This window comes from Mercurialis annua, linkage group LG7 (assembly GCF_937616625.2).
Source record: "Mercurialis annua linkage group LG7, ddMerAnnu1.2, whole genome shotgun sequence".
Classification (NCBI taxonomy): domain Eukaryota; kingdom Viridiplantae; phylum Streptophyta; class Magnoliopsida; order Malpighiales; family Euphorbiaceae; genus Mercurialis; species Mercurialis annua.
Window position 1 is genome coordinate 37930992 of NC_065576.1, and position 72089 is coordinate 38003080.

General features: G+C 33.1%; 4 protein-coding genes across 4 annotated transcripts; all 4 read left to right on the forward strand.

Annotated features, from left to right (window-relative positions):
- Nucleotides 1–1936: 1936 nt before the first annotated feature.
- Nucleotides 1937–2701, forward strand: LOC126657675 (glycine-rich protein 5-like). Its single transcript, XM_050352405.2, has one exon. It carries the CDS (start codon nucleotides 2015–2017, stop codon nucleotides 2468–2470), a length of 456 nt encoding a protein of 151 aa, XP_050208362.1. The 5' UTR covers nucleotides 1937–2014; the 3' UTR covers nucleotides 2471–2701.
- Nucleotides 2702–18662: 15961 nt separating this feature from the next.
- On the forward strand, nucleotides 18663–19501 carry LOC126654469 (glycine-rich protein 23-like). The gene has a single exon (XM_050348334.2). It carries the CDS (start codon nucleotides 18837–18839, stop codon nucleotides 19281–19283), a length of 447 nt encoding a protein of 148 aa, XP_050204291.1. The 5' UTR covers nucleotides 18663–18836; the 3' UTR covers nucleotides 19284–19501.
- Nucleotides 19502–24815: 5314 nt separating this feature from the next.
- Nucleotides 24816–25703, forward strand: LOC126657147 (uncharacterized). Its single transcript, XM_050351789.1, has one exon. The coding sequence runs from the start codon at nucleotides 24816–24818 to the stop codon at nucleotides 25701–25703; it is 888 nt and encodes a 295-aa protein (XP_050207746.1).
- Nucleotides 25704–64511: 38808 nt separating this feature from the next.
- LOC126657519 (S-protein homolog 74-like) lies at nucleotides 64512–65195 on the forward strand. The gene has a single exon (XM_050352224.2). The coding sequence runs from the start codon at nucleotides 64541–64543 to the stop codon at nucleotides 64982–64984; it is 444 nt and encodes a 147-aa protein (XP_050208181.1). The 5' UTR covers nucleotides 64512–64540; the 3' UTR covers nucleotides 64985–65195.
- Nucleotides 65196–72089: the final 6894 nt, after the last annotated feature.

Here is a 72089-nt window from a genome sequence, read left to right on the forward strand (position 1 = left end):
TGTCATGTCAGTTCTAAACGAGTTGTGAGATTATTTGAATAATGGACTAAATTTTTAAAATTTCAAAATCATGACAAATTGAACGAACAAATTATGGTTATAAATACATAAATACGTTTGCCTAAATTTTGTAACTGATATTTTTCTTATTTATTAAACTCGGAGTTTGAGTTCAAATATTTATATGCCATATGAGCACAAAACTCAAACTTGGTATACTACATATTAACCTTGATTCATTTATACCTCTAAAATAAATTTTATTTTTATTAATTTTATTTCAAAAATTAATGTTATTATTTGTAACTTAATTAAAGATATTTAATTAAAATTAATTATACTCCATTAAGTTAGTTATATTAAAAAAATTCCATGTGGAACGCATTGTATAATTATTATCTTTTATTTATATATTTCATTCGATTGTATTAATGTAGCTACAATTTACAATCACTTAGTAACTTGGGCATGTACAGGACCCAAATTTATTTTTAGAAAAAGTATTATATATCAAAATGTGAGTTTTTTTTTTGATAATTAGAGAGGAGGGAGCGCTTGTGGGGGACAAAATTACATAAAATGTGAGTTTTATTACTGGAGAAAATCAAAATGTGGATTTTTAAACATAGGATTTAGAGTTTAGATAAACAAAATCTATGTTTTATTTTCTTAGAAAGAACACATAAATATGTTTTTAGTTATACTTTCCATGTAGACCCTTACTATTTTTAAATAGTTTAAAATGTTTTTAAAATTTTCCAAAAGGAGCATATAACTTTTAATCTTTTTTCTGTTTAATTTCTCAACATTTTTAATATTTATATGGTTTTTTTAAGTGTGGAAGTTTATTTTGCACTGTTTGAAAATATTGAGGGATCTAATGAAAAAAAAAAACTTAAGTTCTCTTTCCAAATAACTTGTAAGTTTTTTTTACCTTCTGCTTATTTTAAATAAACAATTTTGATAGCATGATCAACAATTTTATAATTTATGTTACTTATATATTTATAGCCAATAATAAAAATAAAATGATAAAATGATAAAAATAAGTTTTCAATTATTTCAATATGACGGTTTTTAACTACAAATGTTATAGTTTCAGTTTTCCTTTCTCTAGTTTGGATTTCTATAGCAAATCCGAGTATATTTTCTTTTTAAGATTTGTAGTTTCTTTTCTTGAAGCTCTAGTGTGCAATTTTGTTTTTGCCATTTTTTATGCGTAAGCTCTTAAATTTAGGGTTAGAACTTTCCCTCTCATAAAGGACTTACCTAGTTCCAATGAGGATTAAGTTAATTGTGGAATATTTAAATGTGCCGTTTTATAAATGAATTATGAGACTAGTACAAGACATTTCATGTATCTTGTAAAAAAATCATAAAAGAAATGGAGGAAAAGAAGACAAAATATTACTGCATTAAATAAGGCTAATGTGATACTACATTTTATAAATTAAATAATTTTATTTAAAATAATTAACAAAATTAGTTGTTGTGCCTATTAATTAAAGATGAAAAGAGTAATCAACTATCTTGTGAATTTTATGTAAATATTAAAATGAAAAACAGGATAAAAGTTGATGTTTAAGTTAAAATAGGTATTAAAAATAAAAAATAGTGTAAAATTATAAAAGCAACAAATTAGTTGATTAATTTGTGTAATTATGTTGCATAAAATATCAAGATGCAAGTATACAATGGATGTCTAAAAAACTAAAAAGATAAAGATAAATTACCTTATCGCACAGTCATCCATTTCTTATGGTTCCCATTAAATTCTTTGTTGTTCTTCATCATGACTTTGGATCTGTATTAAATTCTATAGACAATATAAATCTACCTCCATACATTACCATATGAATCCATTCAATGCAATTTAATATTACCACCTGTCTCTTACACCTAAATTCTGACTATAAAATGTGACTCATATCATATCATAAGGTATTGCAGAGAGAAGAATTAAACCATCAGAAAATTGTACGATCCATTGAGAAAAATTATATAATATCAAGTCATGATGTCAAGGATCAGTTGCATTCTTCTGGTTCTTGTTGTTATTTCTGTTGGGCATGCTTCAGCTGCAAGAAATGTTCCCAAAGAAAGCACTAAAACTGCAGTAGGGCTCGATGACCAAAAGAATTTCGTGGCGTACGGCGGAGTAGGTGGCTTTGCTGGTGTTGGTGCCGGTGGTGGTGCTGGCGGTGGTGTTGGAGCTGGTGGCGGAGTACTGCCTGTTGGTGGCATTGGTGGGCTTGGTGGAGACAGTGGTCTTGGTGGACTTGGTGGAGGTATTGGTGGACTTGGTGGTGGTGGTGGTAGTGGTCTTGGTGGCGGAATTGGTGGACTTGGTGGTCTTGGTGGCGGTGGTGGCAGTGGTCTTGGTGGCGGAATTGGCGGACTTGGTGGAGGTATTGGAGGACTTGGTGGTGGTTCGGGAGACTGCGGTGATGGTTCTCTCCTCCATCCTTGAAAATATGCAATGCATGAAAATGGGGTTTATTTGATGTTAGTTACTACTAATATTACTGCTTTTTATTATGTATTATTAATTATATGTTATTGCAATTACATAGTATATGTTGGTTGTTTCAGGTTTTGTTTCTCACTTTTGTGAGTCATTAATTGTTTTATTATTTTGTGTTGGATTTTTGTTGGGAATTTGTAATGGTCTTCATTTCAATCTCATCAAATATTTATTTTACTTTTGCCATTTTATCTTATTTCAAATCGAAATTATTAAAAGTAATTAACATATATGTACGCTACAACAAATTATTAGATTATAAAGAAGAGTAGGGAAAGATAATAATCACATTCTTTGAAACAATAAAAAACATGCTTCTCCATATATACACATTGGAAGAAGAAGGAAAAATCTAATTACCAATTGTAATGAGAATTACAGGCCATGGAATAGTAAGACTTCCTATAATAAGTTTAGGGTTTTTTAAATAAGCACCCATTTAACCTCCTTGTTTCCATATTTACTCTCATAAAGGTTTCTTTTCACTTATACGCTTTTTAAGAAATCTACTTAGCACATATACATATAGTACCTAATAATTTCTCATATATATACTACCTAAGCATTTCTCCTTAGCACATATACATAAACATAATCAAAACTCCAGATATTAAACACCAAATCACTGAACTTATCTCTTATTACAGAAAGGGTAGTAAACTTTATTTTATTACAAAAAGGTCACCGAGTTATACTTTTTAATACAACGGGAGGTCACTACGGCGAATTCGGTCAAATTTTGTTGCAAAAATATCACTAAACTTATCGTGAATTACAAAAAGGTCACTGAGTTATATTCCTATTTGTAATTCCGGCCTGCCATATAAGCAAAAACGGTGCATTTTAGTGTCAAAACGATGTATTTTATATGAGTGACATCTCGTTGTAGCAAAATCTATAGTTTAGTGATTTTTTTGTAACAAAATGAAGTTTAGTACTCTTTTTGTAATAACAAATAAGTTCAGTGACTTATAATTAGAGTGTTTAATATCCTCCAAACTCCTTACTTTTTTTTATCACCCTTTTTGTTTCTTCTGCTTCAATCTTATTTCTTTATTTCACTATATCAAGTCTACTATTAAAATTTTGTTTTTCATCTCAATTTTTATGAATCAAATTTATAATGATAAGATTAGAAAAAATGTGTCGGATTTAAGAAATGCATTCGACTGACACATGGTGCTCATCAACTTACCTCTAAATGTTAGCATCACGTTAGAAGGAAAAAAAAGGAACTCCTCTATTTTATCCAATGTTTTTAAAACCGGACCGGAAAACGAACCGGCTTCATTGGGGGTTCACGGTTCGACCGGTTCAACCAGATTGGATCGGATTGAATCGAATTTTTTAATTTTAATAAATATAAATAATTTAAATTAAAAATACTTAATTTTATAAATAAAAAAATGATAAATATTTATATAAAATTATTTTCAAAATTTTATTATGCAAAATATAATTATAAATGATCAATGTTTAAAAATATATAGAATAAATACTTTTTATGAGAAAAAAGAATAAATTTTTTCATTGTTAAATAAATTAAAATTATATAATTAAAAGTTATAAATAAAAAATACAATGGTATATTTAATTAAAATTAATTATTCAATTTGTGAAGTGTAATTATTATTTATCAATATTTAAGTGTGTATAAAATAGTTAATTTTTTAAAAATAGAGTAATTATCAATTTTAATAGTCAAATTTAATAAATAAAAATTTGATAATTTATTTCAATAAAAAAATATATGTTAAATTTTATAGTGTGAAATTTATTAAAAATAATAAATATTTTAAAAAGATATAGAATAACTAATGTGTATAAGAAAAAAAAAAGTGTTGTGTATGAGAGAGAAAAAATATGTTGTGGATAAGAGAGAGAAAAAAATATTATGTAAGAGAGAGAAAAAGAAAGTGTTGTGTAAGAGAGAGAAAAATAAATGTATTGTGTTGTTAAAAAATTGACACATGTGTAGGGGACCACAAATTAAACAAAAAAGCAACTTTTCCACTCACTTTTCAGAAAATCCGGTTCATCCGGTTTTGGTCAGAAACCGGATTTTTCCGGTTTAACCCGATTTCTGACCGATTTCTTAACTGCATGGTTTTTATCCAATCGGACCGGACACCCGACCGGTTCCCGGTTAACCCGGTCCGACCGGCCGGTCCGGTCCGGTTTTAACAACATTGATTTTATCAACAACCAAAGTAACCTAAAGGGATGTTTAAGTATATACCTTAAAAAGTGAAAATAATTATTTTTTTATCTCAAAGTAAAAAAGTTTTAAAAAATACTCCATAATTTTTTCAGATTTATATTTTTACTCTCAGTTTTAAAATAATTATGATTTTACTCTGTTATCATCTAGTTATCATTTTGGTTATCAAGAATCTCTCTGTAATTATTTTTTTACTTACATTATTATCCAATTATCATAACCTTATCAGAGTTCATTATCATCTAGTTATCATACTGCAGTATTATGATAATAACATGATAATATAATGATAATGACATGATAATCACACACTAATTTATCATACATTATCATCAGTGACGAAGCCAACCTTAAAATTAAGGTAGGGCACAAATTTAATTTAAAAAAAATCAAACATCATATCATGATAATACAACAAAAAGTATGATTATTAATTTTTCAAATGTAAAATGAATGGAAAATAAAAAACGCATTATATAAAATTTATATTTAAAAGTTTAATTACCTTCAAACTATGGTCCGATTAATCGATACCAATTTTTTCAGATGGGCATACGAGAATTTAGAAAAAATATAATAAAAAATTTAGTTAAATTGTTGAGTTGCTAATGAACATTACATGTATTTATAGATATTAAATTTATTTTAATTAAAAAAATTCAAATTACTGAGTTGTTAATGCATATTATGTACATTTATAAAAATTAAATTCGCCGTATTTAAAAAGAATTAGAAGAATTAAGAGCATGTTTTTGTATTAAAAAAATGCTGAAATTTTAAAATTAAGTTTTAAACTTGGATGACTGCAACGTAAGAAAAAATTTTAAGATAATTTATACGATAATAAGAATTTGCTATTATTACACATTTTCTAACGTTATTAGAATTTTAAGCTAATTCAAATTCCAACACAAGCTTTGCTAGTACTATAAAATAGTGTTTACGAAGTTCAATGAATTGTTTTAGTAACAGATTAACCCAAATAATGAATTACATTGCATATTGTTGATTACTTCTATATTTTACAAAGTTAATTAGAAATCATAGAAAGGTAATGAACTTAGGTAATATATTTATTTAAGTGAGGTAGGGCTCAGGCCCTGCCTGTCCCTACCTTACCTCTGTCTCTGATTATCATGAATATTATCATATTGTTATCATATAGGTAATATAAATATTATCATCTCGGTATCATATGATAATATTATGATAACGATATGATAATCAAATTGTATTTTCTATAGAAAAATCTTTTTTTCCTGCATTGATATGATAACGACATGATAATGTAGTGATAATAACATGATAATCAGAGGCTTTTTTTAATAAAAAAATTAATTTTCTCTGCAGTGTTATGATACTTACATGATAATGCAGTGATGATACTCATATGATAATCAGAAGCTGTTTTTTTTTTTGCAGAAAATCGATTTTTGTGTATAAAATCGTTTTAAATGCAGATTTTTTGATCTAAAACTGAAAAAATTCAAGAATAATTTATTTAGATCTAAAAATTAAAACAAATCGTATTAATCACCACGAGTTGAGGAAAAATCGTTAAAATTATATATGAAAAACGGCGGAGCGATGAAGAACTGCGACGAAGCGATGAAGGAACCGCGGCGGAGCGATAAAGGAACGGCGAAAAAGAAAAAAAAATGAAGAAGAAGAAGAAGAAGAAGAGAGGGGAGAGAAAAGGAGAGAAAAATATAAAAAATATGACAGTTGTCATATGATAAGAGTAAAAACAATATACTTAGAGTAAAAAATTAATAAATAGTAGGCATAATTATAATATAAACTTTATAGTATAAAAATAAAAACATTAAAATGATGAGGTATTTTTCTATCGTTTCCTTATTGAGGTAGAAAATCATATTTTTTTAAAAATGAAGTATTTATCCTAATTTTCTCTAACCTAAAACCCATTAAAATGACCAGGCCTTCGTGATTAATATGGAATTATGTTATAAGAAGAGATATTGTGAAAGAAAATTAGAAGTTTAAAGAAATAGTATTGGGGCTTCAAGCATTATAAAATTGAATGATTTCATCATTTAAAAAAGCTAATGCCTTAAAAGAATTCTGACCTTTTAGACCCTTTTCAATCCTACCCTGACGTTGAAAACTGGTCAGATTTATCCTATTCCGCATTTTATCGTTTCAATTGTATCCTGAAATATTAAATTAACGTCTCATTTGAAAAAAAAATTCAAAAATATTTTCCATACATAGCATATATTAATTGTATGTATTTAAAATTTATTTAGATTTAGTTAAATTAACTTAGAATTTAAATTAGTTTTAATTTGATTATAGTTTTTAATTGGTTTTTAATTAGTTTTTAAAAATAAAAAACTTATTTGTACTATTTTAAATGGAAATGAATTTAATTTTATCTTTAAACTTAGTTAATTGAATGATTTCATCATTTAAATAAAATAATTGACAAAAATTGAAAACAGGGCAGCGACGGAGCTAGGATTTCAACATAGGAAGGGCCAAATTGTAATATGTTAATTTTAAAATATTAAAAAAATTGATGTTAATTTTAACAATCTTGAAAATTTGGAGGGGGTTGTGACACTTCTATGCCTCCCCCTCCCTCCGTCATTGGTTGGGGTACAATTTAAACGATAAAATACAAAATATGATAAAATTGACTAGTTTTTAACGTCAGTGTATAATTGAAAGTTCTTATGAGGTGCCTACTAGTGAGGGTATGAGTAGTGTAGCAGTAGCTGTTGGGTTGTATAGGTGTTTAAATTTCCCTATTCACGATGAGAAGTTAGGTTTTGCTGTTGTGACAGTAATGAGGAACGACGGACAGGAAGTAGGAATCCTGTTGGTTCAACTAGCTGATAGGCGTCCTTTTCCGAATGTTTGGAAATCAAAAGCACCCCCCCCTTTCCCCGAGTTAAGTTTTTTATTTGACTAGGATAATATAAAAGAGTTTCCTCGTTAGACTTTCTGACAAGGCGATTGATTATTTCTACTGAAAATTCTTTATGTATGCTATGTGATGTGGTGGAAACGTAAGACCATATTTTTCTGTGATTTTGCTAAGGAATTTTGGTGTAATATTTTGTAGAAATTAGACGCTACTTGTATTTTTTCCTGCTCTTTTGTGGAGTTCATGACTTAATAGCATAATAAAATTACTAGAGGTCCCTAGACGCAATTATGGGACATTCTTTGTTATCTTGTGGTATGTGGAATTTAAAAGTGCAGGAACAGTTAAGTCTTTCAAAATAACGCTCGGAATAAGAATATAGTTATTCTTAATTGTTTTTCAAAGACAATTTCTCTATTTTAAATTTGTAATATGAGGTTTCTTTACTCTGATTTGGATTTTATAGGAATCCATTTTGTATTTTAATCTCTAGATCATGATTGTTTTCTTTTTGTGCCGTAACTTTTAGTGCGCCATCTAGTGTTTGCCATTTTCTCTACAAAAGCTCGGAATTTTGTTTTTTTGCCACAACTTGTTTATATACATATTATTCAGGCCTAATTACTTAAAAAAATCACAACTTGTAATATTTTTTCGTTTATACCTCACCTAGAAAAAAGTTCATTTGTACCCTTTTTTTGATTTTTCGTTTTTATCTTTACCCTAAAATTTAAATTTTTGAAAATTAAATTAACTAAAGGATGAAAACATTATAAATAATTAATAATATTAATGTTTAATTAGAATGTAAGCTAAATATAAAGGATCATTTTGTATATTTTTTCAAATAAAAAGAGGTCAAATTAGCTTCAAATAAAATACCATCAAATTTTTTAAAATCGCACTTTTCTGGTATTGATCATAAAGGGGTGAGATCCATCATGCTTTTGGTGGACATTTTAGTATAAAAAACAAAAATGTAATATTAGTCAAACATGGCCAACCACGTAATGAGTTAGCAATAAATAAAAGGTCATGGCTTGCCTTGTACATCAGTAAGCAAGTAATAAATAAGAAATCGTACAGTCAGTATATTCGCCAACCACTTCTTTTTATTTCAATGGCTGCCAAACATTTCTATGGTGCTGGAAATACCAGCTCAAGTGTAACATTAAAAATTTAAAAGGGCTTCGCTTAGATTTTGATCACTGATTTTAATCGTGTTAATTTGATTAATGTAATTGCTTTGATATGTCAATCGATTTTTAAAAACTGAATCCGAATGGCTAATTGGATTTGTTTAGTTGAAAATTAGTGCATTATAATTCAATTTAAAATAAATAAAAACAAAGATTACAATTTGATATATTTTTTGTTGATTTGATAAGAATTTAAACAGGATAAACTACTAAAATTGCATTTTAATTAATATTTTTTTATTAATTATTTACATCGAACGAGAGATTTTTAGGTAGACTCAGTCTACCACATCATCCGTGGACTAACCTATCACATTATGACACGTCATTAAAATAATGGCATTATCGTAATTATGTTTATTACTTATTTACACTTTTGAATAGAAATATTACGATATTGCCATTATTTTAATGACGTGTCATAATATGATAGGTTTAGTCCACGGATGACGTGGTATACTGAGTCTACTTAAAAGTTTCTCCGAACAATTAAACCGGTTGAATGCTTAACATGGATGATTCAACCTCTAATTCAGTTTAATAATGACAAAATATATCTTAAAGTCCTTGCACTTTATATTTTTCCATTACTTAGTTTTTTTTTATTTGATTCTTATATTTTCAAAATCGGTTGTATGTAGTCCTTCAGATAACAAAGTGTGGAAGTGTCAAAATGAAGTAAAAGTGTTTTTAAAAGTAAAAGGACTAAACAAAGAAATTAAAGATTTTATAAAATTATTTTTGAAATTATAGAGACTAAGTAAAGAAAGAAAACATCTATAGACGAAGTAAATAAAAAATAAAAAGTACATGAATTTTAAAATAGGTTAAGCCTTTAATAATTTCCAATTTCCACATGTCTTTCAATTATAGTACCAACTGTAAAATTTCATTAGTTCTAGATGATGCGAAGCCAATTCTAATTTTGAATCCAATCCCATCTCTTTAGCTATACCTATAACTTCTAAAAATTTAAGATTAATTGAGACTCAGGTTAAACTCCATTTTGAGAATCGTGTAGGGTTAGGAGTAAATCATTCTAAGGTTGGTGCATCTCGCGGATGGTAGAGGCCCTTATCTTCTCAGATCTAAAGGAGCTCTTGCCGGAAGGACGTTATTTTCCTCTACACGTAACGATGCTCTACCAAAAATTCCATCCGCCCCTACCGCACTACAACTTTGCAGTTTCAACTACATGTCAAGGGTTGATCTAGTTCTTCTCTTTATGAAGGGGCACCAAGAATCTCTCAATCAAACAAGCAAATGACTGAAGAAGGCAAGGCTAATTCGAGGTGGGGCGGGCCACCCTCCTTTGAATGGTATTTGTTTAATGGATTGTGAACATATTTTTTCTTTGGCATATGTGCATGTCGGAATCAAATGAGATCACCGGGGTGGAGCCCAGCCGCCAGACTTAATTTGACATTACCCGAAGTAGTCTTTTAGTATAGAACAGAGGAACAGAAGGCTGTATGATTAGTCTAGCTATTGAATTCCCTTGATACAAATTTCTTGCCTAACTTAATGTACTGGGGTCAAGATTGTGGTTTGGTAAAAAATAAATGTATCTCGATCAGGAAAAAATCAATAGAAAAAGAAAGAATCATAATGGATTGCTATATTTCTCAAAATAAAAGAAAATGAAGCGAATCATGATATTTAGGTAAAGAGCCTTTTCTAGAAAAAAAACTCTAAGTATTATGTCTAGAAAGTGCATCTCTTTGTCGGCCATTCCTACTTTATATATACATCCTTTGTTTATAAGGTGAACATGTTAGCTTTGAGTTTTGAGTGAATTAATTCACAATCGGTCATAAGGTCACAAGGTTTGATCATCAAACAAGGAATGCTAGAAAGGCTTTGCAAATCTCACCCTAGCCCTAGTGTTTTTAAATCATTTTTTTAGGATTTCGTATGACCAATTCACAGTTTCCAACTTAAAGGAATGGCCTAGATCGTACTACCTGGAAACCCGTCTAGATAAGTCTTCGGGAGGGTTAGTTCGTTTAAACAATAAAACTTCCTTTCGCTTCGCTTAAGTGATTTTCTTCTTTTGAAAAACCTCTGTTATACTACTAGTATGAGGGACAAGAATATATATATATAAAAGATTTCATCCGGGAACAACATTTTCTTTCATATACTAAAAAGACTCAAGCTTTAGGTTCTGATGATCTAAGTCATTCCATAAAGTTACTTGCCGATAGGAAGAAGGAATTTATTACTTTCCTTATAATATATATCTTAGATAAAGATTGATAAAACTACTCAACAAAAGGAAAAAGGGAATCCCACAAGTCCTTGTCGTCCGTGCTCATGAACATTTTGATCAAAGATTTTGTATGTCCAATTTGAATTGATTCTAAAGGATTCCTCCTTACTGCCCCAAGAAAAAATAATAAGTAAGTATGGCAAAATTTGACTTGTAACATTTTACAAGGTCACTACCAAGATGAAAAACATCCCTTTCAATTGGGCTACTATAAAGAATCCTTACTAGATAGGAAGTGCAAGAGATTGGAGAGCGAGTGGTTAGTGACCAATAGTGTCCCAATAATGAAGAGCCCTAATAGAAATAGGGTGAAGCGTTGAAAAGAAAGTGATAGCCCGAATTTCCGCCACGTCTATTTTTCAATCACCGTGAAGGAAATAATCCACTGAAGTTCCCCTTTTGTTTAGAAGTGGTAGAAAGATTACTTACAACATAGAAAGGTCTTCCTCCACCCAGTGGCGGAAACATAAATGTTTTTCAGCACGGAGTAAACGACAAATAATTGATTTGATTGCTTCAAATTTGCCCGAATTATCTTATTAGAGTTGGCATTTTTTAGTAATTTAAGAATGAATTTGTTCACAATCTAATTTTATTCATAATCTATAATTTAAATTTAAAAAATTAATAGTAATAAGCGGAAAATTCATTGAGGTTTGATCCAAAATTAGTAATTAGATCTGAAAATTTTTGGCCGGATATTTAGGTATTGGGTTTTGAGAATTTAAATTTAAAGAAAAGACTGCTAAATTTTTAGAAATATAAGATAGCTTATTTATATAAAGTATTAAATTGAAAATTATTTTTACATATACATTCAAGTATATTTTAATTTAAAAATTCAATTAGTATAAATAATAGTAGTCTTATTTGACGATTTTCCATCAATTTTGTGTTCCTTTTAATGATTAGTGGATTCCTTGATTATTCGCTCGTGGATGTAAGCGTAATTTCCGAATCAAGTAAATTTCTTGTGTGCTTTATTCATTTTTTTATATTATTGTTTATTTATCAAATTCATATTCAGATAGCTACGGAATAGTTTGATTCTGTTGCGCATACCAATATGGTCACAACAATAGGTACTAGAGCCAATTTAGTTTTTCATATTTAATCTTAGATTATCATTACTACATCATAAATGGGTTTTTGGAGAATTTTTGGTTTTGACCGGTTCAACGAACTTATTCTCTCGGTATACTGAGTATGCTGATATGGATGGGTGAAAAAAGACAGTCGTCTGAGAGTAAAGCATACCTATGATCGGTTCTATGAGCATGTCCGGTCCGAGGCCTGACTATGTCTAAAAGTTAAAAAGGATGAAGTAGACCTATGACCGGTTTGATGGTTAGGTCTGGCTGCCAGGTCCGGACAAATACAGGAAATATGAAGTTTTGAGACAGTCAAGTGGAATTGGTTTGGTTAGTGAAAATAGACTTACTCAATACAAGAAACGACTCAAAACGTTTGTTTGGAGATAGAATAATGATAGATTCGGATGTCGGATGTGATTAATGACTTAGGGATTTGGGCGTTGGTACTGGATATCGACCTGATGATGAACGATTTATCGTATGGGATGTTTGCTCATTCGGATTGCGTGTCCTTGAGCCAGTGGGTTTGTGGCCCTTTGTATAGTGTGTATAGCGTGCTTTCCTTGCTTCTTCTTTCCTAGTCGATGTGGGATTTGTCTCTATTCTGTTTTTACTTAGTTTATTTGTTTATTCCATCATTAATCTAACCTGCTGGTCATCGTAATGACTGAGTATTTATGCAGAGCCTTAATCATTGCGATCTAAGACTTTTGCGTTTTGTCCTATTTTTTCGGGCATGGTGTAGTCCTGTTCGCTTATTTCCATATGTGCCAACATCTGCTTCTTGCCCGGATGTCCGAGACGACCGGTATGGCTTTCGATTTTTTGTCTTTTCTGTTCTTAGGTTCTGTCTATGTTTTGTGGCATGTTTTGGTTGTTAGTTTTATTTTAACCTGACCAAAACATGCTATAAAAGAGCTCAGGGAGAACCATACTTTGTACAGGTTAGAACCACCTTTTGTTGTTTCTTTTTTTCGCTTTTATGGGTTCTTACTGTGCTTTTCATAGCTTACTTTGGTTGCCTGATTTTTTGTCACGACCCGATTCTCGGCGTCGAGACCAGCGCTAGGGAATGGGACCGTTTGCTCCGAAATCCGTAGCAAGCGTTAAAAATACATTAAAAACCACTTAAATTTTTTTTCCCAGAATTCAAATCATTTTTGAACATTTTAAAATCTCTGTTTAAAACGTTCTGATAAAAATTACCATTTAAAGCACGCACATAATTTTCTCTTTAATTATTGCATTTTAGTTTCAAAACCATTTCTCTATAGTTTATCATGCATCTCATTATGCATACCAACATAATATGGTAATAACTGCATTTCACTATGTAGGCCATTTCATTATGGACTTAACTGCATTTCATTATACAGACCATTTCATTATGGATTTAACTGCATTTCATTATGCAGATGCGTTCATCGCATTTTATACTCGTGCAGTCGCTCGGACTTTCGCACAACATTCACACATTACATAATATCAGAGTTTAAGCATTATAATAAAATATAAAGCATAAATAAGTCCAACGACTACTAAGGTATCATCGTTCATTATTCTATCTACTACAACTCTAGACACATAAAGGAAAGGTCATTCTCAATTTATTCAAGCCAGGGATTTCCGGAACAAGAAATTGGAAATTCACACCTCAAACTATTCGCCTGTAAAAATTATAAATTCAACAGGGTCAGTTATAAAAACTGAGTGAATGCGTACAACATGTACTAATAAACATTAATATGAAAGCAACGCATTACAGATTACCGATTCATATGAAACCCTAAACCATGTTTCATGTTCCTATATGCTTTCAAAACAGGAAACATAAATATTCCACAACATTTCACCACATTCGGATTAACCTTTTATTTTCATGGCCGTATTTATTCATTTCTTTTGTACTTTAACCCGTCAAATCCGATCAATCATCTTTTACGTATTTCATTATACAACGGATTTCGGCAATACATATATACCGTCGCCATTTCACTTTTTTAATAAAAGGTGCAATCTCTCAGATCTCGACAGTTTCTCTTTACTGCCTTTGATCGTCTATATTTCGTTGCCTTTGAAGATCTGTTCACACAGAGTCTAGGTCGTCGCCTGACTTCCAGGCCGTCGCTAGGATTCACACAACACATTCACATGCAACCTATTCTAATATGCAATACCGGTGATCACACAGCACTATTTCCGCCCAATAGTAAGCATGTTTCAATGAATATAAATCGGTTTCAAAACTATGTATAATAGTTCATGCGATTTAAATTTAAAATAAAATAAAGCATTTGCAAATCATGTAAAGCAGTTCGTAATATTTTTAATACTAATATTTAGCAGTATAAGTTGTAAACACACTCACAGTACTCGCTTATTCCAAACTTAAAAATATCACCCGTCAAATATCAAAACCTTCGCTCGTCAGTTTCCGCGACAAAATTCGTTGGATCTAATTTAGAGATTAAACATTAATTAATGTATTAAGTCTAAATTCTAGGATAAACTCTAGACCGACTCAATCAAATAAACCACATAATCACATAACCAAATTTGGTTCCGACTATCTCTTTCCGCGTCATCGTATTTCTATACGATACACTTTATCCACATAGTTTATTTAATTCAATAAATAAACATAGACTAATAACTCAATATAATTCTAACACATATTCAATTCACACCATTTTCTAAAACACACTTTTAGAAAATCTCAATAAATATACCACATTTCAAAAATAACCAAAAATATTTTTCCGTAAAATATTTTTGTACCCGCGGCTCGGTCCCCCTATTTTCTGCCAAAATCATTTCGGCACTAACTGCTGCCAACTGAGTTTAGTACTGAGCCACCATGCTCTATCCCCTCTGCTCATTTTCCGGTCACCGTATTCCGGTGGTTTTGGCCGGAAAACTCAAAAACGCTAAAAACGCTTAAAAATCCATTTTAAGTCATTTTAACACCGAAATTCACCAAAATCAATTTCAAATACATTTTTAGTTTTCATCTTGTAAAAACAGCGGCCCATAATTTTTAAAATAATATTTTCCATCATTTTAACAATTAAAACCGAAATAACCATTAATAATCAAAACCGATTATTAATCTGTCAAAACACCTCAATTAAATCAATTAAATTCTATAAATAATCAACATATATATTTCATGAATAATTTCTGCCCAGAAATTAAAATGACAAAAATATCATTTTTAACAATTTTCTACCGAATATAATTATAAAAATTTAAACCCGGTTAATGGGTTTTTGACGGATTTATTCCTACGTAATTTAAGAAATTTTAATTTTGTGTCTGTTTGAAAAAAAAATACCAATTTTATGCCTGAACCCACAAATTTTTAACCTAATCAGCATTCATATAATGCGGATTGAAGGCAAAGCAACAATCCGCATTCATAGAATGCGGATGGTATACTTAATGTTTTGGCTAAAGGACATATTTAGTTTCTAACTTAAACCAACTAATATATTAATTCATTCTTAATTTTATCTTTATATTAATATGAAATATGGTTAATAGTTTTCTTAATCCTTCATTTTTTTAACTTATATGATCTTTCTTTTAATGTTTTTTTACCTTAACGATCAAATATTCGATTAAACTCAATTACTTACGTATTATTTAAGTGTAAAATAAATTTATAGGTGTTCTAGGAAGTAGGTCGTAATTATAAAAAATTAAAATTAAAATTTGAAAATTTAAATTTTAATAATCGGTTTTGAACGGAACAAATAAATTTTAGAAGGTAAATGTATTAGAAATTAATATATTAATATACATCTCTAAATGTAGAGTTAAAAGTTTCGGATAAAACCTTGAAATTAAAATGTCAAAATTTGGAAGTTTCGACCTAATATAAAAGTATTTAAGTTAAAATATATATATATATATATAATATTTATAAATATATAATAAATAAATAAAAAGGAAAAAAAGGGTTCATTTAATCCCTAAATTTTCTTCCACCATTAACCCAACATCTAACTCAAACATAAACCAATTTATTTCCAGAAATATAAAATCCATTTATTTACCCTTTTTAAGCGATTTTTAAGTTTTAAAACCATTAAAAATCGAAACTCCAACCATTAAATTAATACCCGAATTATTTAATATTTTTGATCCACAAAAATCACAATTTAAAGCATATTTTAGTCTCATCATTTAGATCAGCCCAGAAAATTAAAATGAATAATTAAATTTCACGGAAAAATTATTTTAAAACCGAAACCCATCAAACTAGCAACTAAAACCAACTAATCAACCATCAAACACCATTTTTAAACCATCCTAAACATGTTTCTAAGATTCATCAACATCAGCAAATAAAAGTAAAGATTTAACCTTTGAAATTCACCTTGATTCAACATGCAAATATAGATTAACGATCTACGCAAGTTTCCCGACAATTTTCGTTAAGAAATTTTTGTAAGAAAATGGAAGAATAAAGTTTGGTGTTTTGAACAATGGAGTATTCGGCACCCACACTAAAAATGGAGAAGACAATGAATTATTTGGGCATCAAAAAGTCTAGAGAAAATATCTAGATATTAGTTTGATGTTTAATTTATTTACAAGTTTGCCATTATGGCATTCTTGTAATTTAATCAAACTCTAGGGGCAAAATAAATTCAACTTTCTCAAATATTCAAAAACATTAAATCATAACATATGGGCTGAATTAAAATATTTTTGGGCCTTTAAAAATATTTAAAATAATTATTTTGACGGTTTTTAGTGAAAAATTGCAAAATTCACTTTTAACACGTAAAATTGCCAAAAGTCAAACTTAAGGCAAAACACACTCCAACCCACATTTTCACCCTTATAAATTCATCTCGTGAATTTATCAACTATTTTTGAGGTCCTAATCAATTAAAATTGGACACACACGAAAATAAACACCAATAATTCTACGGGGTATTACATTTTTCTTACCCCAACCCAAGCAATCTACAAAAAGGCTCAGAAATACTCCATTCCTTGTTTCTTCTTCTTTTTTATCTATTTCGCGTGTGATATCATTCTTTCTTTCCCTTGTATTTATAGTCCCGTGTTGTAGTGTATTGATGGCTGTCTCGTCGTTCTGAATTTCCCTCTTTTTTCGCGCATCGTGCTTCTCTCTCCAGCCCACTATTAAAGGTTGAATTGCTCGTGCCTCTTTGGTTCCAGTGCCGTAGTGGTCACATTTGCTTTATTTCCATTTATTGCTTCTATGTTTTTTCTCTTTTGTCCTCTTTTTTTCTTTGCCTTCAAAGAAAGCTTATAAATAGTTTCATTCTTTGATATTTTTTTCTTTTACTTATTTTGGATTTTTCTTTTCATCTTTCTTTGCTTTGTTTTACTTCTTTCATCAGAATGGCCAAAAATATCCCCGATGCTATGGATGATGGTATGCTAAGTGACGATGTCGCAGTTATATCCAACCTTTCTATGGAAGATCGACCGGCAACGCCCTTTATTTTTCTTTTGTCGGACAACGAGGATGGGCCGTCTTTTTCTACCGGCGATCTTCCTTCCTCCACAACTGTGTGTCACGTGACTTATGAGTTAATAGTAGAGAGCTAAACACTATTTGGTTTTCATCTAATGACATATTTACTAGAAATGTTCTTTATTTGGTGATTCTTCACCTATTTTGTACTGTTTTGATGATTGGTGAATTGTTCGACTCTTTCGTTCGTGAATGTATATGTAATTGCCGAACTATGTACATTTCTTATTTTGATTTTATTTATTTTGCTATATTAATTGTTTGTTGATCGAAGCCATGATTTTATACCGAATAGTTTCGATTTCGCTGCGCATTCTGCTACATTCACAACCGGTCACAACATTTAATTGAATTAAATCTAATTTAATTTGAAGTATTTCAGAAATTTAAATATTGCTTATCAAATAGATATATATTAGGTAGCAATTTAAAGGAGAGATTTTTAGGTAGACTCAGTCCACCACATCATCCGTGGACTAAACCTATTACATAATGACACGTCATTAAAATGATGGCAATCTTGTAAATTCGTTTATTACTTATTTACACATTTCAATAGTAATATTACAAGATTGTCATCATTTTAATGACGTGTCATTATGTGATAGGCTTAGTCCACGAATGACGTGGTGGACAGAGTCTACCTAAAAATTTCTCAATTTAAACAGATGGAGCAGCACATATTAAATTAATGAAGCATTCCATTGGAAGATGATAAAGAAAAAAAAGTAAGAGTAGGTTGCCATTTACTCATCTGCTTGTCAGCCTATACATGACACAGTACTTCTGCCTCTGCTGATAAAGATTGACTCCTCCTCTAAATTTCGTTAAGCCAATAGATGCATTCAACTTCCATACCCCTCCTATTTCAATCCACTATAAGAATTTTGCATGAAAACATTAGAATAGAGAAAAAAACAAAAACAAATTAAAAACTCAGCCTCGAAAATTAAAGAAACAGCTAAAAGTCTGAGCTTGTAATAAACTCCATTTACTTCTTACAACTGTTCCCCACCTGTCCATTTGTCTTTAAAAACCCCATCTCCATAGCAAACCCTAAAATATACCAGAAAGCAACAGAAGAGTGTTTATCAGACAAGAAAAAGAGAAGAGAAATGGCGAGGTGGTTTGCTTGTGTTTTGCTAGTATTAGCAGTAGTAGTGCACACTAGTGCTAGGAATGTGCCTAGCGTAAACAATATGCCTACTAATACTGAGGGTAAGCCGAGTGATGCTGGTGTTACTGACCAGAAGAACTTTCTGACCTACGGTGGTGTCGGTGGCTTTGCTGGTCTTGGCGCTAATGGACTTCCGGTAGGTGGTTTTGGTGGACTTGGTGGTGTCACCGGCCTAGGCGGTGCTGGTGGTGTTGGTGGTGTTGGTGGAACTGGTGGTGTTGGCGACTTGGGTGGTGGTGCTGGTGGTTTGGGAGGTCTTGGCGGTGGTGGCGCTGGTGGGGGTGTTGGTGGCGGTGTTGGTGGTGGCGTTGGTGGTGGAGCTGCCGGTGGAGTTGGGGGTACTGTTGGTGGTGGAAGTGGAACTGGCGTTCTTCCTTTCCCATGAAACATTGATTAATCGTTTGTCAGTTTATGATCTATTGGTAGTTTATGCATGCATGCATGGCAGTTAAGTTAGTTTGTTTAAGAGATTTGTCCACTTTGTTATTTTTATTATGTTCTGTTGTATCAGGTGTTATCAGCTGTTAATTTCTGTCTTTAATTTAAATATTTTGGCTTTAAAATTTGTTATGTTTAAATATTAATAGACACTTGTTCTTTTCATCTTCATTATGATTTATGATTTTATATATGAGATTAAAAAAACATGCATAACCTTAATTTGTTTAGGACTAATTGAATTGAGCCGTTGCCTTTTCCTTATCTTTTTCGCTTCTTTCATATGATAAATATTTTAGTTTAACAATCTGTTACTTATAAGAGTTAAATCAGTGAATAAAGTATCGAGTTAAGACATGCCATTGTTTTATAATATTTCTTTTAAAGCCATAGTTTCTAGTAAGCCATTTTTTGTGCGTAAGCTTTGAGTTTGATGGTTTTTGACACTTTTTTTCTCGTGACCTTATTTTAAGCAATTCTCTAAATTGTAGTTTCTAGTAGTCATTATTAGTAATGCTATTTTTTGTATGAAAGTTTAAAATTGTTGGTTTTTGCCATTTTCTTGTGGCCTTAACATACATATTATTTATTAAAAAAATAAAATCTAAATTAGGAATAGTTGATACTTGATCCTTCTGATTAAGTCTCATAAATTGAATTCGGTAATTTAATCAACAGGGTTAAACTTATATGGGGAAGTAATGATGTCGGGTGGTGAGAAAGCGCCATTAAGTTGTCTCATCTTTTTGATATTTGAATAGTAAAATTGATTGTATTTTCAAGCTAAGTAATTACGAAAAGTTAATTTGATTACAAAAGTTTAATAAGCGGTAGGGGTTGAGGTTATTCAGGAGTTATTTTACTATTCCTATTTATTACTCCCTCCATTCCACTTTAATTGTCGTCTTAGAATTTTCACAAAAATTAAAAAATGCAATTAATAGATGTGTAAAATACTATAGTGTCCTTATAGATACTCCCTCAATCATTAATTGGCTTTAGTTCATTGTAAAAGTAGTGCGTAATAAATAGGGGCATTTAGAGAAAAATGAGACTTAAATGTATTGATAAGTGCAAAACGTCAAACAATTTAGAATAAATTTTTTCACTTAAAACGTCAATTAAAGTCGAATGGGGGGAGTACTTTCTTTAAATTTTACATTTTAAAATTTTCATTCATTTTTGATTTTACATAAAAATTAAAAAAGATTATTATTTTTTTCTTGTATCATGTTATTAACAGTAAAAAGTTTTTTATATATATTTTTTAAGATGATTTAAAAACAATGAAAAAAAAAAGTTTAACATAATTTTTTTAATGTGTCGCTTTATGTGTGTTACTTTTTGGGCGAAAACTATAAATTTCAGTTTTTGTCACTTGTTTTAATAAAATAATTATAAAAGAAATTAAATTTTTTAAAATTTTAAAATAAATTGCGAGACCTTTAAAATGAGACGGATGGAATACATTGTATTTCATATTTAGTATCTGCTCACCACTCCCAAGAGAAACTTTATTTGAAAGAAATTACAATATAATCGGTATAAATGATTTAATATATTATATATTAGATCTTTTAATTTTAATGAATTTCGTTTCATTTTACATATTATAATAATTTTTTTTTAGTTTTTTTAATTTTAATTTCTGGCTACAGGCAGAGCGCCACTATTTATGTAATCAAAAGTTAAACAGTGGCGTGTGTGACCATGGATGAAATCAAGAGCTGGAGTAAACAATCAGCTCTTGATCATCCATTAATTATATGTGCTCCAATAGTTATTTTGGCAAAATAAACTTGTTTACCTATAATTTTAACATTTTTATAAAAATATATACGATTTTTAAATTTTACCAGTTTAATTTATCATCATTTAATTTTTCATCAAATATATCCATGCCCCATTTAGAGCTGATGTGGTGTAAAATTATATATGCTACATAGGATAAATATTTTATATTTAAACAAATAATATTGTGCCATATCAGATCAAAACAAATTATAAATATATTTAGCGAAGAATGAAAAAATGATGGACCAATACATTTTGAAAAAAATAAAAAAATAATGAATTAAATTGATAAATTCAAAAATCATGACATATTTGGCAAATACATAAAAATTATGTATAGATAAGTTTAGTCTTATTTTTATAATTTTTTTAGAATTATTATTTTTTAATTGTTTCTTCTCTTTCTTTTAGTCATCATCTGTTTTGATTATCTCTGCCTTATTTTATTTTTTATTTTCACTATTTTTTATAAAAAAATTGTACTCCATTTTATGTTTTCTCTGGGTCTTTGTGGGTTCAGTTCTTCAACTGGACAAATCCTACACTCTGCAGTTCATTAATTGAGAGAAACAAACAGTATTAATGTTGGTAGCTGAAATATCAGGTCTTGCTTCTTGTTATTATTGAAACTCAATTCTTGTGCTGAAGTTCGTCTACTTGATAAACCCAACTAAATCTCATGATTAGTTGTAAGCTTCTCTTGATATTATAATAATCAAAACACAACCTTACTTATCAATATATGAAAAAAAAAAAAAACCTCCCTTATCAATACTTGCCGTATTGTACTCTTTCCGTCCTAATATTTTTTTTGATGAATCAATATGTATATTAAACCATAAAGTGTGGCAAAAAATTACGCCACTCAAAGATTTTGTATAAAAAGTGACATACACAAGCTGTCACACTAGATTTTAGAAAACATTTTTCTAAATATATTTTTGAAGAGTGTTATCCGTAATCCCTTTATACTTCGATTTATGTTTTTGGTTCTTTAATTTCTCTCTCAAACTCATCTTAATGCTCTTATATTTTTAAAATTTTATTTATTTTAATTTTAAAAATTATATTTTTATGTAGTTTTTATGTTAAATTTATTTAAATTTTTAGGTTTTTTTTATGGAGCGTACATTACATTCACAGCGAGATTCAAGATAAATGTTCCCTAATTCGACACGTTGATTTAAATGTGTTACATTATCAAATTTGGAGAGGGATCAAAAGAAAAAAAAATATAGGGGTCTATTGTTTTTGATAGGTTGAGCTACTGAAATTAAAAAATATTTGACATTGGTGAGTTATCAATGAATGAATGAGTTGGGTCAGTGGAGTATTAGGAGTAAAGACACATGACCTACCAATTGCTACTGTTTATGCATTGTTGCAGAGCACCTAGTTTTATCATTTAATAAGTTTTTTGCTAAATTTGTGACAATATTTGTATAGTCAAAGATCATGTAGGTCCTCCAAAATATATATTTTTTGCAAAGGCAAGCAATGTGTCTGTCATATGGTGCTCACTATCATCTTTTAATTTTTTTTTCTTCTCTCTATATACTATTAATGGCTGATTTTATTATTATTAACGTTTTTTTTTCTTTTTAAGTGGTCCTCGTAAATCTTTGTCGCCCAATTAAAGGTAATAGCTAGTAGAGCCAAAGACAATAAATAATTAAGCATTTCTATGATTAATTTATTGATATATGTATAGTAATAGGATTGATGTGTCCTTCACAAAAACAAGCAGGATTGATGTTAAACACAATCTAATATTATCATTAGTTAAGCACCTTCTATAAAATAATATTAATGCATGCATGAATGAGTAATGGTTACAAATAAAAAATTTAGAATATAGTTCAATTAAGAAAAAGCAGTTTTTGAAAATACGATGTTTCCCTCTCCCTCAAACCCAAACCCTAACCCTAGCCAAAATCTTTCGTCATCTCTACCAAGCCATGTTAGTAAGCCTCTAAACCTATCCCGTTATGCTCAAATTTCAGAATCTTCGCCCCCGCTGTCCTTTACTTCGAGAATTTCCCCCAATATTGGAAATATTCAGACCTCCAGAATGCTTTTTCGAAATATGGAATATTTAGAAAGGTAACAATTGCTAGGAGACTCAGTAAAGCAAATCGTCGATTCAGATTCATTAAGTTGGATGATCATGTTAATGTCAAGAACTACTTGATGAAACTGAATATGGTTTGGATAGGAACTTATTTGATTAGGGCTTTTAGGGCTCGTTATCCTCTTATCAATAATTATGCTTAGCAGAAGAAGATCCCACAAGCTGCTGTTCCAGCTCACAAACGCCTACCAGCTGCAAACCCTATTTCCCCGCGATCTCTACGAGACTCAAGATCTTTTGTTCAAGTGGCTTCTCATAACCCCGTCGTGTTTAATTCATCTTCCCAGGAACAGAATATTTTCAGGTTTTCTGTTATTGCAACAGTGATTAAGTTGCTTTCAATTCTTCATGCTGGCAGTTACGTGAAAAAAAGAGGAATGAACTTTTGTTCTTCTTCTTTTTTAGGAGGGAAACATTTATTGTTCAATTTCGAGAATGAAGTGGATAGAGCATAATTTCTGCAATTGAATTGGACAGATTTCTTTGCTTCTGTGATGACATGGAATCCGAATTTTTATGCCAAAGAAAGATATACATGGATTAGAATAATGGGTACTCCAATGGTAGCTTGGAATAGAACTTTTTTTCAGAAAAGTGGCAGATAGAGTTGGTAATTTTATAACTACTCATCCAGTGGTGGATACTATGGACAGAATGGATGCCGCTTACGTTCTTATTTATGCAGGGTTCGACCGTATCGACTGCGCTATTCCAGTTTTAATTGATAACACATCTTATTCCATTCATGTTATGGAAACGGACTCACCAGTTCTGATGGATGATTATCAAGATTCTTCAACAACCATGAATTCTTCGGAGGATTCAGAATCTCAATCTGCTTCTGTTGAGCAGGTCATGATATATTCAGAAGAAACACCTTATGTTCTTGCTATTCCGGTTATGAATAATTTTGATGGATACTGATACAATTCTTTCGCCTAAACATTCTGACAAGATGGATTTTGCTTAGACAATGAGAACCTCAAGCATAGAGAAAAGCAAGATGAAGTTTGCTTATCTGAAAATTCGAATGGGGATACAGGAAATTATGTGGGGACTCCTAATCCTACTGTCAATTTGGATGAGTCGTTTCCGACCCCAGATATGACGAACATCACAGTCAGACGTAAACAGAAACTAATTGGAAACAAGGGAAGCTTGAATTCAGTTTCACAAAAGGCGGGGTACAGCAGTTATTCAGAGGGTAATATTATCTGCAATTGTAACAAGATGATTTCAGTGGAAAGGAATAGGAATTCAAGTGCAGGAAATCATTCACCTCCAGAGAAGAATGAAACTCATAAAACTTGGGATATCAGAGTTAAGCTGGGTCTGTTTGATAAGAAGCATGAGGATGAAATTATTGAACCTCTTTCACAAAGGATTGCCAAGGAGCAATTAAATCACTCTTAAGGTGATTTCTTCTCGAGGTTAATCGTTTTTTGTATGTCATATGCACTAAACTTTGTATCGTGGAATTGTCGTGGAGGCCTTTCTCAATTTAGAAAACATCGATCTATTCGCTCTTTTGTTTCTTTGCATAATCTATCAATCATGGGTTTGGTGGAAACTAAGAAGGAGATTATTGACGATTTTACGATTCGTAGGCTTTGGCCAAACTTGGACTTTGATTACTGTTATTCTAGTTCTAATGGTGCTTCGGGAGGTTTAGTTTGCGTTTGGAAGTCTAGTTTGATTTCTGTTACAAACATCAGAAAGAGTGATAGATGGATTACATTGGATTTTATTTGGTTCTTTAAACCAATTCGGTTCATTTTGATTTATGCTCCAAACTGTTCTATCGCTAGGGCGTCTTTATGGACAGATCTTTTACATGAGATAGTTTGTGATGGTCTTTGCTTCTTGTCAGGCGACTTTAACAAAATCATAAGTCCTATAGAGAGATCAAATTGCAGTAGTTATTCTTCTTCAATGATTGCTTTTGCTGATTTTATTAATGTGACCGGTTTGCTAGAGGTTCCTTTACAAAGGAGATTTTTCACTTGGCAAAATAGTATCTCCAAATCCAAGATCGACAGATGTTTTGTTTCCCCTTTGATTTATAGTACTTGGCAAGATCTTCACTTAAAGGCTTTGTCGAAATCATTCTCGGTTATTTTCTCTTCGATGGGGAAAGTAGATTGGGGTCCTCGTCCATTTAAGTCGATAAACGCTTGGTGGGATCATCCGGACTTCATGGATTTTGTTACTTCTTCTTGGCAATCTTCTAATTCGGATTGTTGTTTATTGGTCAAACTCAGAGAGCTCAGGAAGAAAATAAAAGATTGGAATACCCATGTATTTGGAGACCTGAACTCAAAGGCTGTTTCTATTCAGCTTAATATTGATAATCTCGAATCTACTTCAGATAACAAACATCATACTGCGGAGGAGTCTCAATCTTTGACTGTTCTTAAGTCAGAGTTATTCACTGTCACATAACAGCAGGAATTGCTATGGCTTCAAAAGGCGAGACTGAACTGGAATCTCCTAGGCGATTAGAACACTTCATTCTTCCATTTAGCTGCCAATCTTCACGCAAAAAATAATATGATTTCTGAAATATGGGTGGCTGAGGTTCGTTATTTCAGACCTGCAGATATGAGACTTAAGATCAGCAATTATTTCAGTTCATTTTATAAGAAAGATTTGCAGATTCCTTTCAGCCTGGATAGTCTTCGTTTTAAAACTCTTTCTCGGGATTTCAGTTCTCTGTTAACAGCAGATTTCGAAGAGGAGGAAGTGTTCAATGTTCTCAAGAGTTGTGATCCTAACAAAGCACCGGGCCCGGACGGTTTCAACATGTTTTTCTACATCAACTCTTGGCATATTGTGAAACATGATATTATGAAGATATTTCAAGAATTCGGCTGTACAGGTAGATTCCCGAAAGGATTAAACACTGCTTTCTTGGTGTTGATTCCAAAGATTAAGAGAGCGAGTAACATTAAAGACTTTCGTCCAATCAGTCTTACTAATGGTATCTTCAAGCTTCTATCAAAGATTTTAACTAATAGACTAGCTCCGCTTCTACCCTCTGTTATATCGGACAACCAGTTCAGGTTTATCAAGGGGCGTAGTATTCATGAATGTCATTCGATTTCTTCAGAGGTTATTCATTTATCTTCAAGTTGCAAAGAGCAGATTCTTCTTATAAAGCTAGACTTCCAAAAGGCATTTGATAGTGTATATTGGTCGTTTATTTTAAGAGTTCTTCAGCAAATTAATTTCGGAAACATTTGGGTTGATTGGATATCTTCTATGCTGATTTCTTCTCAGCTCTCGGTTCTCATTAATGGGAGTCCTTCTGATAACTTTTTCATGGAGCGGGGTGTTAGACAAGGTGACCCGCTTTCACCTTTATTATTCGTTATTGCAGCAGAGGCTTTCAAGATTGTGATTGACAAAGCAAAGGACTTGGGCATTATTGAAGGTATCTCAATCCGAGACTATCATAAAACTTTGTCTATTTTACAGTTCGCAGACGATACACTTCTTTTTCTCCCAAATAACATGGAAATGGTCAGAAATTTGTTACGTATCATTCGATGCTTTGAACTCGTGTCTGGTCTTCGCATTAATTTCCAAAAAAGCTCAGTAATGGGGCTAAATGTCTCTGAGTTGGACTTAAATGAAGCTGCACATATCCTGACCTGCAAATCAGTTAAGTTGCCGTTTGATTACTTGGGTATGCCGTTATCCGATAAAGCCTTGAAGATTGCTCACTTTGCTCCTCTCAGACAAAACTTTTCACATCATTTAGCGTATTGGAAAGGTAATCTTCTTTCCCCAACGGGTCGTTTGGTTTTGATTAAATCTGTTCTCGCAAGCTTACCTGTATATTCTATATGCAATTTTGCGATTTCTTTGGGTGTAATTGCCTCTCTGGAAAGATATATGCGTATGTTTCTTTGGTCTGGCAGTGCTTCGGGTAGAGGGTTGTGCAAAGTTGATTGGGAAACGGTTTGTCTACCTATTTCTCATGGGGGGGGTTAAGTATTCCATCTCTTCACCTTAAAAATCAAAGTTTAATGCTGAAATGGGTTTGGAGACTGATTTCTTGTGATAAGCATTCGCTGTGGTATCTAGTCGTTCGCGAGAGCTCTAACCTTAGCTCATGGCATGATTTGTCTACCATGAATTACGGTAAATTATAGGCAATGTGGCGTGGAATTAGAAAGATATGCGTTAATAATCCAGTCATTTGGAATTTGTTTTGCAATAACGTCAGTTTTAAAGTGGGGAACGGAGAGGACGTGAAATTTTGGAAGGATATTTGGTTTGATCGACAACATCTCCCTTTGCAGATCACTCATTCTGAGTTTTTCAATCTTTCTTTAACTAAGGATTCTTGTTTGCGGGATTTAGTTGATGAGGAGGGTATCATTTCAGATTTTAATTGGAAAAGAAGACTAAGAATAAGAGAGCAGGATAGATAGGAAATAATTTGCAGATCATTCACACATATTCGGATCAATCATTCCAGGGTTGATAATGTTAGATGGAACACAAGCTATTTTTCCTAATATTCTGCGATTTTCTGCAGATTATCTCACAACAATCCAAGACAAAACAACAGCTTCTTGTCCGGTGTTTCGAAGCAGAAAATTCCTCTGAGACTGCAGTTCTTCGTCTGGCTTTTACATAAGGAGCGAATTGCTTCAAATTACTTTCTGTTTCAGCTGGAATTACGGAATATAGAACAACAGATTTGTGTTAATTGCAGCGAGAAGGAGACGGGGGTTCACATTGTCTTTCACTGTCAAAAATCATGGATATTTTGGTGCAATCTCATTGATTGTATTCAAATTAGAGGTTGGTCAGCTCCTTCAAATATTGAAAGCTTCTAGTCGGAATGGATTTCTCTTGCAAAAGCCAAATACAGAAAATTATGGGGTATGATTTGGTTTTTTGGTGTTTGGGAGCTTTGGAAAGCGAGGAATCATAAAGTTTTCAAGGAAAAGGATACAAACTACAGAGATTTAGTTTTTTTATGCGTTTCAAAGGGTTTGATTAACTACAAGTATCACAACCCGTCTTTTCCGTATAGTGGTAATGATGTATTTAGGATCTCAATTTCATTTTCCAGTCTTGATCTAGCTGAGTTTTGTAGCTCCTTTTTGCCAGTTGCGCCTTGCAACTGAGCTAATTTAATTATCATTTACCAAAAAAAAATTAGAAATGGAAAAAGGTGCAAATAATGCCTCTATAATATAGATCGTGACGCAATTAAATTTTTTATTATAACCCATCACGGGTTGTCTCAATTGGTCACAAGTGTGAACAGTAAACTTGAGACTTAAAAAATTTAGGTTCGAATCCCATATCCCAAAAAATGGGACTTATTGGAAACATTTGTGAATGAGTTGTTAAAAAACTTCTATTAAGTGGGAGGTCTGGACAGTGTGATGCCGAGACTGACCTCTCCGAAGGTTTACTCAGGTGGTCGGACTCCGCCCTAAAGAGTGGTCGGGCTCCGCTGGGGGTTCCTGCGTTACAAAAAAAAGATCTTTTATTATGAACTTTTTCATCTCATTTAATCCATTGATTTTTTCAAAATGAATCTAAATAGGTCTTCCAATTATATTGCTGTTAGAAAATTGAATATTTCCGTTATTTATTGTGTGAGTTAACAATAGACTAATGGTGATATATGGAAAATCTTTTGTTTGGTCCCTTACAAAATTTATTTCCTTATTTATTCTCAATTTTTGAATAATTTTAAATTTGTGCCTGGTTGAGGACTGTTCGTAGAAATGTTCAACGAACAGCCTATTTTTCCATGGTGTTCACATAAGTGTTATGCGAACAACATGGGTCTTCCATGATGGCATGCCTGCGTAGAAGATCCTGAATGGAAGATCCTAATGCTGTTCGCAGAAGTGTTATGTGAACATCATGAAAAAATAGACTATTCGCAGAAGCGTTTTGTTCTTACAGCTGAAGGACTTAAAGCTCTTTTCCGGAAAGCAGCAGAATTGGGTCTTTTGGATGTCATTCATGTGGAAGGCTATAAGGAGTCTATTTCTATCCTAGAGATGATACGGAATGTACTGAGAAGTCTTAGGTGCTTTGAGTTGATTTCTGGTCTGGAAGTTAATTATCAGAAATCTTCTATCATTGGTGTCAATGTTAATGACTTTTCTCTTGATGAAGCTTCAAACATCCTTAACTGCAAAATTGAGCTTCTGTCGATTATCTACCTAGGGCTTTCCTTATCTTTGAAGCCAGTAAAAGCTAAAGTTTGGGATCTTATTCTGAGCAATTTTTCTTCTCAGCTGGCGGGTTGGAAAAAAAATTTATTGTCTCTGGCAGGACGACTTACCTTGATCAAGTCTGTTATGTGCAGTCTTCCCGTTTATTACCTCTGTTCTCTTAATATTCCCAAATCTGTGGTTATGTCTCTATAGCAGACGATCCGACGCTTTCTTTGGAACGAATCAACTTCTAATACTGGATTTAGCAAAGTTTTGTGGACTGATGTGTGCTTGCCGTTTGCATGAGGGGGCTGAATATAACTCCTTTGAATTTTAAGAATCAAAGTTTCCTTTTAAAGTGAATTTGGAAGCTTATAAGTTGCGATAAACGTTCTCTAAGGTTTGTTGTTATTTCTTGTAGCTCGGGCTTGTTTAATTGGTTTAATTTAGATGATATTGATGTTCGTCAATTATCTCATTTGTAGAAGGGTATTCACTCAATCTATGTTAAAGATCAACAAGTTTGGAAATATTTTTGCTCACATCTTTTAGGTGCTGGTTTGTTAAGAATATTTTGGCAAGATAAATGGACTAATAATCAAGCTTTGAACCTTCTTTTTTTAGATTTATTCTCTTCTAGAAAAGATAAAAATTCTATTGTTGCCGAGCTGTTTGATGCTGAGCGGCAATCCTTCTTTTTTTTTTAGCGTTACAGACTTTAGATTGGACAGCAAGCTCAGCTTAATGCTTTACATGACATTTTATCAGTTCATCAGCCTACTGCCAATTATGATCGGTTCCTTTGGCAAGGAAAAACTTATAATGCAGCTGGCTTCAATTCTTTACGGCTTTCTTCTGTTCGAATTCAGGATCATTCTTATAGCAGATTTTGGAAATTTAATTTGCTTCTTCGAATTAATTTTTGCATGTGGTTATTGTCAAGAAATAGGATTGCCTTAAATATCGGGCACTATCAAAAACTTGCATGAACATTTTACTTGCCTCAGTTATTAACCTCATACATTCACGTCCTAATCCTTTTACAAACCATAAATTATGTTACTATCCTCAGTTATTAACCTCATAAATTCAATAACATTAATATATTTCTGCACAGGCTTATTACCCCAACTTAACCATAACAACGTATTTCTATTACCCTCAGTTACCGAAAACGGTAAGAAAAATTCCTTAAATTGAGTCACAAACACTATTGATGTTATGTGACCCATGAAAGGTCTAATTACCTGTCCAAACAAATATTGGACTCTATAAATTCAATATTTTGTTAATTTTGATTATTACAATTAAAAAGGGTGTTATAATCCTTTTTATAAGTGTATAAAGACAATATGAAACGCTTGGGAAGTTTATAGCAACCCTATAAAAAATGTCCAAATCCAAATTTAAAAGTTACAGGACAGGTTCGCGAGGGAAAACTCTTCACTTCCCAGGCGTAAACTTTGACACTTTGGTAAACTTGAGCATACTTCGCGATGGCTAACATTTTGTAGTAGAAGCTCAACACTTCGTGCAAGCGAACCATACACATTGCGGGTGCGAAGAATTGGGACGGACTGAAAGACAACTGCCAAGGGCATTTAATGTTTCCAATTAAAGATTGACACCTCATCTTGTGACCGTTAGGACTTTTCCCAAATCGTAGTTCAGAGGCTTGAATAACAGTTTTTTTTTTGGGTGTGGGGGTGGGGGCCAACATTTCCTACTTTCTACTTAAATAGAATGCTACTTTGTTACTTTTTGGATCACACAAAAAGAGCAATAAGAAAAATTGTTTTTATGGATATACATATCATACCTTTGAGTATGAATTAAGGTTAACAACTTAGACATTGTAATTCTTAAAACAAACTTCAATGCACTACTAGAAAACAATTAATTAGCTACGAAATTTAGCAACAAATCTCATTTTTGTCGCTAAATTTGTAGTTAGCAACAAATTTTGCGACAGATTTGTCCGTCGCTATACGACCAACGAATTCTTGACAAAAAAATTCGGCGATCAAGGCGGGAAGTTGAAGCCAACAATTACCAATTGCATGTAAATAACCTAGTGCGTCAAAAATTATAACATATAATAGACCATAAGAATACTTCAACTTAAAAATAATACAAGTATTAATCAAATCTAGTTGTCTAGTTCATAAAACATTTGATACCGAATATGGGGTTTTGAACATCAAATAATCTTTCTCACAAAATAATATGATGTAATGATAAGTTTAATTGCAATTATCACATAATTAAATAAGAACAAGAAATGAGAATCAAAAACCTCAACAAAATTCATGAACTTTGGACAGATAATCCATGAACCTGAATAAGAGTCTTACAAATAAATTCAAGCACAAAAGCTATGGACAAATCCAGAAAAATAAAAAAGAAAGCAAGTAATTAGACAAGATCAAGACAGTAAAACAAATCTCTTGTTCGACTTTGAGCTTCTCCAAATCTTTAAAGATGAACAATAAAATTTGACAAGAGTACTGCATTTTGTAGTTTACAATAGTATAAACCAAAAGTGAGCATTTTGGTCTATTTTTGTTTTTTAACACTTAAGAGAGAATTTTCAATTTTGTCTTTCTAAGTGGTTTGAAAACATTAAGTATGCCGTATAATTCCGAAACTATTCATTCTCGCTTTAGTTTTTGGAATTAAGGACGGGAAATTGTCATTTATATGGAAGAGGTTGTATAAATTGTCCTAAAAAATTAACAGTAAAAAATCGTATTCAAATACGGGATAAATACAGCCCAAAGAAATACAGTTATTGCGATCATTCTAAGGGTCCTTCATGTATGTTGGTCGCTAATAAGTATAATTCTTGAAAGAGAATGTCTACAATATATAAGATGAATGAATAAAAGGTCGATGCGGCTTTCGAATTTTTGTCTCCAGGGTCAAATAAATAATTTTTGACTTTTTTAGTCAGTTAGATTTTTAGATTTATATTTTGGAGTTAAATAGATCAGTTTAATATATATGATTTTTAAACTTGAGTCTCGAAAGCAAACAAGTCTGTATTTGAAATATAAAACTAAGGGTTATTTTACTTAAGGAGAGTTTGAGATTTAATTGACTAAAAAAGTTAAAAATGACTTATTTGATTTCAAAATATAAATTTGAAAATGTAACCTTGTTTAGTTGTGGGAAAAAAGGTGTGTTTTCCTGAAAATTACTCTAGGAAAACTAGAAAATAGAACTTATTGTTTGGTTGCAATATTTTCCTATTTAGAAAATTAAAAAATAATTTTGATGATTTTCCAAATTATAACTGGTAACTGTAAAACATCATTATGATGTTTTCTATTATTTCCTTTGTTAAAAAGTACAGTGTTTTCTAAAATAAAAATATGGTTTTCTATTTAAAGTTCATTTAAATACTAGTTCTACTAAAACACTTAAACCTAAAAGAATCCAAGAGACACAAATTATTATATATTAACTTAGCTTCAGCAGAGGGTTTGAATTCTACAACAGTGTATTAGTTCTATCAATTAAATTTCTCAGCCATAGAATATTAACAAACAAGCTTCAATAACAGGTATGTAATTGCGATTTATTATTAAATACGATGCTTACATTTTATGTTGCTAATTGAAATATTTTTATATTGCAAACTGTAAATTAGAACAATAATTGTGAATTTTTTAGTTTGAGATTCAACTAGTGATAAACCCATCTCACTTTTATTGTGTTATATATATGTTAATAGAGGATTCCATGGTGGAAACCTTTCTCGTGGAGAATTTTGCAGTATTGATGGCCACAAAAGCAAAGTTATATATATGATGTGGCCATCATCGGAGATAAAAAAGGCAGAAGATATTTATAACTCAGATATCAGTGGACTATGAATGAGGGTGATCCTTCTTATGGAACTGGTTTTATAGGTTTAGATGATCTAAGATATATCTTTTCTAGGTTTTTTTCTCAAAAAATTTCCCCATAAAAAAAAAACTCAAATGGTGCCTGCTGCTTGAATCTGCAAGTCATACTTACGGATTCAAGCAGAAATCCCCTTAATTAAGATTAAGGGGACAAAAAACTGATTCCCATGTGGAAATCAGTTTGACCCATGACGAGTCAAGGGTCAAACTGATTCCCACATGGGAATCAGTTCTGATTCCCATGCGGGAATCAGACATGTCTGATTCCCCCATGGGAATCAGACATAAAGGTATCCACGAGTATGACTTGCGGATACCTTTATATAAATATAGCATCCGGGTGTGCATTTTCAGCACACCCGGATGCCACAACTATTTCTTCTCCTTGTTTTTTTTTTTAAATCAAAAAACTCTTCCCTTATTCAATTTTTTGATTTAAATTTACAATTCTATAATTTACAAATATCGGAGCTAGGCGTTAAAATAATAACAACGGACAGCGTATTATTGCTTGGTACTACAAGAGGTTAGTAAATATTTTATTTATATTTTTATTTTAGTTTAGATATAAATTGTTAATTAGATGTTAATAATTAATTTCAATTGATATTTTTAGAGTATTTATTATAACTGTGAATACTAATAGAAATTAGTCAAATATAAAAAAAAAATTAATTTTTTTAGTATGTTATTTCAATGTTTAAGAAAATTAGAAAATCCTAACTGTGAAAATTATTGATTTATTATATAGTATTTGTAATGTAAAATAGTAAGTATTATAATTATTAAATAAAATACTAGAATCAAGTATAATTTAAAAAAAATGTTATGATTTAAAGAATATAGTATAATGAATAATAATAAGAAAAATTAATTACATTTTAGTAAAATGTTAGAGATTAATAATTTTTAGAAGAATTTTTCTATTTTATTTAACTTTTAAAAATATTATAAAATTATAATTGTTAAAAGTAAAATTATTTTTATAGTTTTAGTAAAATATTAGAAATAATTGTTATAATTATTTATTGCTAGTAAAATGTGATTAAAAGATGCTTTGTATTTGAAATTGTTATCATAATTTATGGACAAATATTAAAAATAGATAATTAATTTTTTATAAAAAAATTTGTAGTAATGTCGACACTCAATATATCCTTTCTGATATGGTTCGATGGGCAAATTGTAAACTCCCCCCGTGGAGTAGAATATTACGGTGGTTATCGAGTGGAGATGCCACTCAGTGAACGAATGAATTTCGATGAATTGGTTAACATTTGTAAAAGAGCAGTTTGTAGTGGACCAAACTCTACTAACTCAGAAGTGGAGATTACACAAATTTTATTCAGACTGCCTAAATTTGTAAGGGGTGAAGTAGATTCGTACGCACTCTTTTTAGAGCAGGACAATAACCATTTATTTGGAATACTAACTGAATCTGTGAGATGTCCAAATCTACGAATTATGGAGTTCTACGTTGAGTACCAGATTTTGGGTGGAACTGAAATTTTGCTGGAGAATTTGCGATTCGAGCGAGTCAGAGTGGGACAGTGAGTCAGTAAGGAGCAGTGACGAAGATGAAGACGAACACTTTTATGAGAGCGACGAAGATGATGCAGGAGACATCGACGTCGAGTTAGAAGTTTAACTTTTCGTAATTAACTATATTTTGCCAGTGTATTTAATTTTGTTGTCCAGATCCAGTGGCAGCCATATTCTGACGATATTCTCAGCTCGATCCCTCGAGAGTACCTCGATGGAGCACATCTCTGGCGTGCGCGAGTCCCACTCATTTACTATTAACATTTTGGAGTGGCACCAGCCAGATAGGGTGCTTCAGCAATTCGGGCTAGTTCAGCCTATTCTGTTGCCCCCTTGCAGACTGAGGAGCTTCACAACGTCCGCTACCGGGGTTCCGCGAGCTTCGCATATGAAATGGAATACTGGGCGCAACTTTGGAACAATAGAAATGCATTTGTAGTTCAGGGCCGGCAGCTTCAGCACCCACCCCATTAACATTCACAGTACATGGACTGGTATAGGCGTCGATGCCGGAGATGGATTACACTTCAGGGTGCAGAGGCTGGCACTAGTGTACGCATTTTGTAAATTGAAAATATTTTCATTTCATTTGTTTTCATTAATAATATCAGTGACGGTTTATTGTACATTGTCACAGCGCGATTTGCAGGAGATGACCCACGTTATGGGAGGGCCAGTTCAAGTGCCGCTCGCAGGATTAGGTTTGGTGCACGGAGTTCTCAGCTTGCTACCATTGAGGATCGTAGGGACGTCACACTCCCCCCCCCCCCCCCGAGCCAGCCGACCTACCATACCAGCTGCCTCCACTCCCTCCCTGCCAGGTCGATTTAAGCTCTATTAGAGGACGACGTCGACAGCCACGCAGAATGCCTCCACAGCCTCGTCTAGAGCATGTGTACCCTATCCCAGAGCCATTATTTTTTTCACACGGAGGTGGGGTGGTACCTCAGACATACCCCATGCGGACTATTGGGAAGACAGCATTACGGGTCAACCTCCGGGGCGACACCCCAGGCATCATATCCATAGGTTTGAGGCAATTTAATATACTATTTTACTTGATTAGCTCGTATTTTATGCTCTTACGCTTAGTGCCACTCGATGTTCTAGTTTCAGGTCCCGCCTGCGTCGATGCCGTATGTTGACTCATTTTTTGGACGTACGACATTTATGACCACTCAGGATCCACCAGGGCTATCTGAGTCACATGTTTGAGTTACTTTATTATATTTATTAATTTATAATTTATAATTTTACTTTATAATCTAATAAGTTACGCTGTTCAGGTCCCGCCGGCACCGATGCCGTATATTGACTCATCTTTTGGACATACGACATTTGCGAACACTCAAGATCCTTCGGCGCCATCTGATTCACAGGTTCGTCCTATTTTATTATATTTTTAATTTATAATCTTCTATTTCAGTTTATAATCTAATCAATACATTGTTCAGGTTCGCCCGCCGCTGATTCCGTCTTTCCATTCATATATGGGAGAGATGGGATATACTCCACTAGGTACGCCGGCTCAGGCAGAGTCAGATCAGTCATGGCCTGCACCGCCAACGCATTCAGACGTCCCCTGGCGTACGTCGACACAGTCGGATTTTATTGAACAGTTGTTCTACTATCCTGCCACATCTATTGTAGGAGAGGCGCCAGCGTCACATCAGGTACCACCTTCAGGGTCGCCTGAGGCTCAAGATCCTTCGCAAATATATTTCTCGACTACGGAGCCGTGGTGCTCCGGTGCAGATCTGTCTGCTGAGCCTTTTTCCGATCATCGGTTTCAGCAGTTTACGCCTCCAGGTTTTACCCTGTATCCGGACATCACCTCGCAGGATCTCCGATACACTACGCCAGCTCCAGTTATTGAACAGCTGCACCAGCCTACAGACGCTGACAGTGACGATCCAGAAGACAGCGACGATTCTGATAATAGTGACGAGGGTGACTGATACTTCGCGTCACCGACGAACTCAGCAGGGTTATGGCATGAGGACCCGAATGAGGCGACCGGCCCGATCGTGATTAGTTTTAATATTTGTAAACAATTTTTAAAATAATGTTATTTTTTTAAATTATTACAATTGTTATATTACATTTTTTTATTAATTTTCAATTAATAGGTATTTGTTAAAGTAGATTAATATCTAAATTAGAATTTTTTTAATGTATTCAGATTAATGATTGGACATTAAATGCCCAATCATTAATTCCAATCACCAATCATTAGAGACAAAACTGTCTCCCAATGATTGGTGTCAGCCCTTAATCACTTGATTAAGGGTTAATAACCCTTAATAGTGTGATTAAGGGTTTTGAGCTTGAATCCGCAAGTTAGACTTGCGGATTCATGAATCCGCAAGTCTAACTTGCGGATTCAAGCCGGAGGCACCATTCCGGAATAAGTTTTTTAGTGGGCAATGTTTTGGGAAAAACCCCCATTTTTTCTATTTGTTTTATTTTAATCTTTGTAGGTTTACTATTTTACTTTTCTGCAATTTTTTATGTGGTATATTTTTAAGATTGTTCATTAATTTTAGTTCTATCTAATGACAATTACTATTATAAAGATCATTATATATTATTATAAGTTGTTTTTGTAATACCCCGTAGAATTATTAGTGTTTATTTTCGCTAGTGTCCAATTTTAATTAATTAGGACCTCGAAAATAGTGAATAAATTCACGTGATGAATTTATTTGGTGAAAATGTGATTTGGAGTGTGTTTTGCCTTAAGTGTGATTTTTGGCAATTTTACGTGTTAAAAGTGAATTTTGCGATTTTTCACTAAAAACCGTCAAAATAATTATTTTAATTATTTTTAAAGGCCCAAAAATATTTTAATCCAGCCCATATGTTATGTTTTAATGTTTTTGGATATTTGAGAAAAATTGAATTTATTTTGCCCCTAGAAGTTCGATTTATTTACAAAAATGCCATAATGGCAAACTTGTAAATAAACTCATCATGGACTACTTATTACTATGACTCTTCTTCTTCCCCAAGCAAATACATTGCTTTCTCCATTTGTGTGGGTGCCGAATTCTCTCTAGATCAAAGCATAACTTTTTATTCTTTGATTTTCTCACAAAAGTTCCTTAACCAAAAACGTAGCAAATTTCCCGTAGATTATTAATCTCTATTTGCATGTTGGATCAAGGTGAATTTCAAAGCTCAAAACCTTACTTTTATTTTCTGATGTTGATGAGTCTTAGAAACATGCTTAGGATGGTTTAAATATGGTGTTTGATGATTGATTAGCTAGTTTTGGTTGTTGTTTATGTGGGTTTCGGTTTTAAATAATTTTTACGTGAAATTAAATTATTTATTTTAATTTTCTGGGCTGATCTAAATGATGAAGTTAAAATATGCTTTAAAGTGTAATTTTTGTGGATTAAAAATGTTAAATAATTCGGGTATTAATTTAATTAGTTGGGTTTTGATTTTTAATTGTTTTAAAGCTTAAAAATAGCTTAAAAATGGTAAATAAAGGGATTTTTAATTTCTGGAAATAATTTTATTTATGGATGAGTTATATTTGTGGTTGATGTTAATTAAATGCTCAATGGTTAATTTTTAGCGGTTTAATAATCGGGTTTAATTTTTAATAACCCTATTCGGCTAAAATTTGTGGAAAAAGGGCATTTATGTCATTTTTAATTTCTGGGCAGAAACTATTCATGAAAAATTTATGAAATGTGTTTGATAATTATTTATGGAATTTAAGTGATTTAATCGAAGTGTTTTGACGGATTAATAATCGGTTTTGATTATTGATGGTCATTTCGGTTTTAATGGCTAAAATAATGAAAAATATTATTTTAAAAATTTTGGGCTGCTGTTTTTACAAGATAAAAATTAAAAATGTATTTGAAATTATATTTGGTGAATTTCGGTGTTAAAATGGCTTAAAATGGATTTTTAAGCGTTTTTAGCATTTTTGAGTTTTCCGGCCAAAACCACCGGAATACGGTGACCGGAGTTTGAGTGAAGGGGATAGAGCATGTTGGCTCAGTCCTAAACTCAGTTGGCAGCAGTTAGTGCCGAAATGTTTTTGGCAGAAAATAAGGGGGGGCCGAGCCCCGGGTCAAAAATATTTTACGGAAAAATATTTTTGGTTATTTTTGAATTGTGGTATGTTTGTTGAAATTTTCTAAAAATGAATTTTTAGAAAATTATGTGAATTGAATGTGTGATAGAATTATATGGAATTATAATTCTATGTTTATTTAATGAATTAAATAAACTATGTGGTGTATCGTATAGAAATACGATGACGCGGAAATAGATAGTCGGAATCAAATTTGGTTTGTGATTATGTGGTTTATATGGTTGAGTCGGTTTAGAGTATATCCTAGAATTTAGAGTTATTACATTTATTAATGTTTTAATCTCTAAATTAGATCCAGCGAATTTTGTCGCGGAAACCGGCGAGCAAAGGTTTTGATATTCGACGGGTGGTATTTTTAATATTTGGAATAAGCGAGTACTGTGAGTGTGTTTACAACTTATACTGCTAAATATTAGTGTTAAAAATATTGCGAACTGCTTTACATGATTTGCAAATGCTTTATTTTATTTTGAATTTAAATCGCATGAACTATTATACATAGTTTTGAAACCGATTTAGATTCATTGAAACATGCTTACTATTGGGCGGCAATAGTGCTGTGTGATCACCGGTATTGCATTTAGAATGATTGCATGTGAAAATGGTATGTGGAAATCTGGACGACGGTCTGGAAGTCAGGCGACGGCCTAGACATATGGCAGATCTTCAGAGGCAACGAAATATAGACGACCAAAGGCAGTCAGCAAACTGCCGAGATCTGAGAGGTTGAACCTTTTATTAAAAAAGTGAAATTGGCGACAGTATTTATGTACTGCCGAAATCCGTTGTATTGTAAGAAGAGTCTGGGACTTTCAAATACGTAAAATAAGAGTAATCGGATTTGACTGGCTAAAAGTACAAAAAGAGAAAATAAATACGGCCAAAGGAAAATAAAAGGTTAACCCGAATGGAATGGAAAATGTGGAATATTTATGTTTCCTGTGTTGAAAGCATATAGGAACATGAATCATGGTTTAGGATTTCATATGAATCGGTAATCTGGAATGCATTGCTTTCATATTAATGTTTATTAGTACATGTTGTACGCATTCACCAGTTTTTATAACTGACCCCGTTGAATTTAATATTTTTACAGGCGAGTAGTTTGAGGTGAGGATTTCCAATTTCTTGTTCCGGAAATCCCTGACTTGAATAAAGTGAGAATGACTTTCCTTTATGTGTCTAGAGTTGCAGTAGCTAGAATAATGAACGGTGATATCTTAGTAGTCGTTGGACTTATTTATTCTTTATAAATTTTTATAACGCTTAAACTCTGATAATATGTAATATGTGAATGCTGTGCGAGGTCCGAGCGACTGCACTTGAATAAAATGCGGCGAACGCATCTACATAGTGAAATGCAGTTAAGTCCATAGAGAAATGGCCTGCATAGTGAAATGCAGTAATTACCATAGTAAGATGGTATGCACATGAGTTGCATGATAAACCATAGAGAAATGGTTTTGAAACTAAAATGCAATAATTAAAGAGAAAATTATGTGCATGTTTTTAAATGGTAATTTTCATCAGAACGTTTTAAACTGCAATTTTAAAATGTTCGAAAATGATTTGAATTCCGCGAAAAATTTTAAGTGATTTTTTTAATGTATTTTTAAGGCTTGCTACGGGTTTCGGAGCAACCACTCCCATTCCCTAGCGCCGGTCTCGATGCCGAGAATCGGGTCATGATAAAGTTGGTATCAGAGCAATGGTCGACAAGTGGGCCATTGTTGAGTTTGATATCAAAGTGATGGTTTATAGTCTTAAACCATTATTAATATGAGAAAGGAGTGATAAAGGTGATAAAGGTGGTATCATTGCTAAATACCGTATTGAATGTGTACCTAGGAAATTAATATATATATAGAGTCTACTGCAACATATAAGTTTCTGTCATGTCATTTGTTAAGTCATCATTTGTTTTTAAATATTCCCAGCTGTGCTTAGGATCGAGTCTATATGCTTGTTAGGAGTAAGTAGAGCCTGATAGTATACGATTAGAACGTTTAGGTAGATTCTTAATAGATGATGTGCTTTGATCAGAATGGCTGATCAGCATGAGGAAAACATTCAAGAGGAGAATGTTCATGATGAGGAGTCCGTTCATAACGATGCGATACCCGCAGCAGGCGAAGGTCGTGGTCGTGGTCGAGGTCGTGGTAGAGGCCGTGGGCCTAATTTTAATATTCCGGGCTTTGATTTCGAACAATTTTTAGCTGGCATAGCTGCCATGCAAACGAATCAAGTGGAAGTGCAGAATATGCACAGAGAACAATTGGATTACCAACAACAGAGAGTTGGTGCTAATGTTGATCGTGATCTCGTTATGGCTTACATGAGGCTCAAGCCCATGAAGTTTGATGGATCGAACGATGCATTAGATTTCTTAGATGAAGTAGAGATGAACGCTAGACGTCTTAATGCTAGTGAAAGGCAGTCTATACTGATGGTGGAGATGTCAGTAAAAGGATCTGCGAAGGACTGGTTTCAAAGGCATATTCAACCAAGTATGGGAGAGATGACTTGGAATGAATTTGTCACTCGATTTAAGGAATTCTTTCTGCCGTTTTCAGTAACGGAGAATCATCGAGAGAAGTTGTTGAATCTGAATAAGATAGGAAAGACTGTGCAGGAATATGTGACAGAGTTCACGAGATTGAGTCGATTCACGCCTGATCTGATGTTGGATAGAGATAGGGTGAATTCAAGGTTCATTAAGGGGCTAGGACCCGAATATATTGGATTACTATTTGATGTAAGGAAGGATTTGGTGCAAATCATCGATAGTGCACGTCAGATGGAAAGTACTTTGATCCAATTTGGAAAGATCAATGTTTCTGGTGAGCTCATAAGAGAAGGAACTGCTAGTTCGAATACGAATAAGTTCATTGGACCATATCGTAAAGGATTTAAGAAAGGAAAGAAAGATAGGAGGTTCAGTATGTCTGGATCAAGTTCTAGTGGACGAAGTTCAGGAGGAACAGTACCACTATGTAATACTTGTGGAAAGAAGCATTTTGGGGTATGCTTTATGACGAGAGGTTGTTACACGTGTGGACAGCAAGGTCATTTCTCAAGAGAATGTCCTATGTCTGGACCACAAGGTTCAAGTGCTAGTGTTGTTCAACCAGTGTTTCAACAACCTAGACCTGTATATCCTGCAGTGTCTGGGCAGGCACAGAACCAGAATGTGTTTAATGGACAACGTGGAAGAGGATATGGTTTTGGAAATCGTGGTGGAGGAAGGACCACAGGCGGACGAGGATCTGGAGCGACTGCTAGCGGAGGGCAGGCTAGAGTTTTTGCGATCAATCCTCAAGAGGCGAATGCGTCGAATGCGGTAGTGCAAGGTATATTTTCAATATCTTCGCATGATGCATCAATTTTATTTGATCCCGGTGCTACGCATTCATTTGTATCGTCGAGTTTTGCATTAAAATTAGGAATTCAACCTGTGATTTTGCAAAACCCATTGTTAGTAGCTACACCTGTAGGCGAAATCATAGACGTTACTGTAGTGTATCCGTCGTGTCCTGTGTTAATTGGAAAGCGAGAATTGCTTGCGGATTTGTTGTTGCTTAATGTTTTAGAATTCGACGTCATCCTAGGAATGGATTGGTTGTCGCAACATTATGCGAATGTGGATTGTAGAGAGAAGATAGTGACGTTCCATGTACCTGGAACTGAACTTATCTCTATTCGGGGAGAGAAGTTGGAAACCCCAAAGAGTTTAGTCTCGGCTTTGAAAGCGAGAAAGATGTTAAGTAAAGGATGTCAAGGATTTTTAGCTCTGGTACGAGATATTCAGAAGGAAGTTGGAAGTGTGAATGATGTACCAGTAGTGTCGGAGTATTCTGATGTGTTTCCAGAAGAGTTACCTGGATTACCACCAGATCGAGAGATTGAATTCTGTATTGATCTAGTTCCTGGTACAAGTCCAATATCGATACCTCCGTATCGTATGGCACCAGCAGAACTAAAGGAGTTTAAGGATCAATTAGAAGAATTGATTGATCGTGGATTTATACGACCAAGTGTCTCACCTTGGGGAGCACCTGTGTTGTTTGTTAAGAAGAAGGATGGATCTATGAGACTCTGTATAGATTACAGACAACTCAATAAGGTCACAATCAAGAATAAGTATCCTTTACCCAGAATTGACGATTTATTCGATCAATTGCAAGGAGCGAGGTACTTTTCAAAGATTGATCTGAGGTCTGGTTATCATCAGTTGAAGATCAGAAATGATGATATTCCAAAGACTGCATTCAGAACAAGATACGGTCATTATGAATTTTTGGTGATGTCATTTGGATTGACAAATGCACCAGCGGCTTTCATGGATTTGATGAATCGGATTTTTAAACCGTTTCTAGATCAATTCGTGATAGTGTTCATAGATGATATCTTGATTTATTCGCGCACAGAGGAGGAGCATGCGCAACACTTAAGGATTGTGTTACAAACTTTGAGAGATCATCTGCTTTATGCCAAATTCTCGAAGTGTGAGTTTTGGTTAGAAGAAGTAGCATTTTTGGGACATGTAGTATCTCAAAGTGGGATTAAGGTAGATCCTAAAAAGATTGAAGCTGTGATGGATTGGAAAAGGCCAAGTTCAGTGACAAAAATTCGTAGTTTCTTGGGTTTAGCTGGTTATTATAGACGGTTTGTGCAAGACTTTTCTAAGTTGTCTGCACCATTAACTAAGCTAACTCAGAAGAACGCGAAGTTCATTTGGACTGATCAATGTGAAGTTAGTTTCCAGAAGCTGAAAGAGTGTTTGACAACAGCTCCAGTTCTGGCATTACCAGAAGGTAGTGATGGACTTACAGTCTATTGTGATGCTTCTAGGATCGGGTTAGGATGTGTACTGATGCAACATGGACGAGTTATAGCTTATGCTTCTCGCCAGTTGAAAAAGCATGAAGTTAATTATCCAACCCATGATCTAGAATTAGCAGCAGTGATTTTCGCATTAAAGATTTGGAGACATTATCTATATGGAGCAAAATGCGAAATATTCACTGATCACAAGAGTCTGAAATACATATTTGATCAACGAGAGTTGAATCTCAGACAGAGAAGGTGGATGGAGTTGCTAAAGGATTATGATTGTACGATACAGTATCATCCTGGCAAAGCTAACGTAGTGGCTGATGCGTTGAGCAGAAAATCAGCAGGAAGTTTAGCTCATATTACTTTAGTTGAGAAGAGACCAATGATTAGAGAAGTGCATGCGTTGTTTGATCAAGGAGTTCAATTAGAGGTTTCGTATTTGGGGAGTTTGTTAGCTCAAATGACGATTAAGCCTACATTGAATGATCAGATTAAGGAACTTCAGACAACGGATCCTCAACTAAAGCATGTTATTGCAGAAGTTCGAAATGGAATGAACTCTGAGTATAATTTGAAAGGTGGTATTCTGAAATTTGGTACAAGGGTGTGCGTGCCAAATGTAGAGGAATTAAAACAGAGAATTATGATGGAGGCACATGGATCTAAGTATAGTGTTCATCCTGGTTCTACCAAGATGTATCACGATGTTAAGGAGATGTATTGGTGGTATGGTATGAAAAGGGATATAGCAGAATTTGTTGCTAAGTGTCCGATATGCCAACAAGTGAAGTTGGAACATCAGAGACCATTTGGATTTTTGCAACAATTGCCAATACAAGAATGGAAATGGGAAAGAATAACCATGGATTTTGTCGTTGGATTGCCTAAGTCACAACATGGTTTTGATTCGATATGGGTTATCGTTGATCGAATGACAAAGTCGGCTCATTTCATTCATGATCAAGGTTACCTATACGGCAGCGAAGTTGGCACAGATCTATATTGACAAAGTGGTCAGTTTACATGGAGTTCCTGTGTCAATTGTGTCATATCGAGGATCAGTTTTTACATCCCGATTTTGGCAAAGTCTGCAAGAGGCTTTAGGAACGCGTTTAGATTTTAGTACAGCGTTTCATCCCCAAACAGATGGGCAGTCTGAAAGGACTATCCAGACTTTGGAGGATATGTTAAGAATGTGCGTTTTAGATTTCGGAGGCCATTGGGATGAGTATCTACCGTTAGTAGAGTTCTCATATAACAATAGATATCATTCCAGTATTGAAATGGCACCGTATGAGGCGTTGTATGGACGTAAGTGTAGATCTCCAATTTGTTGGGAAGAAGTTGGAGAAAGAAAGTTAACAGGAGTTGAAATTGTTCAGATTACGTCTGAGAAAGTGCCGTTGATTAAGCAACGTTTAGAAACTGCATTTAGTCGGCAAAAGAGCTATGCTGATGTGAGGAGAAAGGATATAGAATTTCAAGTCGGAGATTTTGTGTTTCTTAAAATATCACCTATGAAAGGTGTAATCCGATTTGGAAAGAAAGGAAAGCTAGCGCCGAGATATGCAGGACCTTACGAGGTTATTGAGCGAATAGGAGCGGTAGCTTATAAGTTAGCATTACCGTCTGAGATGTCGCAGGTACATCCAGTGTTTCACGTGTCGATGCTTAGGAAGTATATACCTGACCCTCATAGACTTATTCAACCTCAAGAGGTTGAGATAGACGAGGAACTATCTTATGAGGAAGAACCCGTAGAAATTGTGGATACCCAGATTAGGAAACTCCGTAGTAAGGAGATACCTATGGTAAAAGTGCTCTGGAGGAGCCGTACAATTGAGGAATGTACGTGGGAAACAGAGGCGGATATGCGGAAACGATATCCCCACTTGTTTGCTCAAGGTAATAGTTTGTTTTGAAATTCGAGGACGAATTTCTTATAAGGAGGGGTGGATGTAATACCCCGTAGAATTATTAGTGTTTATTTTTGCTAGTGTCCAATTTTAATTAATTAGGACCTCGAAAATAGTGAATAAATTCACGTGATGAATTTATTTGGTGAAAATGTGATTTGGAGTGTGTTTTGCCTTAAGTGTGATTTTGGCAATTTTACGTGTTAAAAGTGAATTTTGCGATTTTTCACTAAAAACCGTCAAAATAATTATTTTAATTATTTTTAAAGGCCTAAAAATATTTTAATCCAGCCCATATGTTATGTTTTAATGTTTTTGGATATTTGAGAAAAATTGAATTTATTTTGCCCCTAGAAGTTCGATTTATTTACAAAAATGCCATAATGGCAAACTTGTAAATAAACTCATCATGGACTACTTATTACTATGACTCTTCTTCTTCCCCAAGCAAATACATTGCTTTCTCCATTTGTGTGGGTGCCGAATTCTCTCTAGATCAAAGCATAACTTTTTATTCTTTGATTTTCTCACAAAAGTTCCTTAACCAAAAACGTAGCAAATTTCCCGTAGATTATTAATCTCTATTTGCATGTTGGATCAAGGTGAATTTCAAAGCTCAAAACCTTACTTTTATTTTCTGATGTTGATGAGTCTTAGAAACATGCTTAGGATGGTTTAAATATGGTGTTTGATGATTGATTAGCTAGTTTTGGTTGTTGTTTATGTGGGTTTCGGTTTTAAATAATTTTTACGTGAAATTAAATTATTTATTTTAATTTTCTGGGCTGATCTAAATGATGAAGTTAAAATATGCTTTAAAGTGTAATTTTTGTGGATTAAAAATGTTAAATAATTCGGGTATTAATTTAATTAGTTGGGTTTCGATTTTTAATTGTTTTAAAGCTTAAAAATAGCTTAAAAATGGTAAATAAAGGGATTTTTAATTTCTGGAAATAATTTTATTTATGGATGAGTTATATTTGTGGTTGATGTTAATTAAATGCTCAATGGTTAATTTTTAGCGGTTTAATAATCGGGTTTAATTTTTAATAACCCTATTCGGCTAAAATTTGTGGAAAAGGGGCATTTATGTCTGTAATACCCCGTAATTTATAAGCCACGTGTAAAGCTTTTATTAGCCGGGAATACGTAAATTAAATTTAAGCGTAAATTTAATTTATAAATATCCCTAAAATTATATCGTAATAATAAGAGTTTAAAATTTAAATTGAGAATTTAAATTTTAATAAAGGGATATGAACGGGATTAATAGAATAGAAAATACGACTGGAGTCGTAAGATAAAAATATATTGATAATTAATATATCAATATACCACTTTTATTGGAGAGTTTAATATTTCGGATAAAACCCCGAAATTAAAATGTCGAAACTCGGAAGTCTCGACGAGTTATTAATGAATATAAGTTAAGATTTATATATATTAAAAATTAAAAAAAAAAAATGATGATAAGAAGGAAGGGAAGCGGTTTGGCGTGGAGGGAAAGGATGTAAAAATGCTTCCTTTAATCCCTAAACTTTTACTTTAATTAGTTTTAATTATAAACTAATTAAGGATTATTCGTTAGTCCAAATTAAAATAAAATAATATATAAGTCCCGTGCGAATATTTTTGGTGTCAATATTCGCGAAATAATTTAAAAAGGTTATCGTGAAAATTTGATAAAATTTGAGAGTAGAAATTTTATCAAGCGCGGTCTATATAGGCTTAATAAATCGAGAATGATTTATTAAGAATAAAATATAAGTCGGATAAGAATAAAAATTATATTTTTATTCTTGTTATATTTTATTTGATTTTTGATAAAATTTTCACGAAATTCGAAAGTCGTTTCCGTTTGGACTACGGACGACTAGTTTAGAAGTTGGTTTAAAGTGCATGATTGAGCTAGTACGAAAGAGCATTTTTGCCAAACTTATATATATAACCAAGTCATTTGTTAATTGAGGTACAGACCTCATTCTTTCAAAATGAAAGAATATAATGAGTTGCTTAGCTCTCTCCAGTGGCGACGAGGTTAGGGTTTCGGCCCTAATCGACCGTTTCTCGATTTTAACTTCGTTTCTTCGACGATTACTCGAGTAATCGAGGTATTAATCCCGTATTAAACGTTTATTTTAATATATTTCGATATATTTCGAATATATATACGTTTATAAATGGTTACCGTATCGGATCGAACGTATACCTATTATTTTTACGTTCTGAATGTGAATATGGATATATTGGATTGTGTATACGTGTTAGGAGCGGAAAAATGAGGTTGAATCACGTCGGAATGCCCCGGGAATCGAGTTTCCCCGGGGCTGTGCACGTTGGTGCACGGACGTGCACATATGGTGCACGAACGTGCACCAATCTGGAGGTGCACGAACGTGCACCAAGGTGCACGAACGTGCACTATCCAGGGTGCACGACCGTGCACAATGGTGCACGATCGTGCACTAGCCAGGGGTGCACGAACGTGCACCAGGCCGATGCCGAAGGGGGAAATTCTTTTGGGGCTTTTTGCCCTATCCGTTTGACGTAGTTTCGTCGAACTAAAACGTTTAAAAACGATAACTTCTTTTAAAAGAAAGTGAAAAGAGTTTTTAAACCTAAGCTAAAGACTTTTACAATATGATTTTAAAAGTAAAATTAAACGTTTAAAAATGACTTTAAAAGAGTTAAAGTCGACGTTTAACCGGTTTAAAAGATTTAGCAAACGATGTTGCTAAATAATTAGTAGTCGACTGTGAATGGCTTTGGCAATCAAGTCGATGCTAGTAAATGATTTTAATTAGGTATTGTTATACCTAAAATGACTTCTAGAGTGAAGTCTAAACGTTTTCTCTAGGTGAAAACGGTTTAAATGGTTTTTAAAGAGAAAGAGACCATACGTGCTATGTGTTATGTGAATTGATTGATTTGATCAAACCTAGGTTTCAGGACCTAGATGTTTATACCAGAAATGAGTATTGATGTTTGGCTTGTGTGTTTTGTATGTTTGATCCGACTAGCTGTCCAGCAGTCAGACCAGGACTCAGGGGAGTCTGTCACACCTACGACGGTGCTAAGTAGTAACTTAGCAGCACTGTGAGTTTACGTGTTTACTTTTGAATATCAGTATTCAACTGTTTTAAATCCATAATCGCAATAGTATAAACTAGCCAAGAGAGGTCCATTGGAACGAGCTACCTATTGGGCGGCAATAGGGTTGCGTGATCACCAACACTGATTTTTAGATGTACTTCTGTCGAGGTATAGAGGTATGCATGTCGTGTAAGTCATTGGGAAAGTAGATGCCCTGACTTCACGGGTAAACCCTGAGACGGCAGTAATACAGTTACGGTCGCGGAATAAGCCGCGAAGGCAGTTTCTGATTACGGTCCAGGTACCAGAGATACAGAATTGGACGGCAGTGATTCAGTTCACGGTCTTTATTCTGTTGTCCATAAGCTCGTAAGATGAGTGTGTCTGTTAGGACAATTGTGGACTAGGGTTTCATATGGATCGACATATTGGTAATATTTTTATATATAACTATTTTATATATATTATGCGATTTTGGTATTTATCTGTAAACTGTTTACTCACTCAGAAATATTTATATTTCTGACCCCGTTGTTGTTTCCCAATATTTCAGGAAACGAGATTTGAGGTCAGTCGAGCTTCCACATCCCTTCTTCAGGAAAGCTCTTCTTTGGTAATGTACATAGGATTTTGTACTCTTAGTATGCTGCAATAGTATAAGTGTAATGTGCCAGCAGCCGTGCCACTAGTCCTTTGTTTAGATACTCTGATAGGATCTATTGCACGTGTGTGTACCTTTTGGGTGGCTGCTTAGTGGCATATTGTATCTAGTTACCGAGTCGGCCTCGTGTGTTTTTGTGAGGGTCAAAAACAGTATATTTTAAATAAGCCGGCTATGTGTAACCGGTCCGCTGTGTATTTTAATATGTTTAATACCACCGTTGCGAGACCCAGAGGTGTCCGCTTTATTTTATTAAACATATTAACGGTGGCGTGTGATCTGGAACGGGGCTGCCTATGTGTTAAGGCAGTCGAAAGATAAGTCCCCGGTTTCCAGTGATCACCACGCCAGGTTTTCAGAAAGAAGCGAGGGTTGAGATAACGAGGTTATCCAACCAGTACTTCTGAAAACCAGATTTCGCATATATGTGTAATTTCAGAAATGTGTTTGAGTTAAACGAGAAAAGTTTTAACGGCGTTTTCTGAAAACGGATCGTACGCGAGGTGCGGTCATTTAATAATATTTGCGAAAAATTTCTAGAGGTTCTAGGCTTGCTACGGGTTTCGGAACAACCATTCCCATTCCCTAGCGCCGGTCGTGACTTGGATTAGGGTGGAATTCGGGTCGTGACAAACGTGGTATCAGAGCAACATTTTAAGTACTCGACCATCCGATGTACTGTTGCTGATACTGTTAAGTAAGATGTGTTAAGAATTGTGGGGATTCCTAGTAGACTATTGCAGCAACATAGGATTCGAGTCTTGTCTTGATCGGTTTTCAGTTGTTGAAAACATTCAGCTATAAGTAGAAATCCGTATACCTGTGTAGAATATATGTGATGTTTGATCAGGAACATATGAGATGTTCTTGTGTTTATAACACGTTGTTAATGAGGGAACATGTGAGATGTTCCTGTGTTCGAGACGCTCTATTAGAATAGTACGCAATGGTCAGATCAATTGACCAATATTTAAAGAAGTTGATTCTGTTTGAATACAGAACAAAGCAAAGATTCCAGAAGAATCGTTTGTTCGAGAAAATAGTTAGATTTTCTCCGAACTATATGTGTGATCGTTATGTGTTTTATTTTATATGTGTTTATAAGGTGTTATCTGTTATATGAAAATGTGTTTTTCTATAAGTGTTATATCGGCTACTTGCGTTATGGCCACATGTGTTTCAGCATGTTTGGGCCTAGTCAAGCTCAGCTACATGTTGCACCTGATCCACATGGTTGCCCGATCAGCCAATTGTGCCTAGAGGCTGAAGATTTTGCTTCAGTTGATGAGATGGATACGGACGATGATGTTATCGAATTAGAGGATCTGGAGAGATCAATGGGAGACATAGATGTTATTGATGACAGTTATGATTCAGTGTCTGAATCTACTGTTATACCAGCCTATAAAGGGTTCAGGCTGGAGCACTTTTTAGGAGAAGTGAACCATTTGAGAAGTATCCGGAAAGGGATAGTTAAACTCCGTTGCGGACGAGGAGAAGGTCCGATGATTCGAGAGGCACTACTGCCTCGACAATCATCTTCAGGTAATGTTTAGATATGTGTCTTATGTTTAAGTTAAGTACATTTATGTGTTTTAGTATGAAATACTAAAACTAGAAAACATAAAGTACAGATAGAGAATATCCTTAAACAAGAACACACATACTAATGAACAATAACTGTTAATAAACAGCCTGATGATGAATAATAACATAAAAGATAAATGTTATTTTAAGAACAATAAAGCCTAATGTGAGGATTAGGAAACCTTGAAATGACACAGAGAAGTAGTTTGAAAAGAAACTTGTTAAAGTTTTGTTTTACAGTTGAACGTATAATTGTGCTCAGATGCATTAAAGGTGCATGTTGCAAAAATCACTATAGAAGAAGCATACCTGAATTTTATATATATCATATATATACATAAAATGATTTTGATTAGGGCATGCATCATATATTTTGATATATCAGTATATCAAAGGAAAGTGAATTGAGATAGCAACTCTTTGGGGATGAGAGATGTCATCACCCTGAAGCACAATTGTACGAAAAAGGTTTTGAACCGTGAATTTGAGAATTCACAATTTGTTTGAAAAGAGGGATTTAAAAGGCCTGCGCAGGCAGGACGAATAATAATTGTCTCAGATGAGATCAATTGTATTTGTCTGACAAATTGATTTGTATTTGTTAAGCGTCAGTGTACGCGAGACAAAACTGTATTTTCTCAAATGAAAACTCTGTGATAGTGACAAGGTAGATGCGAAATAGAGATAAAGAATAACGGTTTTTATTATAAAAATAAATAATAAAGACCTAATTCTAAGGTTTCATACCGAGACATTAGAGATTAACGAAAGCATGGGAAGAATAGAGAAAGTGAGAATGTATATTCTTGCTCAGGAATAGACTAATGTGAGTCTAGTGATGGAATTTTATGATGAATAAAATTTCGAGAGTAGACAATAGAAATTGTCACGATTAAGATAAGAGAGTAGGATCTAATTGAACACGACTCGGTTAGTTTGACTTCAAGTAGCTATATGTGAATGAAGTCATACGTACGTGTTTAATTAAACGGATTGGAGATTAGTCCTACAGACAGAGCAGATGTCAGTAATGGACATATCTCTTGAATCCATACGAGTGGTTAGATAAACCATAATTCATAAGTCTGAGAGGAGTAAACCTCAGCACTTAAATAATAAATAATAACGAAACATCTACAAGAAAGATGGTAAAAGAAAGTATGAGTATTCTCAGAACCGAGTAGGTACGCTACTAGTTCTGAAATGAATAAAGAGGATCAATGAATATGTTAACGCTAACGGAGTTGTTAAGTCGTGTTAACAGATATTCATTAATGAAAATGATTATTAAACCATAAAACGAATAAATAATATACTTAAAAAGTATATCAAACCTTGAACCAAGATAAAATAAAGATATTATCAAGGTATAAATGAGATGGAGATAGTGAATTGGACAAATGAGTTTCAGATATTGTCGAGAAACTAACAGGGTATAGTAAAACCCTAATAACTTATGATTGAACCGTTAGATCAGTTTGATATTGGGATATGACAATCCCAAGACGGTTATCTAAGTATTAACCGTTGCGATCGTCGAACAGAGAGGTAGACGATGCACGATGATGAAGATATGGTTGTGGAACTAGCGTGAATTTTTGGCAGTGAGCCAAAAGTGCAAGTAACAACGATAAGAAGTATAAACTTTAATTAACTTGGAATTGTCAACATAAGCTCCATATATGTATATAAATGAATTTGAAAACTGTGATAAGACAGTAATTTCAAAGATGAAAATTCCGAGAACCGAGCCTTATGACTGTGAGGTCTTGGCTAGCTGGTAAAGGAATATACATGTTGTGTACATGTATTTTAAATGTCGAGCCACAAAAAGTATAAAGTATGGCCGACTAAAAGTGGAAAATGTTTAATGAACATTTCGTTTTCAAAATGAAATGTTTTGAAAATGGAGCTAAAGTTGATAATCAGTTAATTAAATACAATAGTAACAGCTAAAGTACATTTATGATAACTGTTAGCTGTGAACAAGGAAGTAGATGTGTGTGGAAAAGAGGTTAAGAAGTTTAATTAACCTTGGAAATACCGAAAGCTAGTAACGGAAATATAGTTTTGCGGTGATTGTGAAGTAAGTGAGAAGGTGTTTTATGGTGAGATAGTTAGGTTATAACCTACACATACACCTAGATGACCACATCATTAGTATGAGAGGAAACCAGTAATTCAATATGTAATAGGAAGTTACTATAGATTGATAAGGAATTAGTAGACATTCTATACAAGATATAGAATCATGAGAAGATAAAAGACATTCTATACAAGATATAGAATCATAAGAGAGTGTAAAGGATGTCAAGGAAGAGTAGTCTGTTTATGGAACAGGAGTTCCAACAGATGAAGAGGGTAAGGTTAGGGATTGAAAATACTTAACCAACATTACCCTAAAGTGATTAAAAGATACGAAAAATTTGATAATAAGATTAAAAATCTTAGTTATAATAAGGTACAGTAAAATGTACGACCAATAATAAATAGTGAACTAGAAAGTTCAAGGAGTAAAATGAAAGTGAATTCAAAGGTGATATCATAAGACTTAATAATAAGTTGATATCCCAGAAGTGAATTCAAAGTTTGTACTGTCTGTAAAGAAGTACAACGAAAAGGAAAAGTAATAAGATGCATAAGGAATATAAGTATGGCTAGTAGCCAACTTCAAGGACAATTTCGGAAACCGAAAAGAGATCGGATTAAGTTCGACTCTTCACGGAAGTTGTAGATTGGATGTTAAAATATAGGAATATGAAATAATATTTGGAAAAAGACTGGTTTAAATGCTTGGTTCATTGGCTTCAATATCAGCCATGACATCAGTTTTACAGTCTTTCAAAATTAGCTCAAAGAGGCAACTTTGAGGTCAATTTCCGATACCTTCGAGAAAGAATCTCAACTCGAAGTCTAAACGGAAGTTGTAGAACTCATTTCCGACTATAAGAATACCAAATTTATTTGGTAAACGGACGCTTCATGATAAGCGATCCGGGTAGCCAAAGTAGACTTGAAGAGAGGAAATATAAGGAAATAACCCGAGGTTAATAAATACCTAGATTTCTGATAAAGAAGTCAAGGTTATAGGTTAAAAACCTATAAGTGAAAGTACAGTGAGATGAGATGTAAACCGATTGAAAAATATGAGCTGCAGTTAGGGAAGAACTGCAAGGTTTAGATACCCACTCTTCGTATACTAGTAGATAAAGTATACGGTCCATAAGGACGAGTAAAGTAGAGATAGACAAGTTGATAGATGAAAGGTAGTAGGTTGACACTAATGCACAGCTGTGCAACTATGCCATAGACGGCAATAATTTTTATGCTATGCAATTGTGTCATAGACGACAGCAGTTATGCAACAGACAACGGCGGTAATGTTTATGCTATGAAAGCATAGAGCATGATTTAGAAAAAGTATTTTTGGCTGTATAAGTAAAAGAAAAAGTATATGTAAATTCGAGGACGAATTTATATAAGGGGGAGAGAATGTAATACCCCGTAATTTATAAGCCACGTGTAAAGCTTTTATTAGCCGGGAATACGTAAATTAAATTTAAGCGTAAATTTAATTTATAAGTATCCCTAAAATTATATCGTAATAATAAGAGTTTAAAATTTAAATTGAGAATTTAAATTTTAATAAAGGGATATGAACGGGATTAATAGAATAGAAAATACGACTGGAGTCGTAAGATAAAAATATATTGATAATTAATATATCAATATACCACTTTTATTGGAGAGTTTAATATTTCGGATAAAACCCCGAAATTAAAATGTCGAAACTCGGAAGTCTCGACGAGTTATTAATGAATATAAGTTAAGATTTATATATATTAAAAATTAAAAAAAAAAATGATGATAAGAAGGAAGGGAAGCGGTTTGGCGTGGAGGGAAAGGATGTAAAAATGCTTCCTTTAATCCCTAAACTTTTACTTTAATTAGTTTTAATTATAAACTAATTAAGGATTATTCGTTAGTCCAAATTAAAATAAAATAATATATAAGTCCCGTGCGAATATTTTTGGTGTCAATATTCGCGAAATAATTTAAAAAGGTTATCGTGAAAATTTGATAAAATTTGAGAGTAGAAATTTTATCAAGCGCGGTCTATATAGGCTTAATAAATCGAGAATGATTTATTAAGAATAAAATATAAGTCGGATAAGAATAAAAATTATATTTTTATTCTTGTTATATTTTATTTGATTTTTGATAAAATTTTCACGAAATTCGAAAGTCGTTTCCGTTTGGACTACGGACGACTAGTTTAGAAGTTGGTTTAAAGTGCATGATTGAGCTAGTACGAAAGAGCATTTTTGCCAAACTTATATATATAACCAAGTCATTTGTTAATTGAGGTACAGACCTCATTCTTTCAAAATGAAAGAATATAATGAGCTGCTTAGCTCTCTCCAGTGGCGACGAGGTTAGGGTTTCGGCCCTAATCGACCGTTTCTCGATTTTAACTCCGTTTCTTCGACGATTACTCGAGTAATCGAGGTATTAATCCCGTATTAAACGTTTATTTTAATATATTTCGATATATTTCGAATATATATACGTTTATAAATGATTACCGTATCGGATCGAACGTATACCTATTATTTTTACGTTCTGAATGTGAATATGGATATATTGGATTGTGTATACGTGTTAGGAGCGGAAAAATGAGGTTGAATCACGTCGGAATGCCCCGGGAATCGAGTTTCCCCGGGGCTGTGCACGTTGGTGCACGGACGTGCACATATGGTGCACGAACGTGCACCAATCTGGAGGTGCACGAACGTGCACCAAGGTGCACGAACGTGCACTATCCAGGGTGCACGACCGTGCACAATGGTGCACGATCGTGCACTAGCCAGGGGTGCACGAACGTGCACCAGGCCGATGCCGAAGGGGGAAATTCTTTTGGGGCTTTTTGCCCTATCCGTTTGACGTAGTTTCGTCGAACTAAAACGTTTAAAAACGATAACTTCTTTTAAAAGAAAGTGAAAAGAGTTTTTAAACCTAAGCTAAAGACTTTTAAAATATGATTTTAAAAGTAAAATTAAACGTTTAAAAAGGACTTTAAAAGAGTTAAAGTCGACGTTTAACCGGTTTAAAAGATTTAGCAAACGATGTTGCTAAATAATTAGTAGTCGACTGTGAATGGCTTTGGCAATCAAGTCGATGCTAGTAAATGATTTTAATTAGGTATTGTTATACCTAAAATGACTTCTAGAGTGAAGTCTAAACGTTTTCTCTAGGTGAAAACGGTTTAAATGGTTTTTAAAGAGAAAGAGACCATACGTGCTATGTGTTATGTGAATTGATTGATTTGATCAAACCTAGGTTTCAGGACCTAGATGTTTATACCAGAAATGAGTATTGATGTTTGGCTTGTGTGTTTTGTATGTTTGATCCGACTAGCTGTCCAGCAGTCAGACCAGGACTCAGGGGAGTCTGTCACACCTACGACGGTGCTAAGTAGTAACTTAGCAGCACTGTGAGTTTACGTGTTTACTTTTGAATATCAGTATTCAACTGTTTTAAATCCATAATCGCAATAGTATAAACTAGCCAAGAGAGGTCCATTGGAACGAGCTACCTATTGGGCGGCAATAGGGTTGCGTGATCACCAACACTGATTTTTAGATGTACTTCTGTCGAGGTATAGAGGTATGCATGTCGTGTAAGTCATTGGGAAAGTAGATGCCCTGACTTCACGGGTAAACCCTGAGACGGCAGTAATACAGTTACGGTCGCGGAATAAGCCGCGAAGGCAGTTTCTGATTACGGTCCAGGTACCAGAGATACAGAATTGGACGGCAGTGATTCAGTTCACGGTCTTTATTCTGTTGTCCATAAGCTCGTAAGATGAGTGTGTCTGTTAGGACAATTGTGGACTAGGGTTTCATATGGATCGACATATTGGTAATATTTTTATATATAACTATTTTATATATATTATGCGATTTTGGTATTTATCTGTAAACTGTTTACTCACTCAGAAATATTTATATTTCTGACCCCGTTGTTGTTTCCCAATATTTCAGGAAACGAGATTTGAGGTCAGTCGAGCTTCCACATCCCTTCTTCAGGAAAGCTCTTCTTTGGTAATGTACATAGGATTTTGTACTCTTAGTATGCTGCAATAGTATAAGTGTAATGTGCCAGCAGCCGTGCCACTAGTCCTTTGTTTAGATACTCTGATAGGATCTATTGCACGTGTGTGTACCTTTTGGGTGGCTGCTTAGTGGCATATTGTATCTAGTTACCGAGTCGGCCTCGTGTGTTTTTGTGAGGGTCAAAAACAGTATATTTTAAATAAGCCGGCTATGTGTAACCGGTCCGCTGTGTATTTTAATATGTTTAATACCACCGTTGCGAGACCCAGAGGTGTCCGCTTTATTTTATTAAACATATTAACGGTGGCGTGTGATCTGGAACGGGGCTGCCTATGTGTTAAGGCAGTCGAAAGATAAGTCCCCGGTTTCCAGTGATCACCACGCCAGGTTTTCAGAAAGAAGCGAGGGTTGAGATAACGAGGTTATCCAACCAGTACTTCTGAAAACCAGATTTCGCATATATGTGTAATTTCAGAAATGTGTTTGAGTTAAACGAGAAAAGTTTTAACGGCGTTTTCTGAAAACGGATCGTACGCGAGGTGCGGTCATTTAATAATATTTGCGAAAAATTTCTAGAGGTTCTAGGCTTGCTACGGGTTTCGGAACAACCATTCCCATTCCCTAGCGCCGGTCGTGACTTGGATTAGGGTGGAATTCGGGTCGTGACAATGTCATTTTTAATTTCTGGGCAGAAACTATTCATGAAAAATTTATGAAATGTGTTTGATAATTATTTATGGAATTTAAGTGATTTAATCGAAGTGTTTTGACGGATTAATAATCGGTTTTGATTATTGATGGTCATTTCGGTTTTAATGGCTAAAATAATGAAAAATATTATTTTAAAAATTTTGGGCTGCTGTTTTTACAAGATAAAAATTAAAAATGTATTTGAAATTATATTTGGTGAATTTCGGTGTTAAAATGGCTTAAAATGGATTTTTAAGCGTTTTTAGCATTTTTGAGTTTTCCGGCCAAAACCACCGGAATACGGTGACCGGAGTTTGAGTGAAGGGGATAGAGCATGTTGGCTCAATCCTAAACTCAGTTGGCAGCAGTTAGTGCCGAAATGTTTTTGGCAGAAAATAAGGGGGGGCCGAGCCCCGGGTCAAAAATATTTTACGGAAAAATATTTTTGGTTATTTTTGAATTGTGGTATGTTTGTTGAAATTTTCTAAAAATGTATTTTTAGAAAATTATGTGAATTGAATGTGTGATAGAATTATATGGAATTATAATTCTATGTTTATTTAATGAATTAAATAAACTATGTGGTGTATCGTATAGAAATACGATGACGCGGAAATAGATAGTCGGAATCAAATTTGGTTTGTGATTATGTGGTTTATATGGTTGAGTCGGTCTAGAGTATATCCTAGAATTTAGAGTTATTACATTTATTAATGTTTTAATCTTTAAATTAGATCCAGCGAATTTTGTCTCGGAAACCGGCGAGCAAAGGTTTTGATATTCGACGGGTGGTATTTTTAATATTTGGAATAAGCGAGTACTGTGAGTATGTTTACAACTTATACTGCTAAATATTAGTATTAAAAATATTGCGAACTGCTTTACATGATTTGCAAATGCTTTATTTTATTTTGAATTTAAATCGCATGAACTATTATACATAGTTTTGAAACCGATTTAGATTCATTGAAACATGCTTACTATTGGGCGGCAATAGTGCTGTGTGATCACCGGTATTGCATTTAGAATGATTGCATGTGAAAATGGTATGTGAAAATCTGGACGACGGTCTGGAAGTCAGGCGACGGCCTAGACATATGGCAGATCTTCAGAGGCAACGGAATATAGACGACCAAAGGCAGTCAACAAACTGCCGAGATCTGAGAGGTTGAACCTTTTATTAAAAAAGTGAAATTGGCGACAGTATTTATGTACTGCCGAAATCCGTTGTATTGTAAGAAGAGTCTGGGACTTTCAAATACGTAAAATAAGAGTAATCGGATTTGACTGGCTAAAAGTACAAAAAGAGAAAATAAATACGGCCAAAGGAAAATAAAAGGTTAACCCGAATGGAATGGAAAATGTGGAATATTTATGTTTCCTGTGTTGAAAGCATATAGGAACATGAATCATGGTTTAGGATTTCATATGAATCGGTAATCTGGAATGCATTGCTTTCATATTAATGTTTATTAGTACATGTTGTACGCATTCACCAGTTTTTATAACTAACCCCGTTGAATTTAATATTTTTACAGGCGAGTAGTTTGAGGTGAGAATTTCCAATTTCTTGTTCCGGAAATCACTGACTTGAATAAAGTGAGAATGACTTTCCTTTATGTGTCTAGAGTTGCAGCAGCTAGAATAATAAACGGTGATACCTTAGTAGTCGTTGGACTTATTTATTCTTTATAAATTTTTATAATGCTTAAACTCTGATAATATGTAATATGTGAATGCTGTGCGAGGTCCGAGCGACTGCACTTGAATAAAATGCGGCGAACGCATCTGCATAGTGAAATGCAGTTAAGTCCATAGAGAAATGGCCTGCATAGTGAAATGCAGTAATTACCATAGTAAGATGGTATGCACATGAGTTGCATGATAAACCATAGAGAAATGGTTTTGAAACTAAAATGCAATAATTAAAGAGAAAATTATGTGCATGTTTTTAAATGGTAATTTTCATCAGAACGTTTTAAACTGCAATTTTAAAATGTTCGAAAATGATTTAAATTCCGCGAAAAATTTTAAGTGATTTTTTAAATGTATTTTTAAGGCTTGCTACGGGTTTCGGAGCAAGCACTCCCATTCCCTAGCGCCGGTCTCGATGCCGAGAATCGGGTCGTGATAGTTTTAAACTTTAGTACAGTTAAATAATTTATTTATATCTATATAAAATATCTTTTAATTATTTTATATTTCATGATAATCTTTTGTAATAATAAATTAATTTTTAAAAATAATAAATCAATTTTTGAAAACAGAAAATGAAAATAATAAAAGAATTAGATAAAACAAACACAATTTGCAGTTTTCAGTTTTCTATTCAGAAAACAAAAGGATAAAAAAACTAGGAAAACGAAAAGAAAACTAGAAAAGAAAAATAGAAATTCTTTTCTGAAACTAAACAAGGTTAAAATGACTACAAAAGGTTAAAATGATTTATTTCATCTCGAGATACAAATTTAATAGCCGGGTTGAACCTTTGTTCTGAAATAAATAACTAATTAAATTTATTTACTTTTAATAAAAGAGAGTATATAACCAGATTGAACCAAACAAAGAGTAGTGGTCATGGACGCCTTCAACTTTTCCATCATTGTGTATTTAAATGTAGTGAAAATCACCATTTTATGGTAAAATTAATAGAAATTGAATAAGATGTTGGTATGTATTTGTAAAATATTTCTCTTTTAAGTCATATATAGTATCTATATATTATATAATTGAGAGGACCAACGGAGCCCTCTCATTCATTCTCACCAAATAGAGCATTGTGGTAGTCTCCAACTTTTTTAAACTACCTATTTTACTTTAATTGATTTAAACATATATTTATACTTATATAATTGAGAAGACCAAAGGAGTCTTCTCATTAGTTCCCATTTATTTTAAACCACCTATTTTAATATTGTTCTTTTATTAAGATTTTAATTAAAAAATTATAATTTATTTCCTCAATTGATAAGTTGTATCTAACCAATAATAGTCATATAGACACACAAATTTTATCTTCGGAGCAGTTATTGAGTTATTAAAAAATTATAATTTATTTCCTCAATTGATAAGTTGTATCTAACCAATAATAGTCATATAGACACACAAATTTTATCTTCGGAGCAGTTATTGAGTTCTAATAGAATATAAACTTACCATTATATATATATAGACTTGCCAATTTACCTAATTAAGTTGATTCCGCGCAAACGCGCGGGTTTACGACTAGTAGACATATATTATAAAGACAAAAATAGATGAGTAGATTTGCTTAAAAATAAATTGTTAAATCTTAACCATTCTAATAATATCCATATATATTTCAATATAGAAAAAAGTTTTTTTATGTATAAGATAGAAGTCTTGACTCCAAAACCAATTACTTAGAGAGACTTAAATTGCCATTCAATTTAACCTGATTTTAGAAAAACGTAGTTAATGAACCTCATTGAAATCTTAACATAGCATTCAAATATCAGAGTGACTAATAATAGAATAATACATCTCTCTCTATATATAATTATATATATAACACGAATAAATCATTCTCTATAAACGCAATAATTAAATAAATTGGTTTCAATATGAACATAAAAATGATGAAATTGATGTTCATATTGGCAGTAGCAATGATTTTCTTGGCGACTCCCATTTACGGAATTGATTCGTATCATATTCATATCACAAATCGATTGAGTAACAAGACGATGCTAGTGCATTGCAAGTCAAAAGACGATGATCTTCATATTCAATTTCTTAAACCTGGAGAAAGATATGCTTTTCATTTCAGGATTAATTTTTTTAATTCTTCCCTTTTTTGGTGCTATATGAGTAAAGATAATAAACATTTTGCCGATTTTAAGGTGTTTTGGTACGGTGGATTTCTGGCTGAGAGGTGTAGTGCTCGTAACAATTGTTTTTGGTTTGCTAAAGAAGATGGAATTTATATTAGAGATGTAAATCGTAATATTAGCGAATTTCAACACAAATGGGAACGCATAAAATAGAATTTTAATATAAATTAGAGCTTGGATGATTAAATGTTCTAATTGTATTATATATTCGTTTTATTGCAAATAAAGAATTGTTAGTTTTCATATACATACACATGTTTTTGTGGCCAATTATCTAAATAGGAGAGGTAGCCCGATTATATTAGGATGTGTTTCTAATAATTTTAATGTAATTTTTAGGTTAAACGTAAAATAAAATTTATATGCTAATTTTTATTTCACTTGATTCTTAATAAATGTTTTGTATTTAAATAGTCTATAAACTATTTATTTTATATATTTATGATCTTTTTGTGTATAAATTTTTAAAAAACATCATTGTTTTTATTGTCATCTCAATGCCAAAAAGGACCACATATAAATTAAATAGTTAAGGACAACTTAAATGCAAAATATGTATTAAAGACTAATTGAAATAAAAGCTAATAGTAGAAGGACCTTATAATGAGCTTAACCTAATTTGTTTGGATTATTCTTGGAATTCTAATTTATTTAGGAGTGTTATATTCATCCTGATATATGTTGGATAAATAATTATATCATTATTGGAATTGTGTAAGGTGTATAATCATATTAGGATTAATTCTCTCTATTCCTATTGACTTAATTTGTACTTATAAGAGTGTGCGACAGATTAGTTCATACAATTAAAATATTGGTGTATCTTAGACATTAGAAAAAAATTTACCATTTTTTTTTTGTAATCATAATTTATTAGTAATTAAAACTCATTTCTTCATATGTGGACTAGTTTTTAACTATCCATATAAATCTTGTGTTTATGATTCTATATTTTACTATAAGCTTGATTTTCTAACAAATTTACTGTTGTTCCTCTGCAACTAATCTCACAACAAGTGATATCAAAACAACAGTTCAGATTTGGATTATTATTTGGGAACCTTTTTTTTGATATGGCTATGATAAAATTTGAAACTGAAAAATTTGATCGCACCAAAATTTTGCCTTATGGAAAATCAAGATGCGTGATTATATGATATAATTTGAATTGTGAAAAAGCATAATTCAAGAAGGAGAAGCTGGTAAAGAAGATGATCGAAGACGAGATGGAAGATTTGTATAAGAGATCTGTATTATCATTTGTCTATATTTATTTGAGGATATTTTACATGAAGTTCTTTGAATTTGTGGAAGAAACTTGAAACACAATTTCTGAAGAAAAAAATCTCACAGTAAACTCGTTATCCAAAACCGTCTACATATATGTTCCACATGGCTGAAGATACGTTTTTAAAAACACGCCATGGAAAATTCAATATTTGGAGAGTCTCGATATTAAACTTGATGAAGCATATTTGTTTTTTATGTTGCTTCCTTCATTATCTTTTAATTATAAACAATTATGAAAATTTAGTATATAATCATGATACGCTTTATGTTAAGGGAGTTAAATTTGCCATAGTTTGAAGGCATTTATGGATGAAGAGCTAATAGGAAATGTTAATCAAATGTCTGATACTACCTTTATAATTAGTATTAGCATGAAAATCGATTTAAAAAAACAGTGAAATATAAATTAAAATTCTACTTGTAACTATTGCAAGAAGAAGAGACATCTAAAGATTGACTATTGAAAAAATTCATAAAGAAAAAACTACTGAAAACCTACCTTTCAAACCGATATAGTTGAAGATGAATCAAATGAGGAGCATGAAGGTGTGCTTGCAGTTTGGGACAGAAATTCGAAATTTTCAAGCATTTTCTAAGTTAACTAACCTATAGCGAGTTCTACCCAGAGAACTAGCCGAATGTGCCCGAGGGGTGAACCGGCTGAAGGACTGGCAAGAGGAAAACTGAGCTAGTTTACTAACTAGTTTAGCCCGGTTAAATGGCTGATGAATCGGTTTAGGCAAACAACATATTATATCTAAGCCAAACACTTATACTTTGAATTAATTTTTATTTCTAAGGGAAAAGGAAAAAAGAAAAACAATCCCGACCCAAATATAATTTCATTAGTACGGTTAATTTCTATTTTCATATTGGAATTAATTGTTTTTGTTATAATTAAACTTGTACTTAATTACTATTGATTTCATTATTTTCTTAGCAACTATACCTTTAATGAAGCGTATTATCGTAATTTCGCATGTCCCCCTTCTTCCCACGTATTAGATAGTTATTTTAGATTAGAGATAGATATAGATAATTATTCGTCAAAAAAAAAACTTTTAAATTTGACTAAAATTATTAAAATTAAATTTTTGACTCGATCTATATAAAAGTTTAAAAATATTTAAGTTTTTTTTATTTATTAGACCTTTTATAATTATGGAAGCTAGCCATTGTTTTAAATTGTAAAATTTACTATTTTGCTTCAGAAAAAAAAAGGAAGAATTATGCAAATCCCAGCTTAACTAATTCCATTATAGTTTATTTGAATTCAATTCAATCAGCTTCATTAATTTCTTATGATCAATATATTTAAATAAAGAAATAACTATCTTTGCTGACAGGAATGTAAGGCTCAAGATATAAGTTATAAATAGTTCGTTGATCTTTCTCCATAAATAATTCCAAACCAACAACATTAATCAGCTAGATAAAACCAATAATTTAGAATAACTTTTAAAATCAACATGGCAAAATTCTTGTATATTATGGCAATAGCCTTAACCTTCTTTGTTGCAAAAAATGACTCGACAATGTTCAATGCATTTCACGTTCATATTACAAGCAGACTGGGGGCAGGCAAGACCTTGACCGTGCGTTGCAAGTCCGGCGATGATGATCTTGGCATTCATAAACTAAATCCGGGCGAGAGATATACTATAAATTTCAAGCTGAATTTCTTCGCCACTACACTTTTTTGGTGCGATACGTCTCCTAATAAGACTCATTATAGGAATTTCAGGGTATTTTGGTGGGGTGACGACTTTATGCTTGAAAGGTGTAGTCCCCGTAATAATTGTTATTGGATCTTTAAAAATGAAGGAGTTTATCTAAGAAATATAAAGCGAGAAGTCAATGAATTTCGATACACATGGAAGCGTAAATATTCAAAGAAATCAAATTTGAACTAGAAGAATTATTATGCAATTCAAATATGTTCTACTCTCTTAGTTTTTCCTATGGAATTATTTGAATATTTATTTTAGAATCATTATGTACATTTTGTAATTAGTTTTTGGACAATTGTTTAATTTCAGTAAAACTCAATGATACGTTGTACGATAAAAGAGTATTTTTTTTGTGTATTTATTCTTTGGTATAACTCATTCTCGGATTCTTATACTTTTCATTTTATTTATATAATCTTTTAAAATTATTTTTTATTTCGTCCCTCAACACTCAAATTTCGTAATGATTTCGTCCTTAATTGGACTAAATAAACAAAAAATAAATTTTAAAATGGACTAAATAAATAATAAATTTTACATATGACAGTGACAGTGACAAATACAAAAGTATAAGAACCAACTAAAGAAATAAAAAAGATCGTAGACGAACTAAATAAAAAGTGAAAAGTACATGGAATTGAGGATGAGTTTTGCCATTAGAAATTAATGTACTTAAATAATCCCAATCATATATTATCATACTCTATACGTTTAAAAGAAGGTCGTCTTTTATGATATCTTCCATCACTCTCTCATGGTATATCGAGAGGAAATTATGATATATTGAAGAATTTGGTTCTCATGAAAATGAATAATGTGCTAAAGGTCAAAGTATGAAACTATTTTTTAAAAACCTAGATTGTCTAGTTATTTAGATAGATAGGTAGATATTGTGATCCAATTAGTAGAATAATCATTTCATGATTTTGTGAAAGACTGCGATGTGGATAACATTAGATGATCGTACAAAACTTTATAAGAATTTTGAAGTATGCCCAAATAACGGATAAGACTCATCGTAACTTTACAGCAAGTACAAGTACCGAGCCAATTAGGGGTGAGCAAAAACCGAGTCGAACCGAAAAACCGAGTCAAACCGAACCAAAATACACCGAACCGAAAAATAAGTGGTTAAAACGGTTTGGTTTGGTTTAAGATTTATAAAATTTGCGGTTTTCGGTTTCGGTTTGGTTTTAGTGTTCGGTCACCGAACCGAACCGAAAAAACCGAAATAATAAGGAAGGTTATTTTAGCCATTTACATGTGATACTATATATACTTTTTTAGTCCCAAACCCTAATCTTCATTACCCAGCCGCACACCCTCACCAAAACTCTAAGTCTTCATCCTCCCTTTTCCTTCTGTTATTACTCTAAATCAACTCTAAACCCTACTATTTCATTTATTCGGCGCCGGTCCTCTTATGGATTTTGTGTACCCGTGTATCTGGATGAAGACCAAGCGAGATCGGATGATGACGGTAGGGTGGAGATCGGCCGTTGACAGAGAGAAGATTGTCGATTTCTCTCTGAATTTTTTAGTAGATATAGAAAGTTTGTTTTGAATTTTTGAAGCTATTTGTAATCGTTAAGTGTTTGTATTGAATTTATTACTTAATTATATTGTTGATTTCAGATTTTTGTTTTGAAAGAGAAATAAGCTTGTCATACAAAACCATTTTTGAGTGATGTAGAAGGTTTGCTGAGAATTTTTTTCTGGATCTTTGATCTGCTTTTGAAATTTCGGTTTAAATGACTCGGTTCGGTCGGTTAAAACCGAAATTTCGGTGTACCGAACCGACAAAACCGTTCACCGAAATAGGTGGTTTGGTTTCCATTAAATAGGGATGGTTTGGTTCGGTTATGGCAGATTGCACTCCAAACCGAACCGAACCGAACCGTGCACACCCCTAGAGCCAATTATGCAATAGTGTTTCCGTAGGAGTATAATATGAAAACATTCTAAGCTTGGTATATGATGCTCATTCTAAGTCTTGTGTCTATTATATATATGAAGATAAGGAATGAAGTGTTATTGCAACTCGGGAGGAAGGGAAATCAATTTTCTTTTGTATCTTGTAAATATTCAAGTGGTTTTATAATAATTATTGTTTCCGTTAAAGTTTGTATATTAATAACACGGTCTATTGTTATTATAGATAAGTGATATGTGGTGTGTAATTTGTTTTTTTAAGTGTTATTTTAAAAGTGCACAATCCCACATTGAAAGTTTAAAAACACAAAAATGAGTTTATAAGTGAAAATCCTTTATGGGCTTATAAGTGTGTTGGAGGGAAGGGAATGGGCTCGCGCCCCCCCCCCCCCCCCCCCTCTTCGAAGTTGGAATTGGGTGTGGGCTTAGCCTGAGGTTTGATTAAATTTTTTGCTACTTGAATTTAATTATTTTTTATTTAATCATTATTTAAGCCTTATATGAGAAGGCTCATATTTTGACTAAGTAAAAACTGTTTTGGTTAATGCCTAAAAAATCGGAACAAACTTGGACTAGGCAATTAAACACGTTTAATTAACTTCTGATTAACTTCAGCCTCCATTATCTTTACTCTCAGATTTTTAGAAACAAAAATATTTTCTATTTGTTATTTAAAATTTAAACTTGCTGGATTAGGGTTGAATTAATTCGACCATATATTAAGACTGCTTCTCCTGCTCCTATTTTATTAAATAGAAGAGCTGTTGTATCCTGAAGTATATTTCAATATACGTTAGGGCAGTGACATCGAGCCTCAAGCTTAAATACACTTTGTTCATTCAAAATATTATACAACAATCTAAAAGTATATTGCATAGTCTACTGATACGATGAATACGGGTGTTACTGGTGCTGACAAGACCGACGCTCCACCTACGGTTGCCGTTCCTACTGGTGTCGTTCCGCCGACTTTAATGGCTGCCGTTCCATACGCCAAACCCTTTCCAGACATCTCAAAGATACAAGTCTTTGGCGGTGAAAACTTTCGGCAATGGCAGGAGCGGATCTTTACTGTTCTCGACATGCACGATGTTGCCTCTGCATTAACTGAGGCAAAACCACTTCCTACTGCTGTCAAGGAATCCGAAACATGGCTTTATGCCAATAAGGTTTGTTGACACACAATAATCAGTACATTATCTAATGAACTTTTTGACGTTTATTGTGCGTACAAGGAAGCAAAACAGATATGGGAGTCCATGATCAGCAAGTACACGATTGAGGATGCTGGCAAACAAAAGTTTGTAATTGGAGACTTTTGCAAATGGATGATGGCCGAGGACAAGGATATGATTGCTCAGATTAATGAATACCACAAACTGCTGGAGGATCTTAAAGGAGAATCGATTACACTCCCTGAGAAATTCATTGCTGGAATTCTGATTGAGAAACTGCCTCAATCATGGAATGACTATAAGCAGAATCTGAAACATAAGCACAAACAGCTTACTTTGTAGGAACTGATCACTCACATCATCATTGAGGAGACGAACCGAAAAGAGATCAAAGCTGCCCGAAATAAGGCATTAACAACAAGGGCAAACATGGTGCAAAACAAGGGGAACTTTAAGAGGTATGATCAAAAACCCCTTGTAGTTGTTAATTCTGAATACATGCCCAAGGTTGCTAACTCCACTGCTTTTGAGAAAAAGAGTACCTGTTTTGTGCGTGGAAAGCCATGTCACTTTGCAGCTCAATGCAGGAAAAGAATGAGAGAAATGGCAATCCTCCTAAGCCAAATGCGAATTTGGTCGAAGGAGATGACATAGTTGATGCAGTCATTTCTGAAGTGAATCTGGTGGCTGATGCGAGAAACTGGGTGGTAGACTCTGGTGCTACCGAGCATATCTGTGCAAGCAGAGATGCTTTTTCCTCCTACAAACCAGTAGGGGATGGAGAAGAACATGTGTTCCTTGGTGATTCCCGAACAACCCCTATTCTTGGAAAATGAAAGGTTCTTCTCAAGCTCACATCAAGGAAGACATTGGCTCTGAATGGAGTACTTCATGTACCAAATATTAGGCTAATTTGTTGTCTGTTGCACTAATGGGTAAGGGTGGAGTTAAGGTGTCATTTGAGTCTGACCAGATTATAATGACAAAAAATAATGTCTTTGTGGGAAGGGGTTATTGTAATCAGGGTTTGTTTGTTTTGAATGTTGCTGAAATAATAAAAGAGACTGCATCTCCTTCTGCTTATTTGATTGACTCTATTGATTTATGGCATGCTAGATTAGGACATGTGAATGCTAGCTATATAAAGAAAATGCAATCAATTGGAATAATTTCTGGCATTAATAAAATAAATTTGGATAAATGTCAAATATGTGCTGAAGCTAAATTAACAAGGAAAACATGTCATTCTATTGTTAGAGAATATGAACTACTTAGTTTAATTCACACTGATTTTGGAGACTTAAAATAGACCATGACTAGAGTTGGTAAAAAATATTATGTGACCTTTATTGATGATTGTTCTAGGTATGCTAGAGTTTATTTGCTAAGAAATAAAAAGATGAAGCATTTGATATGTTTTTAATTTATAAGGCTGAAGTTGAAAACCAACTTAATAAAAAGATAAAAAGAATTACACCAGATAGAGGAGGTGAATATATATATATATATATATATATATATATATATATATATATATATATATATATATATATATATATATATATAGCATTTAATGACTATTGTGAAAAAGAAGGAGTAATACATGAAGTAATCCCTCCATATTCCCCTGAATCTAATGGTGTAGCAGAAAGAAAAAATATAACCCTAAAAGAAATAATGAATGCACTATTAGTTAGTTCTTCTGCTAGTGATAACTTGTGGGGTGAAGCAATATTAACTGCTTGTCATTTACAAAATAGAATACCCTATAAGAAAACTGGTAAAACACCTTATGAACTGTGGAAAGGTTATAGACCTAACCTGAAATATTTAAAAGTGTGGAGGTGCCTAGTTAAAGTAATGTTGCCTAACCCTAAGAAAAGAAAAATAGGCTCTAAGACCTCTGATTGTATGTTTATTGGGTATGCTGAACATAGTGCTGCATATAGGTTTTTTGTATTGAAAAGTGATGTACTTGATTGCAATACAATTGTTGAAACTAAAAATGCTGAATTCTTTGAGAATGTGTATCCACTAAAAACTGAGTCGATTTCTCATATGCCCACTGTTAATGAAAATGAAACTGAAAATATAACAGTGAACTCTACTGAGGAGTTGAGATGGAGCAAGAGACAAAGAATTGAAAATTCTTTTGGAAATGATTTTTATACTTATTTGGTTGATAATGAACCTCTAACTTTTAATGAAGCTGTTTCTTCTTCTGAGTCTGTTTTCTGGAAAGAAGCTATTAAAACTGAAATTGATTCAATTAATCAAAATAATACTTAGGTTTTAGTTGATTTGTCTCCTGGCGCAAAACCCATTGGCTGTAAATGGATTTTTAAAAGAAAAATGAATCCTGAAAGTTTAATTGAAAAATATAAAGTTAGATTGGTTGCGAAAGGCTTTTCTCAAAAACCAAATATTGATTATTTTGACACTTTTGCCCCTGTAACTAGAATTGCTTCAATAAGAGTTTTAATTGCCTTAACTTCAATTCATAAACTTTTTATTCATCAAATGGATGTTAAAACAGCGTTTTTAAATGGCGAGTTAGAAGAAGAAATTTATATGACTCAACCCGAGGGTTGTGTTGTTTCAAAACAAAAGAACAAAGTTTGTAAACTTTTGAAATCATTATATGGTTTGAAACAAGCTCCTAAACAATGGCATGAGAAATTTGACCAAGTTCTGATTAGTGATGGTTTTTCCTCTATTGATGTCGATAAATGTGTTTATACTAAAGTGATTGAAAGTGAGTCTGTCATCATTTGTTTGTATGTGGATGATATGCTTATATTTGGTACATGCCTTGGTATAATACATGAGACAAAGTCTTTTCTTGCTTCTCAATTTGATATGAAAGATATGGGAGAAGCAAATGTGATTTTGGGTGTTAAAATCATAAGGAATTGTGATAGTATTATGCTATCACAAGGGCATTATGTTGAGAAACTTCTTAAGAAGTTTGGACATTTTGATGTCACACCTGTGAGTACTCCTGATGATGCTAACACTCAATTAATGAAAAATAGAGGAGATCCTGTGGTTAAAACTGAGTATGCTCAGGTTATTGGGAGTCTGATGCATCTGATGAATTTCTCTCGACCTGCATAGCTTATGTTGTGTGTAGATTGAGTAGATATACTCATAATCCCAAACGTGATCATTGAAATGGCATTGTCAGACTAATGAAATATTTGAGAGGAACCATGAATTATGGTATCCTATACAGTGGATTTCCCGTTGTACTAGAAGGGTACAGTGATGCTAACTGGATCTCTGATTCAGATGAGACAAAATCCACTAGTGGTTATGTGTTTACACTTGGAGGAGGTGCAATTGCTTGGAGATCATCTAAGCAAACGTTAATTGCCAAATCCACTATGGTGTCCGAGTTTATAGCTCTGGAATTAGCTGGCAATGAGTCTGAGTGGTTGAAAAACTTCTTAGTCAGTATTCCTTTGGGAATAAAACCAAATCCTTCAGTGTCTATGCATTGTGATTGCCAAGCGGCAATAGCCATTGCTAAGAATAAGGCTTACAATGGAAAGAATAGACATTTACGTCTAAGACATGATGTGGTAAAACAATTGCAAAAGGATGGAATTATGTCCATTGACTATGTGAAGTCAGAGCTGAATTTGGTCGATCCTCTGACTAAACCTTTGGGAAGGAAAATGATCCTTGAAACATCAAGGGGAATGGGACTTGTGCCAATTTGAGAATTAACTGTGATCGTAACCCGACCTCTGTGATTGGAGATCCCATGAATTTGGTTCATACGGGTAATAACAAGTCATGTGTTAGTTCTGCTAGTACTAAATTTTGAATTAATTCATTCCTATGGTGTGGGTTGTGCTAGAAGCAACTATTGTGAGGTTGAGTTGTAACTCTTAATGATTTCATAGTCCTTAAGGATAATTTATATTTAGTTGCTATATAAACTTGATGAAATCACCTATATGAGTGTGGAGTGGGGCCGCTCTTAAATGAATTGTGGCTAAGTTATTAGAGCACTCATGAACAAAGAGGTACGCGCACGGCCTAAATGCGCACAACCGTGTTGAGTAGCAGTTTGTGAAAGTATAATGTGATTGTTGAGAACTATAACTTACAAATGGAATTCTTGGTTCATAGAAGTTTAAAACTTCACCAGACTTACCGTGAGTTATAACTTT

Bases quoted from the DNA above. Each gene is read 5' to 3' on its own strand.
- LOC126657675 (XM_050352405.2), top strand. From the start codon at position 2,015: ATGATGTCAAGGATCAGTTGCATTCTTCTGGTTCTTGTTGTTATTTCT.
- LOC126654469 (XM_050348334.2), top strand. From the start codon at position 18,837: ATGGCGAGGTGGTTTGCTTGTGTTTTGCTAGTATTAGCAGTAGTAGTG.
- LOC126657519 (XM_050352224.2), top strand. From the start codon at position 64,541: ATGGCAAAATTCTTGTATATTATGGCAATAGCCTTAACCTTCTTTGTT.
- LOC126657147 (XM_050351789.1), top strand. From the start codon at position 24,816: ATGGGTTTGGTGGAAACTAAGAAGGAGATTATTGACGATTTTACGATT.